Genomic DNA, 71,365 nt, shown 5'->3' with positions numbered 1-71,365 from the left:
GTTTGAGCATATTACACCAATCCTGATCCAACTGCCAATTAGTTTCTGGGTCCAATTCAAAGTGTTAACCAGCTCAGGACTGCAATAGCTCAAGGTCTGCCTCTCCCCATATGAACCTACCTGGACGCTATGATCATCCCCTGAGGCCCTTCTTCATGGGCCTCCTCCATGAGAAATCCAGAGGATCAGTGGCGTAGCATGGGTTGCCAGCCCCTGGGGCAAGGCCCCTTCCTCCAATCCAGCATTGAACTCCATCATTGTTACTACTGAAAAAACTGGATGGCTAGTTCATTTCATCTCCATTTAAAGACAGAAATGGTATTTGTTAAATGGTATTTGCTCTCTTCCTACTCAAAGCAGCACCTATGGGACGCCCAGGCTTCCTCCCACTGGAGTAGTAGCAAGCTCAGACCCGCTTAGTTCCATAAAAACAATTACATTAGGACTTGCAGTCCATTTGCTGGGCGTGCCTGAATTATTAGCAGGCACTGCTCAATTCTCAAGGCAGTCTGTTCTCTCTGAAAAAGTCTCATTTCACTTCTCTTCCATGTTTGTTTCAGCAGGTACCAGTCATCTGCACCCATCTTTCATATACCTTAGAGACCAACTAAGTTTGTTCTTGGTATAAGCTTTCGTGTGCATGCACACTTCTTCAGACACACACTTCTTCATGCACACAAAAGCTTATACCAAGAACAAACTTAGTTCGTTTCTAAGGTGCCTCTGGACAATTTTTTTTATTTTTATATATATTTACTGCATCAGACCAACACAGCTACCTACCTGCATCTTTCATATAATCACTAATAACCCCCTCCTCCTTCCCATGTGCACTAAGAACCCCACATACTGTACACACCCTCTGACTCCATCCATATGCTTGCACACATGGGTCAAACTGTGCATGGTTCAAAATGCAAGCTCTACCAAGTTGAAATACAATTTGACCTGTTAGAAGGAATGATCAAGAACAAAGTTCTCTTCTCTGATTAGGATAATATGGTGGCCTAAAGTGACAAGATAAGGCACGGCAGCTAACAGGCCTTGAGGGAAGGCAGTGGGTTAAGGAATCTCTGTGCCAAGATCACTCACTCTCTGTCTATGCTTAGGAGGCCTCACCCAGTGTCTGGCTGTTTGTTCTTTGGAGCTAAACCCCCTCAGGTAGGCATGCTCCAAAGGATGGGAGTCAGAGAGGTGGATGTAAATTCTGACAATCCAGAAGAGACTAGGTAATTACAAGATGGAATGGTTGTCATGTACAGAGCAAAATTAGCAGGGTCTGTGGTGAATGTACTCAGCCATGAAGTTTACCAACACCACATATACAAGATTAGAATTAACACACAGGAATGGAATTAACTCCAATCCCAATTCCATGTTAGATAGAAACCTACTTCACCGTAAGCATGAACTGAAAAGCTGTGCACGTGCACATACAGCCACCTTTTCTATTTACAACGATCCTATATTATTTATAGTGATCCTATATTTGCCAACTCAAAAGCAAATCCCACCAAGCTCAATAGGACTAAGGCTGCAATGCTAACCTCACTTGCCTGAAGTAAGTACTACTGAATTCAATAGGTCTTACTTCTGAGTAGACACAGCTAGATCTGCAGCTTTAGTGTGCAAAGAAACACGATATGGAGCTGCAATCTGACAAGCACATAGCTGAACAAAGGTATCACTAGACACAGTGATTTCTGAGTACAAAGACATAGGCTTGGGTTACAAGTCAGTCTAACTTTGTGACAGTTGGTTATTGGATTTTTAAAAAATAAAGAAATCACACACATCCAGAAATGTAGTAGGAATAAGAATCCAAACCCAGCTTCCAAATCTAAGCACATGTGCTCTGATAACAGGCAACTGGCATTGGACCGTAAACCTTGTTGACAGCAGCCGTACAGTTCCTCTAGCCATCCCTGGGTCTAGTTTCTGGCAGATCAGAGATATACCTGTGCCATTCAGACAAAAGGCAGCTCCCATCTCACCTTCGCTTTCTAGGCAGGTCGGCCCACCATTGAAGCACATTCAATCCTGGGCATTCATGGCAAAGGTAATAAAAAATTTAAATATAGGGGAAATTTTTGAAAGGGCGATCGGGGCTATCTATACAAACCAACGAGCAAAATTAATAATAAATGGAAGACTTTTGGGAAAAATAGATATAAGGAAAGGAACTAGACAGGGATGCCCCCTATCGCCATTACTTTATATACAGTGGTACCTCGACTTACGAAAGACTCGACAACCGAATTTTTCAACTTACAAACGGGGCAAATGGCTGCACGCTTACGAATTTCTCGACATCTGAACGGAAACCACGGTGGTTTTAGATAGGGTTTTTTCAACTTACAAATTTTTAGATGGGTTGCTTCGACTTACGAATTTTTCTGTTTCCAATGCATTTCTATGGGAAATCGCGTTTCAAATGGCGCTTTTCGACTGACGAATTTTTCAACCTACGAAGGTGCCTTCGGAATGGATTAATTCGTAAGTCAAGGCACCACTGTAATCGTATTGGAAGTTTTATTGAAGAGTATCAGAGAAGATGAAGAGATTAGAGGAGTGGTGATAGGAGAAAAAAGATACAAAATTAAAGCCTTTGCCGATGATGTAATTATAACTACGGAAGATCCGCTAAATAGCATCCCAAAAGCACTTAAAAAAATTAAGGAATATGGAAAACTGGCTGGATTTAAAATGAATTATACAAAAACTAACACACTGGTGAAGAATTTGGAAATGGAAGAAAATAAAAATTTACAAAATTTTACAGGTATCGAAATTAAAAAGAAAATGAAATATTTAGGAATCCAAATGACAACAAAGGGTATCGATTTAATTCAGGAAAATTATGAAAAAATCTGGAAAGAAATTAAAAAGAAAATGGAGAATTGGGCCAAATTAAAAATTTCATTATTAGCCATATATCAATTATTAAAATGTTGGTACATTACTATGCTTCAGAGAATGGAAGAAAGACATCTCTAAATTTATATGGGGCAGCAGGAAACCAAGAATCAAATATAAAATATTAATTGACCATAAAAAAGAGGAGGTTTCGGCTTACCGGACATGGAGCTATATCATGATGCGGCAGCACTAAATTGGATAAAACAATGGATGGAACTAAAAAATGGTGAGATACTGGACTTGGAAGGGGCAGGCCTGGGTTTTGGCTGGCACTTCTACCTAGTGGAAGGAAATCTAAAAACTCAAAATATTTTCATGAATAATATCATAAGAAAATATCTATATAAGACATGGAGGAAGTACCGTGGCATCCTAGAACCCAAAACACCAGGGTGGATATCACCTCTGGAAGTAGTGGCTGTAAAAAAGTGAAACATGGGCACAAACTGGCCATCATATAAAGATCTATTGGAGGAGGTGGACAGAGAATTTAAATTAAAGGAATACAAAGTAGTAAAACCCTATTTGAGTAGTTGGCTGCAATATTTTCAAATAAATCAAAGATAAAAAAGATTTTAAAAATGGCTTTAATAAGGAAATTTTGGAATTAGATAAAATATTAATAAGGGGCAAGAATAAATATATAAAAAATTTATATGATCTATTATCGGAATGGGAAACCAAAGAGGAATTAACAAAAGCAACAATGATAAAGTGGGGACAAGATTTAGGGAAAATGATTATGCTAGAAAAATGGGGAAAATTTTGGAAGAGAGATGTAAATTTTACAGCCAATTACGACCTGAAATAAAACCTATTGAAGATGCAATATAGGTGGCATTTAACGCCGGAAAAGCTGGCCAAAATGTATAGGGGAAGTAGTGATATATGTTGGAGATGCCACAATGAAACCGGTACATATATACATATATGATGGAAGTGCAAAGAAATCAAAATATATTGGGAAATGATCTATAAAGAATTGAAAAATATACTCAAATATTGGGAATGCTAGATGAGGAGATCTTACCAAAGGACAGGTGTATTCTAATGTATGCAACAGTAGCAGCTAGATTACTTACAGGAAAAAACTGGAAGAATAACAGGATACCAAGCAAAGAGGACTGGCAAGTAAAAATGACATCATATTATAATTTGGCAACAAAAACAGCAGAGATTAAAGGAATAAATGAGAAAGAAAAGGATAAAGATTGGAAAAAATTCAAAGATTATATAGCAAGCTTTGTCGAGAACGCCAATCTCTCAATAGATCTATGAAGGCCAAAACCAATGAATATTAAAAGGGACAATGAGGATATAGGTATAGATATGAGTAAAGGAAGAGTAAAAAGGTGCAATATAAGACTGGCTGGAAAACACAATAGGGTGGGTGGTGGGGGTGGTTGATAAGATGTAAAATGCTTTTTGAATAAATTGCAAAGATTATTTATTATTTATTGTATTTTTTGTTAGGTTGTGATAATTTTTGATTATTAGTTACTATATCTTTTTGGTTTGTGTATGGCAATTTTTTTGTAAATTCTTGCAAAAAATAAAAAAAGTTTATTTAAAATATTTAGAAAAAAATCTAATTTTTTGATAGATGTAATGGAATAAAGCATAAAGAGAAAACTGTGATGGGAGACCCATTTAAGAACAACTATGGAGAAAAAATTGGGATCAAGCAGAAAGATCGTTATTTAGTCTTTCAATGGTACATCATCAATTGCAATTTGTTTTACTTGTGAACAAGTAAAATAGCTTTAAATGTTGTAAAAAATTAAAAAGGTTTAAAAGCAATACAAAATAAAGATCTAAAAAGTACCAAAAATAAAAATAAAACATCCCGGACTGGTAGGGAAGAGAACCCCTTTCAGAACATGACTGCATCTTGGGGCCTGTTCCCAGGGCTACCTGACGCCCTTTGGCTGGTAATTTAATTAACCAGCTCTCTTTGGAATAAATCCCAGGCATAAATGAGACGGTAAATTCTATCATGGGGGGCGGGGAGAGGCGCCCAGAAAGCTGAAAGAAATGCAACCTGCACTTAAGTCTCGCCCCCTCCCCACATTACCTCACATGACCAAATACAGTAAATAAAACCCGGTGATATTATCAAGAATTAAGTCAACACTCCTCTATCAAGCACATAGCTGCCAAGTTATCCCTTTTTTACAGGGATTTTCCCTTATGCTGAATAGGCTTCCTCGCGAGAAAAGGGAAAACTTGGCACCTATGCAAGCAGCATTCAGTTGACAAAGGGGGGCGAAAGTTCTTGTCTCCTGTACCTATAAAACGCCATTGGGAACGAAAGAATTGGCTCCACACCATCTGCATCTATCCTCCATCCGGACCGGATCCAGGCCCGCTCAGGCCCAATTTTGACCGACTCGCCTATCCCCGCGCCAAAAGACTGCAATGATGAGAGAGAGAGAAAGCCTCTTTTTAAAACCTCTCCATCCAATCAATGCAGCCGATTCGCTGGGCTCAAGCCCCCCCCCGTCAGCCCCACCTAGCTTTAAATAACAAAAGCCAGCCTCGTCCCTGCATCGGAGAGCTGAGGCGCCGCCGGGCTGGCTCTCCGCGGACGCGGGCAGAGAGAGGACCTCGGTCCGGAGGAGGATGCGAAATAAACCGGAGGAGCTCAGCGCTGCTGCACCATCTCCCGGCTCCCTCGCCCCCATCTCCCGTGCCATGTTCACCTCGCCGCTTCGCTTCCTCCTCTCCGGCCTCCGGGCAATCTTCCGGGCGGCGTCCCGATTTCACATGTGGCGGGTTTTCGTTTTGCTTTAAAGGAATAAGAGGCACCTTCCCCGCTAGCAGAAAAGCAGCAGCCCCCCCCCCCGCCCAAGGAAGAGAGCGAGCAGCAGGCGGGGAGCAGCCACGGGGAGCAGCTCCGCACCGCCCCTAGCGGCCGAGCCGGCAAGCGAAGCAGGAGGAGTCAGCGCGGCAACAATCGTGGGTGGGTGCAGTAGCAGTTTCCCACTCACCCACGTGCGTGCGTGCATGCATCCACATCTGTGCATCTCTCGGGCGCTCTAGCGAGGAGGCTTAACGACTAAGAACAAAAGATAAAGGCTTCCCCACGTGTCAAGAGTTAACCTTTAAACTTTCAGCAGTAAAATTGTACCATAGAATTGTAGAGTTTGACTTCACCCCCAAATCCTCTCCCAAGACAGGTAGATGCCAACCAATAAGATCAATAATTGAACCATGTAATCGTAGGGACAAGGGTCATCTAGTCCAACCCCCTGCAATGCAAGTCTCTTTGGCCCTGTGCCAGATCTACGTTTAAGCTTAAGCTATAGTTTGGGGCCCCACTCTCTTGGGGTGCCCCCAAAAATTCAAAGGAAAAAAACTGGGTGTTCATTTCCAAAATATAACATAAAAAAACAAATAAAATAAAACCTACATACAGCAACAGGGTTTTGTGTTGTGTAGGCTCCTATGGTGTAAATAATGGGCCCCACCTGCTAGCCTGCTCCCTAAAATATCACTGGTTTGCTCATTTCCATATATAGGGTGCCTACATTCTGCATGGACTGGTTGCATGGCAACATGTGCAAATGGCTCTCGATTAGGTTCATAAATTACCATATAGCATATATTCAACACAAAAAACAGTGACAATTTGTTGTTGACAAAGGACAGTCAGCTGGACATGTAAAGGCTCATTACCTTCAGTAGCTTAGGGCTTCGTCAAACCTAAATCCAGCCCTGCTTTGGCTCAACATGGGGCTTGAACCCACAACCCTGTGATTAAGAGCATGTGGTGGTGATCACCTTGGTGAGATTTTAGCACACATCCCTCCCTCCCTGCTTCCTTGATGAGAGACATTTTAAGTCACAACACCAGAGATGAGGGATCTCTTTTGGTTCAAGGGGTGCATTACCTCAAGGGAAATTACATACAGGGGTGGGCAAAACATGGGGTGAGCAACAAATATGCCTCTTAAGGTTTGTACCATAAGCCAAAGTCAGAGGTCTTGATAGATACAGATCTCCTGCTTAGGGAGGAGAGTGCAGAGCTGGGCCATTAAACACGGGACCTCAGGAGAGTCCTGGAGGGCAGGCAGAGAAACTTGGTGAGGTTATTTGGCCCCCTAGGCCTGAGGTTTCCCACCTCAGCTGTCCACACTTCTTTCTGAGTAGCTGTGCATAGGATTATACTGTGAATTCCTGCTTGCTATGCAGCTGTTAAAAGCACAGGAGCCCTGTCAGGAAAAAGAGTTGGCAACTTCCCCCTTTTCGCTTAGAGAACAGGAATAATAACCGACTGCCTGTTATAAAGAGAACATAGAACAAAGATTGCAAGGCATTTTATGTACAGTGGTACCTCTGGTTAAGAACTTAATTCGTTCCGGAGGTCCGTTATTAACCTGAAACTGCTCCAGAACAGCCACTGGAGCACAATTTCTGTTCTCATCCTGCAGCAAAGTTCTTAACCTGAGGTACTATTTCTGGGTTAGCGGAGTTTGTAACCTGAGGTACCACTGTACTAGATCCGGTATATAAAAGAGAGATATAGTGGTACCGCTGGTTACAGACTTAATTCATTCCGGAGGTCTGAAACCATTCTTAACCTGAGGTACCACTTTAGTAAATGGGGCCTCCTGCTGCTGCCGCGCCGCCAGTGTGTGATTTGCTGTTCACATCCTGAGGTAAAATTCTTAACCCAAGGTACTACTTCCAGGTTAGCGGAGTCTGTAACCCGACAGGGGCGTAGCCAGGATCAAAACTAGGGGGCGGGCAGCATCGTCGGATCCCCTGCTTGGCTGGAGAGGACAGGAGGGTCGGGCAGACGAGAGGGGGTGGCAGGGCGGGCGAGGGTGAGGCAAGGCACGGCCGCAGTCACGACGGCTCCGAGGCGTTGCTGCATATCAGCATAATATTTCAACCATGTCGTGGGTTCCTTCCGACTACAATTCTATGATTCTATTGATATATTACCATAGGATATGCATCATTCTGCTTTCTTGAATTGTCCTACTCCTAGGCATAGCAGCCAACTCCTAGGGGCCTAGGGGCCTCCCCCCCAATTACTGGTAAATACCATATTTGAAAGAGTCATCTCCCCATGTTGATGGGCTTTCTATCTGCCCCCCCCAGTATTTTATTAAGGATGGAAGAGGGAGGGAAGGAAGGAAGAAACAGAGAGAGGGATAACTCATATTTGTGGGTGCCTTTGGGTGACGCTGTGATGCTGGAACTCTGCAGCAAGAGGAAGATACCGGTACGCCTGTACAGGAGCCTTGTAAGCAGCTTTCTCTCTGCTTGATTTACAGCAGGCACGTCCAACAGGTAGATTGTGATCTACCAGTAGATCACTGGATGTCTGTGGTAGATCACTGCTAGATCACTGGCACCCCTAAAAAAGCTCACCCAAAATTTTCCTCCTCCCTAAAAAAAGCTGAACTATGACCTGAAGCCCTAAACAAAAATGGGCCTCCCTTCCTCCTAAAAGAAGCTCAACAAGTTTCACCCAAACCCAAAAAACAGGGCTTCCCTTCCTTAAAAAAACTCAACAGCTTTGACCTGAACCCCCCAAAAGGGGGTAGATCACTCCCATTTTTTAACTTTGTGAGTAGATCAGAGTCTCTTGGGAGGTGGCCACCCCTGATTTACAGTATACAGATGCAGGAGGAGGGGCAGACTGGAACACCACTGCTTTTTATAAACATCACTGTGTCCATTAAAGCTACAGTTCCCACCCCACCCTCCAGCAAGCGGAGACCGAGCTGCTCTCGCTAAAACAAAGCCCTTTCCACTTCAGTTTTTGGAGGGGAAAAGTGCTGGTTATGGTCTGTAAAATACATTAATTTTTTGCTTCTGGGGGGGCAGCTGCCCCCCTGCCCCCCTGCCTACGCCCATGTAACCCGAAGTGTTTGTAACCCAAGGTACCACTGTACTGGAGTCCAGGAGTGTTATAAACTTGGGGTTGTTATGCCAGTTTTCTAAACTTGCTTTTTAACTGCAGCCTTGCAAGTAGTTACAGGTAGGTAGCCATGTTGGTCTGATGCAATCAAAACAAAATAAAAAAATCCTTCCAGTGGCACCTTAGAGACCAACTAAGTTTGTCATAGGTATGAGCTTTCGTGTGCTATCGTGTGCTATCTGAAGAAGTGTGCATGCACACGAAAGCTCATACCTATGACAAACCTAGTTGGTCTCTAAGGTGCTACTGGAAGGATTTTTTAATTTTGTTTTATTTTGTTTTGACACATAAGTAGGTGGTACTTCTGTGGTGATACAGTGATGGGGCTCAGCTGCCCAGCTTTTGGTGTTGAGATGTGGAGGCACACAGAGAAGGGCCTCAGAAAATGAGAAGTAGAGCTGTGTGTCATCAGCGTATTGCTGCAACATACTCTAAACCCTCAGCAGTTTCATAAGATAAGATAAGATAAGATAAGATAAGATATCTTTATTGTCATTGTCCCCTTGCGGGAACAACGAAATTACTTGGTTGCTACATCCACTCAGATAAAGCATTCCGCATAATTACAAAACCTAATTAAAAACAGTAAATATAATACAAATAACAAATAAAATAAGATGACTTCAAAGTCCAGACTTTCCATTTAAGGCCAAAATCGCTCTAGAGAAGCAACTGTTCCTGAGACGGCTCCTTCTTGCCTGCATAGTTCTATATCTCTGTCCCGATGGCAGGAGCTGAATGAAATGGTGACCAGGATGCGTTGGATCTCTTGATATGTCTAGTGCTTTTCTATGGCACCTGGTGGTATAGATTTGTTCTAAGGTGGAGAGTGGGCAGCCAATAATGCTCTCTGCTGTTTTAATAATTCTACACAGCCCTGCTCTGTCCTGAGAAGTACAGCTTCCGTACCACACACATAAACTGTACGTGAGCACGCTCTGTATGGCACAGTGATAGAAGGCAAGCAGCAGCTTTTGTGGAAGATGGTTTTTCCTTAAAATTCTCAAAAAATACAGTCTCTGCTGCGCCTTCTTCACAAGCCCCCTTGTATTAACACTCCAGGACAGATCCTCCTGTAACTCAATGCCTAGAAATCTAAACGTTGTTACCCTCTCCACACAAATTCCGTCAATCAAAAGTGGCTAGACCTCGTTCTTCTGTCTCCTAAAGTCCACTACAAGCTCATTTGTTTTCTTTGTATTTATGAGCAGGTTATTAACTCTGCACCACTCTGTCAGCCGCTCCACCTCATCTCTATACTCAGTTTCACCCTCCTTATCAGAGACGAGCCCGATCATGGTTGTGTCATCTGCAAATTTGACAACCCTATTTCTAGGGTGGGCAGCGACACAATCATATGTATAAAGTGTATAAAGGTTCCTGTGTTAGTCCTAAGCATGTTAGACATATAAGGGCCCAACCGGACCCTCTGGGAGCGATCTGAAAGAAAGTCCAGTATCCACCCACAGAGTGATAGCGGGAGCCCCAGATTTCCCAATTTAGTTATCAGATGTTGCGGTAGAATGGTATTGAATGCCGAGCTGAAATCTACACAAAGCAGTCTGGCATAGCTCCTCCGCTGCTCCAAATGTGCAAGAACAGCTTGGAGGGCAATCGCCACGGCATCCTCTGTTGATCTTTTCATTTTGTAGGCAAATTGGAATGTGTCCATGGAGATGTTATACAGCACATGGGATAAAGCTGAACCCCAATGAAGGCTCCACGGAGCCAGTGGCATAACTAGCCACCTGGCTGCCCAGGGCAGCAAACCCGAAGGCACCCCACTGGGGGGGCGGTGTGTGTGTCGCGCGCCACAACACACGGCGCATCCATCATGACTCATGCATCATGACGCACGCAACGCACGACGCATGCCTGCACAGGAGGCATATGCCACGCTGCTGTGGCAAATCCCGCAAGCAAGCTGCGGAGACAGTCTCGCTTGCATTGGGGCTTCTCCTCGATGGCGGCGGCCGCGTTGTGCGGCAGTGGCGGCAGCCGTCGGAGGTGGTCAGTCCCATCCAGCCTGCTGCCCCCTCCCGCCCAGCCCCCATTGCTATGCCACTGCACGGAGCTGAAGCAATCCCCAAGGTCATGAGCATCCAAGTAGTGCTTTTTTTCTCTAGAAAAAAGGCACTGTTTTTCAATAAAATGAGGTGTCAGAACTCACCATAAACACCTCCCTTGTTCTCTTGTACACTGTAATGGCAATGGAGCCCGCCTGAGAAGTGCCGGAACTGAGTTCTGGCAAGTTCCAACTGAAAAACAGCCCTGCCAGTACTCACCATGAAGTTGTTACAGTAAGTGCCACACTTTTAACATATCCTCTGAAGTACCCTTGTAATACTTCTAAGGAAGATGACTCACATCTGTTTTGCAGGTCCTTTGACCAGCATTGAATGCGATTCAAGATGGCCACAGACCTCTGCGGCAAGGCAGCTGCTCTCACCGTTTTACTATCTTATTTCCCTATTTCATTGTTTTATTCCAGGCATGTCCAACAAGTAGATCATCATCTACTGGTAGATCACTGGACGTCTGTGGTAGATCACTGGTAGATCAGTGGCTCCCCCTGCACCCCTAAAATGACTTGAACCACCAAAGGCAGGGCTTTCCATCCTTAAAAAAAAAAAAAAACTCAACGTCGCTTTCCTCTTCCCTAAAGAAGCTCAACAACTTTTAGCTTTCCTTCCTAAAAAAAGCTCAAACAACTTTGACCTGAACCTCCAGAAAGGGGGTAGATCACTGCCAGTTTTTAACTCTGTGAGTAGATTGTTGTCTCTTGCAAGTTGGCCACCCCTGTATTTTTTATTCCAATGTTTTCGTGTTTGCCTTCCTTGATATCTTGCCAATCTAATGCATTCACACTAACTGCAGCTTACCAGCTGAGAAACGATTGAGAAAACTGCTGGGATACAATGAGTGCTGGGCTGAGAGCTCGGGGTGACTCAGTGTTTTACTGATGAGGAAGAAAAGAAAAGAAATAACTAACTCCCCTCCAGACTTTTAGAAGACATCTGAAGGCAGCCCTGTTTAGGGAAGCTTTTAATGTTTAATAGATTATTGTATTTTAATGTATGTTGGAAGCTGTCCAGAGTGGCTGGGAAAATCCAGACAGATGGGCAGGGTATAAATTATTATTATTATTATTATTATTTCAGATTTTTGCTGTTAAGAAATTAAGAAATTAAATATATCTGGCTGATCACAGCTGATACGGGGAAGCTCCCCCCAGCCCGGGTAGAAAAGAAATTTTTATTTTTAAAAAATGTTTTTATTTTTAATATTAAAAGTCTTGGGACTCCCAGAATTCAGCCATGGGGCTCAATTGGCAAAATGGAAACAATTTCCCGCCATTGCAGTAACTCAGTAGGAGACACACCTCATTCCCCTCTTGTTCTGAGCACTGCAGAGGGAGGCAAACATGTCCCTCCCCATCCTGTTTCTGGAGGACAGCAGGAGGAAGGGGCTGCTGCCTGCTGCTGCCCTCCTCCAACACAGAGACAGAGACCCACAGAGACACAGGGAGAGGGAAAAATAGGGGAAGTGAACAACTGGCTTCGCAAATGGTGCAAACAGGAACGGTTTGGATTCTTAGATCACGGCCTGCAGTTTCTTGAAGATGGACTTCTGGCAAGTGATGCGCTGCACCTCACAAAAGTTGGGAGGAATGTTTTTGCCATGAAACTAAAAAACCTCATCAGGAGGGCTTTAAACTGACTTATGTGGGGGAGGGAGAGAGTGGTCCTGAATGTAGGAGTCTATCAAGTGCTGAAGATTGTCATCCAAATGTCAAGGACCAAATGGAACAAACAGCACACAGACCTAGTGGTGGGAGGAAAATATCCTTAAATAAGAGACATGGGGGAATGATCAATGGTCTTCAATGTCTGTATACTAATGCACAGAGCATGGGAAATAAACAAGATGAACTTGAGCTCTTGGTACAGCAAACTAAATACGACATAATAGGCATCACTGAAACCTGGTGGGATGAGTCTCATGATTGGAATGTATAAATAAAGGGATACAATCTATTTCAGAGAAATAGACCAAACAGGAAAGGAGGAGGAGTAGTGTTATACGTCAGGGATGTGTATACCTGTGAAGAGATCCAGGATTTAAAACTTCAAAGCCAAATTGAGAGTATCTGGGTCAAAATTAAGGGAGAGCAAAATAACAGTGATCTCATTGTGGGAGTTTACTATAGATCCCCAAGCCAAACTGAGGACACAGATGATGCCTTCCTGGAACAGATGGCCAAGCATTCCAAAGGAAGTGAGATAGCAGTAATGGGGGATTTCAACTATCCTGATATTTGTTGGATGTCAAACTCAGCCAAGAGCATAAGGTCGAACAGATTCCTCACTGGCCTTGCAGACAACTTCATTGTCCAGAAAGTGGGAGAAGCAACAAGAGGGTCAGCCATTTTAGATCTGGTCCTAACCAATAGTGATGACCTGGTTAGTGGGGTAGAAGTGGCAGGATCATTAGGTGGGAGTGATCATGCTCTTCTGGAGTTTATTATTCAGCGGAAAGGAGCAACCAAGCATACTAAGACTAAAATCCTAGACTTTAAGAAAGCCGACTTCAGAAAACTTAGGGAAACGCTGGGTGAGATCCCATGGACAGAAATACTAAAAGGGAAGGGAGTTCATGATGGTTGGGAGTTTGTTAAAAGGGAGATATTAAAAGCACAACTTCAGGCAATACCAATGAGACGGAAACATGGAAGGTGCCTAAAGAAGCCAGGGTGGCTATCTAAAGAACTTTTAACTGAGTTAAGATTTAAAAGGGATATGTACCAAAAATGGAAAAAGGGGGAAATCACCGAGAGGAATTCAAACAAATAGCCAGCACGTGTAGAGACAAAGTCAGAAAAGCTAAAGCACAGAATGAACTCAGGCTTGCTAGAGAGGTTAAAAGCAACAAAAAGGGCTTTTATGGGTATGTCTGTAGCAAAAGGAAGAACAAGGAAACAGTGGGGTCACTTAGAGGAGAAGAAGGTGAAATGTGAACAGGGGACAGAGGAAGAGCAGAACTCCTCAATGCCTTCTTTGCCTCAGTCTTCTCCAAAAAAGAAAACAATGCCTGACCTGAAGAATATGGAGCAGATGATTCAGCAGGGGGAACACAGCCCAGAATAAGTAAGGAGGTAGTACAAGAATACTTGGCTAGTTTAGATGTATTCAAGTCTCCAGGGCCAGATGAACTACATCCAAGAGTATTAAAAGAGGGTGGCGCTAGGGAGGGAGTTGTCGCCGTGGCACCCCTTGGTGTGCGGAGTCCCGCAAGGTGCAATCCTTTCCCCAATGCTTTTTAATATCTTTATGCGCCCCCTTGCCCAGATTGTCTGGAGTTTTGGGCTGGGTTGTCATCAATATGCTGATGACACCCAGATCTATCTGTTGATGGACGGCTGCCCTGCCTCGGCCCCGGACACAGTGACCAGGTGCTTGGAAGCTGTGGCTGGATGGCTACGTGGTAGCCGACTGAAGCTAAATCCTTCAAAGTCAGAGGTCCTCTGGCTGGGTCGGGACGACATGGGGTTGGGAGGGGGGGCAACTCCCATCTCTTGCAGGGGCTCAATTAGTGCCAGCGTCTTCTGTCAAGAGTTTGGGTGTAACCTTCGACGCCTCCCTTTCCATGGAGACGCAGGTTGCAGCCACAGCAAAGGTGGCATTTTTCCATCTCCGCTGTATCAAGCAGTTGGTCCCTTACCTCTCTCGCCCTGATCTGGCCACAGTGATCCATGCGACAGTCACCTCCAGGCTTGATTATTGTAACTCGCTCTACGCAGGGCTGCCCTTGAAGCTGACCCAGAAACTCCAGAGGGTGCAGAATGCCGCGGCGAGGCTCCTTACAAGGTCCCACCCGCGGAATCATATTCATCCAGTGATTTACCAGCTGCACTGGCTCCTGATGGAGTACAGGATCAGGTTTAAGGTGCTGGTTTTGACCTTTAAAGCCCTATGCGGCTTGGGACCCTCGTACCTACGGGACCACCTCTCCTGGTATGCCCCGCGGAGGACCTTAAGGTCCACAAACAACAATATTCTGGAGATCCCGAGCCATAAGGTGGCTAGATAGACCTCTACTAGGGCCAGGGCCATTTCAGTATTGGACCCAACTTGGTGGAACACTCTTTCACAGGAGACCAGGGCCCTGCGGGATTTGTCATCTTTCCGCAGGGCCTGCAAGACAGAGCTGTTCCGCCTGGCCTTTGGGTTGGACTTAGTCTGACCCCTGTGTTTTCCTCCCTCATGGCTTGGATTTATGGACTACTTAAAATGAGGCTGCATTTTAAATTTTAATACTGTATTTTAATTAATTTCTTTTTATGTTTTATTGTAATTTTATTGGTGTGAGCCGCCCTGAGCTCAGTTTTGACTGGGGAGGGCAGGGTATAAATAAATTAATAATAATAATAATAAGAAGAAGAAGAAGAAGAAGAAGAAGAAGAAGAAGAAGAAGAAGAAGAAGAAGAAGAAGAACTGACAGAGGTGATTTCAGAACCACTGGCAATAATCTTTGAAAATTCCTGGAGAACAGGCGAAGTTCCAGCAGACTGGAGGAGGGCAAATGTTGTCCCTATTTTCAAAAGGGGGGAAAGAGAGGACCCAAACAATTACCACCCAGTCAGCCTGACATCAATACCAGGAAAGATTCTAGAGCAGATCATTAAGCAAACGATCTGTGAGCACCTAGAAAGAAACTCTGTGATCACTAAAAGTCAGCATGGGTTTCTGAAAAATAAGTCATGTCAGACTAATCTGATCTCATTTTTTGACAGAATTACAAGCCTGGTAGATGAAGGGAACGCTGTGGATGTAGCCTATCTTGATTTCAGCAAGGCCTTTGACAAGGTGCCCCATGATATTCTTGTAAAGAAGCTGGTAAAATGCGGGCTAGACAATGCTACCATTCAGTGGATTTGTAACAGGCTTACTGACCGAACCCAAAGGGCTCCTCCTCATCCTGGAGAGTAGGGACTAGAGGGGTGCCACAGGGTTCTGTCTTGGGCCCAGTCTTATTCAACATCTTTATCAATGACTTGGATGATGGGCTTGAGGGCCTCCTGAGCAAGTTTGCAGATGAAACCAAATTGAGAGGCGTGGCTAATACCCCAGGGGACAGGATCACACTTCAAAATAACCTTAACAGATTAGACAACTGGGCCAAAGCAAACAAGATGAATTTTAACAGGGAGAAATGTAAAGTACTACGGTACACTTGGGCAAAAGAAATGAAAGGCACAAATACAGGATGGGTGACACCTGGCTTGAGAGCAGTACATGTGAAAAGGATCTAGGAGTCTTGGTAGACCACAAACTTGACATGAGTCAACAGTGTGATGCAGCAGCTAAAAAAGCCAATGCAATTCTGGGCTGCATCAATAGGAGTATAGCATCTAGATCTAGGGAAGTAATAGTACCACTGTATTCTACTCTGGTCAGACCTCACCTGGAGTACTGTGTCCAGTTCTGGGCACCACAGTTCAAGAAGGATACTGACAAGCTGGAACGTGTCCAGAAGAGGGTAACCAAAATGGTCAAAGGCCTGGAAACGATGCCTTATGAGGAACGGCTTAGGGAGCTGGGTAATGTTTAGCCTGGAGAAGAGAAGGTTAAGGGGTGATATGATAGCCATGTTCAAATATATAAAAGGATGTCATATAGAGGAGGGAGAAAGCTTGTTTTCTGCTGCTCCAGAGAAGCGGACACAGAGCAACGGATTCAAACTACAAGAAAGAAGATTCCACCTAAACATTAGAAAGAACTTCCTGACAGTAAGAGCTGTTCGGCAGTGGAATTTGCTACCAAGGAGTGTGGTGGAGTCTCCTTCTTTGGAGGTCTTTAAGCAGAGGCTTGACAGGCATATGTCAAGAATGCTTTGATGGTGTTTCCTGCTTGGCAGGGGGTTGCACTGGATGGCCCTTGTACTCTCTTCCAACTCTATGATTCTATGACCACCTTACCTGTCTCAGCAGACTGTTTAGGGGGGCTTGAGAGTATGTGAACAGACTTTGTAATGGGGAGGAGGCAGGCCTTGCAGAGGATGAATGTGGGGTGGGGGGGGAGGCATTCAAACTCAGCCATGAAGCTCACTGGGTGACTTTGGGCCAGTCACTCACTCTCAGCCTAACCTACTTCAAAGGGTTGTTGTGAGGATAAAATGAGGGGGGAGAGGAGAACTCTGCACACCACCTTGACCTCCTTGCAGGAAAGGGGGGCTATAAATGTAATTGTGTGATTTGTACCCCACCGATCTGACTGGGTTGCCCCAGCCACTCTGGGTGGCTTCCAACACATAGGAAACAGTAATCAAACATCAAACATTAAAAGCCTCCCTATACGGGCTGCCTTCAGAGGTTTTATAGTTGCTGAGTCTCCTGATGCACTCTTGGAGAACTCTAACACCCTTATGCAAGAGCTCCACCAACACCTAACCTAGAATAACCTGAGACAACAACAGCACCACTCCAAGCCAAGGTTTGACAAGGACTGTGTTAATGCCAAAAAATTTCTTGCTGCCACTTACAAAGCTTATGTATCCAAGACCAAACCAACAGCTGCAATGGACCTTCTCCAGCAGAAGAGATACCGTACTACAAGCATCTGCTGGCATGCAAAAAAAGGGAAGTCATGAAGAACACCAGGACACAACTTATCCAGGCAGCCAGATCCAATGATCCAGCCACATTTTGGCATATTACATCCACCCCACAAACCAATGGCCCAACCATGGTGGACTGTCACATCCCCCCAGGGACCTTTCAGGAACTCTACTCGGACACCTCTGCTAAAAGTGGAGGCTCTAGTCCAGGCATCCCCAACCTTCGGCCCTCCAGATGTTTTGGACTACAATTCCCATCATCCCTGGCCACTGGTCCTGTTAGCTAGGGATCATGGGAGTTGTAGGCCAAAACATCTGGAGGGCCGCAGGCTGGGGATGCCTGCTCTAGTCAAACTATAGAGAATCTGCCTATGTGGGCACTAGTGACAGTGGCAGAGATTAAGAACCTGGTAGCTCAGGTAAGACTGGGGAAGGCCCCAGGGGAAGACCTAATTCCTCCAGAGGCCATTAAAAACAATATGGACTTCTGGGCCCCTATTATGGCCTCAGTCTTCACCTGCATTGACACTCATGGCTGAGCCCCCAAGGACTGGGGGCTTGCAATCATTGCCCCTATATATAAAAAAGGAAAAAGGGTTGATCCTCCAAACTACAGACCAATTAGTCTCCTTAACGTAATTAGCAAACTTTACACAAGACACCTACAATGGAAATTTCACGACTGGATGGAACAAGAAAATATACTTGCAGAGGAGCAAGCTGGCTTTCGGGAAGGTCAATCCACTATTGACCAGTGCCTAGTACTCCATCATCTCATTGCTCCTCCCACAACACAACCTCCCTTTATACTGCTTTTATGGATTTCAAAGCAGCATTTGATTCCATACACCATCGCCATTGTGCTGCTGCTGCTGCTGCTGCCACAGTTGTTGTTGTTGTTGCCTCAGCTTAATGGAGATTCTGTAGCCCTGCTGCAAAATGGATATACTGTAGCACCTTTTCATAGGAACTAGGTGCAGGGGTTGGGGGAGGGAATAGCAGAATCGTAGAGGTGGAAGATACTATGAGGGTCATCGCAAGGTTGGGGGGGGTGCTGGTACTGCATAGCATTGAGTACTCCCAGAAAAAAGCACTGTCCACAAGAACCTGCTCAAGAACCAAGGAAGGGAGATTAGCTACTGGCTGGTAGTTACTTAGATTTTCCAAATCTAGGGAGGGTTTCTTGAGGAGTGGTTTTACCACTGCTTCTGTCAAACAGGCAGGGACCACCCTCTATCGTAAAGGGGCATGAACTACCTCCCTGGCTCAACCAGCTGCCCCCTCCCTGCTAACTTCTATCAATCAAGGGTCCAGAGTGCAAGTGGTTGCTCTGACCAATCCAAGTACCTTGTTCACATCCTCAAGCCTTACTAACTGAAACTCATCAGATATATCATATCTACTCTCTCCTCTTTTCCAGGCTAAACATACCCATCTCCCTCAACCGTTCCTCATAAGTTTTGGTTTCCAGACCCTTGATCATCTGGGTTGCCCTCCTCTGCACACATGTTCCAGCTTGTCAATATCCTTCTTAAATTGTGGCACCCAGAATTGGACACAGTGCTCCAGGTGTGGTCTGACTGAAGCAGAATAGAGTGGTACAGTGCTTTTATTTCCCTTGATCTGGACAGTATACTTCTGTTGATGCAGTACTGTATTAGCATTTTTTTTGTGGCTGCATCACACTGTTTACTCAAGTTAAGCTCATGATCTACAAAGACCCCCAAATCCTTTTCATATATGGCAATCCAGGTGTTCCCCAGCTTATATTTGTGCAGCTGGTTATTCCTGGCAAAGTGCAGAATCTTACATTTGTCCCTATTGAATTCATTTTGTTAGTTTGGGCCCAATTTTCCATTCAGTTAAGGTCATCTTGAATCCTGATTCTGTCTTCTGTGGCAAAAGAACTTCCCAGTTTTGTGTCATCTGCAAATCTGATGATCATGTCTTCAATTCCTTCATCCAAGTCATCATCATCATCATCATCATCACTCTTTATTCGACCATCAGTCAGAAAAGATACATTTCTCATTAAAAGATTAAAACAAGACATCTAAAAACTAAAATTAAAACATGGACAGCACTAATAAAGCTATACAGATAAACCCGCATCAATACGGTTGATTTTAATCTTACGACGCTTGAGAGCTAGGAAGAGAAATTTGGCCACCAAGAAAGCTGTTTTCCCAGTGGGATTATTCAACAAATATACCATACAACCTGACTTTCTCTGGATAGAGAGCTAAGCTGAGATAGGCATGGGGCTATGAGATATTGTCTTAAATCTACATAGAAAGGGCAATTCAGGAGGATATGTTCAGTGGACTCTACCTCTCCTAAGGGACAGTGGCAAGTTCTCTGATCGTATGGAACTGCCCTGTACCTTCCCCATAGTACCGGAGATTCAAGAATGTTCAATCTGGCTGCAGTGAGCAGTCTACAGTATTCCACATAGTGGATTTCCGCGAGGTAAGGAGCTGGTGTAACCTGCAGGAACATCCTGGTTTCATGAGGGCTATGTCCTCTTGTCTAGAAATATCGCCCAATCTCTGAGCAATCACGGCTCTAGATTGACTGTATGTCATAAACTCCAAATAAAGGAGTGACAGTCCGCAGATCTTTACTTCATCTAAGACCTCCCTTTCCCATGATGATTGAAAACCATCCCTCAATATCAAGGGGGCCAAGCCCACAGGTTTAAAGCATAGCTTAAGCCATAGCCAAAGCTTCGCTTTCAGGGCCACATACCGAAAAGCTTGGCAGCCGGCCTCTAATCGCATGACCGCACCCACTACAGAAGGAGGGAGCATCCAAGTCATTTATAAAGACGTTGAACAGGCCCAGCACAGAAACTTGTGGCACCCCATTTATAACTTTTTCCCAGGACGATGATGAACCATTGATGAGTACTTTTTGGGTTTGGTCAGTCAACCAGCTACATATTCATATAGAATTTTATTAAAACCATACAAACAATAAAATCAGCACAGCACTGACCCTTTCATTAAAAGCAATCAGTTCCCAAAAGCCTATGGGAACAAGAATGTCAGCTGCCAGTGGAAAGACAAGGAGGGAGCCAGTCTAGCTTCTCCAGGGAGGGCGTTCCAGAGTCTGGGAGCAATCACTGAGAAACACACTGATGATTATTTCCTCCCCGCTAGCACAGTCACCTTTTCACAGGGATCAGTTCTGTGCCTTTCACAGCAACCCAACATACAGAAATTTTAGCATGCAAGGCATTTTCTGAGATGATGCTAAACTGGTACCACATTCACACCCAGTGAGCTTCAAGGCTTAGTAGGAATCTGAAGCCTGGCCTCCCAGATCACCCAGTCCTAACTGCTCTGCTGCCGGTAACATTAGCTCCTGTTAGCGTTGCAAGTGCAATGCTAACACCGAGAAGCTCTGTTGCCAACTTTTCCTTCTCTTGTGCCTTTAACAGTAGCTTGAACTGTCATAGTAACGCTTGTCACCCTATGGTAAAGGCTTCACCTGTTTCCCAGGACTTGTGAGCAGGGACTACACAAATGAAGGTCCCAACATAATTGGTATGGTCGAAGAGCTGCTAAAATGAGGAATCAGCAAGTAAAGTTCTTCAAGGTATGGAGAGGTTACCGGATCATCCGCTGATCTCTGCAGATCAAGCTACAGCTAAAGCCACAAATGCTAGCCTGGTTGATTGCGTCTCCCCGCTCCGCCCCCAAACTGTAGGCAACCCTACTCAGAATAATGTTGCCATTGCATCACTCTTCAAAAGTAAAACAAGAAAAGGAAAGGAAACACCAGGGTTAGCTTATGTGGCAGCCTGCATGAGGTTTGATTAGAGCTCCCATCCCCCCTGATTACCATGTGGGCTGGGAGTCATGGGAGTTGTAGTCAAGAACATCTGGAAGCCATCACACTGGCTACCACTGCTGTACCCATTGGTTCAATTACGCCATTTTAGACCTGGTGTTCTGAGAAGGAGTTCTCTTGTTACTTGTGGGTTAGATTACTGCAACATGTTATACATGGGGCTGCCTCTGAAAACTGTTCAGAAACTTCAGCTGGTCAAGCAGCTCAAGGGGGCAAGTCAGGTTGAGCATATTACACCCATCCTGAGCCAACTGCACTGGCTGCTGATTAGTTTCCAGGTTCAAATCAAAGTGATGGTTTTGACCTATAAAGCCTTTAACGACTAAGAACAACAATACCTCAAGGACCGCCTCTCTCCATATGAACAGACCCAGAGTTTCTGATCATCCTTTGTGTGCCTCCCACACATGAGTTTCGGAGGTGTTAACATGAGAACGGGCCTTTTCTGTGGTGGCTCCCTGCTTCGGGAATGGTCTCCCCAGAGAATCTCGCCTGGTACCTTCATTACATATCTTTAGGGGCCAGGCAAAAATATTGCTCTTCTCCCAGGCCTTTGGCTAATTGTTTAATCTAAGGCCTTTTAAACTTTTTTTGTGGCAGGGGTGCCGGCATTGTTGTTTTTGTTACTATGGTATGTATTTTTGTGTTTTTATATTGTAAACTGCCCTGTGATCCTCAGGTGAAGGGTGGTATAGAAATTTAATACAGAAAGGATTTAGCTTAAGCTAAATTCTATCCTTTCACTTCTTAGTCAATAAAACATAGGCCAATTGAGGCAATGAATGCATAATCCAGATCTAGTCTCTCTCATCCATCCGAAAGACTCTGGCTGCAGCACATCTTTAGTAGCATAAATGTGCAGCCTAGAAAACAGTATGTGCTGTTTTGAGATAGTACAAAGCTTTTCATTATCTTATTGGCTGGACTCCTAGTGGAGTTGTTCTGTGTGTAGGAAAAGTTCTTGGGTCCTGCCCCAAACACAATGCCTGATTCACAGAGCAAGCAAGTAGCTCTAACTTCAAAGGTCACAGAGGCTCGAGAGCGTGGGCTCCTTTCACATTGACTTCCACAGAATTTCAACAGGACATGCAACCCGGGTCAGGCAAGTAGTCCAGTCACTGCTTGATTTTACATTACAGAAGTTTCAGGGCTCAAGCCAACCGCCTGAGTCTGTGGGGAGGTTTAATCAGTACCCTGGAATAAGGGGAGTGGGGAAGGAAAATTTCGGGAGAGTGCAACACATGTTGCCACCCAAAGTGATTGCAGTGTGCGCAGTCTGGGGAGATGGGGAGGGATATTCCATAAAACACACTGGGGAACTTTTTTTTTCATTTTCTGTTGCATGAGATTTTTCAACTGTTCTTATATGTTCTTGCATATAATGCTGATTTCATATCTGAAGTCGGTTTTGTCCTGTAAGCTCTAGGGTTTTGTTTTTTTTGCAATTCATGTTTTTCGCTGTTTTTCAAATGAAGATTATGGTGAAAAGTTAAAAATGTGAATTGCAAAAAAAAACACCTAGAGCCTACAGAACAAAACCGACTTTAGATATGAAATCAGCACGTTGAAATTAGGTTAGAACAACTGCAGGGTTTTGTTTTTTTTTTAAAAAAATTCTTTCTATTACTCACGGTGTCCAATGTCTTCAAATCCTTTTTTTTTTTTGAATAATCCACCGCTCCTCCGCAGCCGGCACGCAGCTTCGCTCTGTGAGGGTAGTGGTATACTTGAAAATGGCGCCTGCGACTCTCTCTCCGCTCGCTCCAGAGCTCTTAAAAAGAGCTTGCCAGGGAGCAGAGGAGTCACTTTGGGGCGCAGCCCAGAAAGCTCAATATGGGGTTCTTCTGGGGGGGCCGCATTGCTCTCGCGGCTCCCCCCTCCCTCACAGGGCCAGGAATCTCAGAGCTCGAGGATTCCTCGCTGATCAGCGCTGGCGGTAGACTAGACCTTGCAGTTTCATTCCCAGGGACAGGGAAGCCACAATCCCATGTGATCCGGACAGCACCAGCAATCCTATGAGGGAAACCAAAGGGGGGGGCAGATGGGCAGAGCACCACCAATCTGTCAACATAGAGCCAATCCTGTACCCACAGAATGCCCAGTCAGCCACCAGCCAACTTAAGAGTACAACTAAGAAACATGAGGGGAGGACAAAGTGTTATGAGGTGTATGTGTGTGGGGGGGTGTCAGTCTGGATGAAACCCTGGTTCCCCTTCCAAACCTGGTATCCTATATCTGTGAGGGTAGAATGCGTAAGGGGAAGCTTGCCACACCACTTCCTTTGTCAAGGAAATGGCTTGGGCTGACTAGTTTACTGCAAATTACGAGTCCAAAGAAGTTGCCAGAGAAACAAATGGGTGGACCTTCCACACACTTTCACCTGGCTGGTAGGTAACAGGACAATAACCAGAGTTGTATGTGAAAGTAAGCTGAAAGCAGACTGGAAGTTGGAGACAACGAGATATGTTTGCTCTCTGCTGAACTGTGAGGCTTTGCTGGAAATCTAATGGACACAATATATGCTGGGGTGTTAATGTTGTGAGCCCCTCCATTCTATGTTCATTTCGTAGGCGTGTGAAAATAAAATCATACATCTTGGACACCACAGTCTCCACTGACTTTTATTCCAAAGGAAACCAAACCCTGGGTAAGCACTTTGAGTCTAGAGCAGGCATCCCCAAACTTCAACCCTCCAGATGTTTTAAACTACAATTTCCATCATCCCTGACCACTGGTCCTGTTAGCTAGGGATCATGGGAGTTGTAGGCCAAAACATCTGGAGGGCCGCAGTTTGGGGATGCCTGGTCTAGAGTCTCTCACCACTTAGAGATTGCAGTGGCACGTGACAATATTCTCCTTTTAGGGCTTCATGAGGACAACAGAAACAAGGTCACAGGGTGGGCAGAGCCTAGGCCTCAGTTGTTACCACTGCTTGCTGCTGTGGTGCTACCTGAGGTGGTGCTACCTTGGGTGTACCAGAAGGATCACCCCACTGCTCTCTTCACTGGATGTCTGGCACACCCTCTGCCTTCTTTGTGGGAACCCTCTTCTCCACAGGAGATGGTGGGTCATTGATGTAATTCCAATTAACTGTAATTCCAATTACTGTTACAGCAGGAGTCAATCAAGCAGAAGATGGAAGCCAAGGGTACTCATGTTTCTCATTAGAGGAGATAAAAAAATAAGGAAAAAATATTATATAAATCGGGCAAAAAAGAAATGAATCAGGAAATAAAAATTTTAAGGGCAAAATATGAGAATATTATAGATCAGGAAATGGAGCGTCAAATCCAATATTGGAAATACATAGAAATATAGAAATTTATAGAATTTCTGTATAGAAATTTCAAGTGGGCTAATAAACCAGGCAAATTCTTATTGACTTCCGGTCTAGCCGCCAGACTTCCGGTCTAGCCGCCATTGAAAGCTGGCGGGGAATTTTCGGGCTCCAAAATTCCCGGCGCCCCAGAGGGGGGGTTGAGCCGTTCGAGCGAAGCGGCCACCCTTAGAACCCCCAAATTTGGCTTTTTGGGGACCTGGATACCCAGCGGAGCTCCTTCAAGCCCCGTTCGCCGCCCGACAACCTCCTTTTTTCAAGGGGGTGACGTGCGCAGGCAGAGCGGGACGGAGCCTTGGGTCAATTCGCTATCTCTGAGGCGTTAAGCTCCGAGCCGGCAACAACGGGCGCTAGATACCTCCAAAGCAACGATCGGGACTTGTAAGTAAGGAAATTTTTTAATTTGGAAGAAATTCGGACTCAGGAGGGGAATTCAAAAGAAAACGGAGGTCATTCCCCCCCCCCCACCGAGAAACCAATCTGCAATTGCCGAGCCTGCAGCCATAGTGCTGGAACGGGACTTTGGACTTTGCAAAAAATTTATTAAAACACCTCCCTGGTGGTAGCGGAGCCAAGGGGAGGTGAGTGGACTTTTTAATTTGGATCTCCGCAAAATTTGAGTCTAAAAAAAAGAACGAGCTCTCCGGCAGCGGAGGATTTTCTCTTGGCCACAACAGCCCATGCGCCATATTGTAATTGGAGAAGACAAAGGACTGAGTTAGTCAAAATAATCGGACATGATGTGTGAGAAAATGATGCAAAGTGTGTGGGAAAAAGTCCATGAGGTGATGATGGGAGTAAAAAAATATACAAGAGTTACAAAGTTATGCATTGCAACATTAAACCGATCCCTTTCTGATGACATGGTGACACAGTCTGAAACAATTGAAAGTAACAACACAAATCTTTCGGGAGAAGAAGTACAAGAGGAGCTCCAGACACCGATCGAAGTGCAGTCGGTGGGAGAGACTGCACGGGACGGAGGCTGCAACAAAAGAGCTACATTGTATAGAGATGCCCAGGAACTGTTTCTCTCAGTGAGAGGGGGAGAGCAAGTTCTGGGAAACAGGCAAGCTGTGTCAAAGGCTAAAGAAATGGCCTGGATTCGAACCTCCCTAGTGAGAGAGGGGGGGCAAGAACCAGGCGAAGAATATGTCAATTCGGACGTCAAAGAAAAAGGGAATTTGGACTGGGGCTGGCAGAGGGGCCGGGGGAAAGAAGAAGATGGGCTGGAGTGGGTGAGAGACGGAGTGGGATGAGAGGTTTATTGTATTTTAAGGACTGATTAAATGGTTTGGAAATGGACTGAACAAAGGAGTTGGTTGGGATATCCAGGGGATTGCCATCTGGTGGAGGAGAGGGGATTTTTTTTTAGGTTCTAATTATGAATTGAAGTGAAAGAATTTTAGATCATATAAGTTAGAATATTTTTAGCAAAATTAAGAGGCTAAAGGGGAAAAATTAGAGGATTAGTAATCAGAGTAAGAAGGAATTTTTTATGTGCTATATGGAATTTTGATGTTTGGTATGATATTAGATTTTTAGAATTGTTTAATAGGAAAATTGCCAATTAGGGGTTACAATTAGGCTCGGGACGGGGGAAGCGGGGAAGTCAAAGTTACGAAACTGTTATGAATATTAGATTGGTTTTTTCTTTTTTTTCTTTTTTCTGTTTTTCTTTGTTTTTTTTGCTCTTTTTTCCTTTTTTATTTTTACTGTATGTTTTTGCTGATGTTTGCTTGTATGATACTATGATTTAAGATGAAGAAATGAATGGAAATCTTAAAGTTTAAAATGCTAATAAAAATAATTTGAAAAAAAAAATTATTAGCCTGGCAAATAAAAAAGAAACAAAATCAAAGAGTGATAAATAGATTAAGAGTGCAGGGAGAAATTATAGATAGACCAAAAGAAATTATAAGAATCTTTGAAGAGTTATATAGATCATTGTATCGAAAGGAAGAAGTCAATGAGCAAGAGATAGAAGAATATCTCAAAAAATATAAATTACCCCAAATTCCCCCAGAAAAATTTCATTTTATGAATCAAGAAATCACTATACAGTGGTGCCTCGCTAGACAAATTTAATTCGTTCTACGGGTCTTTTCCTATAACGAAAAATTCGTCTAGCGAATCCCATAGGAATGCATTTAATTTTTTTTTTAAAAAAATTGCCCATAGGAACACATTAATTGAATTTCAATGCATTCCTATGGGAAACCGCGATTCGCTAGATGAATTTTTCGTAAAACGGATTCGTCTAGCGAGGCAACCTCCGCTTGAAAAATCCTTTCGTTAAGCGGAAATTTCGTTAAGCAGGGCATTCATTAAGCAAGGCACCACTGTATCTGAAATTAAAGAGGCATTACAATAAATGAAAAAATAGAAAGCTCCAGGACCTGATGGAATACCAACTGAGTATTATAAAAATCTTGAAGAAGTAATAATCAATCCATTAAAGGAATTGCTGAATAACATCTTGTCAAATGGAAATATGCCAGAATGTTGGGGGGAAGCCCTAATAACACTGCTGCCAAAACAAAATGTGGATTTGGAATCACCCTCAAATTATAGACCATTATTTCATTATTAAATTCAGGTTATAAAATTTATGCAAAAATATTAGCCAGAATAATAAATTTAGCATCTATACATATAGATCAGGCGGGGTTTGTAAAGGAAAGGCAGGCAAAAGATAATATTAGGAATATAATAAATATTTTCGAGTGCTTGGAGAATGAACATGGGAAAAAGGCGGCGGTGATATCAATAGACGCTGAGAAGGCCTTTGACAGTGTTTCGAGGCCATTCATGGCAAAGGTTATAAAAAAATTATAGGTGAAATCTTTGAAAGAGCGATCGGTGCCATCTATAGAAACCAACGAGTAAATTTAATAATAAATGGAAGTCTTTCAGAAAAGATAGACATAAAAAGAGGAACTAGACAGGGATGCCCCCATCGCCACTACTTTATATAATTGTATTAGAAATTTTATTAAAGAGCATTAGAGAGGATGGAGGAATTAAAGGGGTTGTGATAGGCGAAAAAAGATATAAGATCAAAGCCTTTGCCGATAATGTTATTATAACCACCAAAGACCCAATCAACAGTATTCCAAAAGCGTTCAAAAAAATTAAAGAATATGGTAAATTGGCTGGCTTTAAAATAAATTTTACAAAAACAAATATGATGGTGAAGAATTTGGAAATAGAAGAAATTGAAAATCTACAAAAATTAACAGGTATCGAAATTAAAAAGAAAATGAAATATTTAGGAATACAAATTACATTTAATTGAAGAAAATTATGAAAAAATTTGGAAAGAAATGAAAAAGGAAATGGAGAAGTGGACTAAATTAAAAATTTCAATATTAGGTCAAATATCAATTATTAAAATGTCGGTACTTGCGAAAATGAATCATTGTTTCCAAAACCTTCCAATATTGGGTGGTGCAAAATGTTTTGGGGAATGGAAAAAAGATATACTTAAATTTGTATAGGGGGGCAGAAAACCAAGAATTAAATACAAAATATTAATTGACCATAAGAGAAGAGGGGGCTTTGGCTTACCAGATATGGAACTCTATCATGATGTGGCAGCATTAAATTGGATGAAAGAATGGATGGAGCTAAAAAATGATGAGATATTAGATCTGGAAGGAGCAGGCCTGGGTTTTGGTTGGCATTACAGTATTACCTAATGGAAGGGAATTTAAAAGCCCAGAAATTGGCCAGCATATAAACATATGCTGGAAGAGGTTGATGGAGAATTAAAATTAAAGGATTATGAGGCAGTAAAATTTTATTTGACTAGCTGGTTGCAATATTTCCAAATAAATCAAAGATTTCAATTTGATAAAAAAAATTGGCTTTGATAAAGAAATATCAGAATTAGAAAAAATATTAATAAGGAGTAAGAATAAATATATATAAAAATTGTATGATTTATTATTGGAATGGAACGCAAAGGGGAACCAGCTGTAGCGTGGCAAGAAGGCTGACAGCTGATCTCATTTGCCTTCTTGCCGTGCTACAGCTGTCAGTGTGAGCCGTAGGGAAGCTTGGGGAAGGCAGCCCAAAGCGCAGCTTGTGGCACTGGCGGCGGCAGCAGGGCTTCCTTGGGGAATGCAGGCAGGCAGGCAGGCCACCTGCCTGCCTGCCTTCCCCGTCAGTTCCCCAAGCTGAAGCGCCCTTCCCCGAGCCAAGCAGCACTTGCCTTCCATTGTCAGTCGCCGGAGCTGAAGCGCAGCGGGCGCAGTGCTTGGCTTGGGGGGCTGGCGGCGGCACTTGCTTTCCTGGCTCGGGGAAGGCAGGCAGGCAAGAGAGCAAGTGCCTGCCTGCCTTCCCTGAGCCAAGCGCCCTTCCCCGAGCCAAGCGCCTGCTGCGCTTTGGCTTGGGGGACTGGCAGTGGCGGCGCTTACTCTCTTGACTTGGGGAAGGCAGGCAGGCAAGAGAGCAAGCGCCTGCCTGCCTTCCCTGTGCCAAGCGCCGTTCCCCAAGCCAAGCACCCGCTGCACTTCGGCTCGGGGGACTGGCGGCGGCGGCACTTGCCTTCCCCGAGCAAGTGCTGCCGCCGGCGCCAGTCCCCCAAGCCCAGCGCCCTTCCCTGAGCCAAATGCCCGCTGCGCTTCAGCTCAGAGGAGTGGCTTGGGGAAGGCAGGCAGGCAAGAGAGCAAGCACCTGCCTGCCTTCCCCAAGCCAAGCGCCCTTCCCTGAGCGAAGCACGCTTTGGCTCGGGGGACTGGCAGCGGTGCTTGCCTTCCCTGAGCAAGTGCTGCTGCCGCCGCCAGTCCCCCGAGCCCAGCGCCCTTCCCCGAGCCAAGCGGCCACTGCACTTTGGCTTGAGGGACTGATGGCGGCGGCGGCGCTTGCTCTCTTGGCTCGGGGAAGTCAGGCAGGCAAGAGAGCAAGCGCGTGCCTGCCTTCCCCAAGCCAAGCGCCCTTCCCCAAGCCAAGCGCTCACTGCACTTCGGCTCAGGGGATTGGCGGCGGCGGTGCTTGCCTTCCCCGTGTAAGCACTTCTGCCGTCAGTCCCGAGCCGAAGCGCAGCGGGCACAGCGCTTGGCTTGGGGGACTGGCGGCGGCATCAGCGCTTGTTCTCTTGGCTCGGGGAAGGCAGGCAGGCAGGCAGCAGCAGCCGCGGAGCTGAAGCGCAGCGGGTGCTGCTTGCCTGGGCTGTTGCCGCCTGCCTACCTGCCTTCCCCGAGCCAAGAGAGCAAGCGCCGCCGCCAGTCCCCGGAGCCCATAGGAACACATTCATTAAATTTCAATGCATTCCTATGGGAAACCGCGACTCACAAGACTAATTTTTCGTGGGACGAATTGAGTCCTGGAATGAATTAAATTCGTCTTGCGAGGCACCACTGTAGATATAAGATCGTCTCCGGGGGCCTTGCCCACTTTAAATTGGTCTATAAGAGTTTCAACTTCAGGGCAGGTTACTGGATCCCAATCATGATCTGCATATGGATCGAAAAAGTATATTTCCCAGGTGTCCACTGGAATTTGGGGTTCAATCCTTGCAAGCGGCCTACCCAGATATCTGGAAATTAAATGCCAAAAGGAGGATTGGTTTCTGTTCTCTGTGGCTATTAGCAGATTCCAATTCTTTCAGCTGCGTGTTTAATAAGTTTTTATACCTCATCCTAAGGGTCATAAGATGGTTACTAGGCTCAGGGTCATTTGATGCTCTATAAGGCAGACATTCATTATACAGGTACCGGTAGTTCTTGAAATTCCTACATTCCTCGTCAAACCATTTTTTAATGGTAAAACTGCTTGCAATTTCTTGTGGAGGCAAATGCATTATACAGAATTCAAGATCACCGTGCTTCCACAGGGGTGTCGAAATAATCTGGATTAGATTATCTAGATTTTAGAAACAAAACAAAACACGGAACCACGCATCTGTAGGCACCTGGCGCGCGCCGTCCAGCGGTATTTACCGATTGCGCAGCAGCCCCCCTGGTCCTGCAGGCGCTCGCTGTTCTGATTGGCTGCCTCTTTTAGCCGCAGCCCGATATAGGCGCTCGCTCTCCTGATTGGCTGACGGGAGCGACCCAATCCCCTTTTACCAGGTTTGTCTGACGAACGCTTCACTCCCCCGCCCTTTCCGGCAGCCAATGGAAAGGCTCCCGCGCAATAATAGGCATCGGACCCGCCCCCTCCCGTAGAGGAAGGGCGGAAGTAGCCTCTGCGGCGGCCGCCAGTAAAGGCAAGCAGCCGGAGGGGAGCTGTGCGAGGAAGATGGCGCCGACGCGACGCCTCTCGGGGTTCTCGGTGCCTTGGCTGCTCCTCCTCGCCGGGGCTCTGGCGCTGGGGCGCAGCGAGGCGCTGGGCGCGCTCAACCTCCACGAGCTCAGCGAGCTGAAGTACGGCATTGAAATCGGCGCCGAGCCCGTGATGGCCGGGCAGGTATGGCTGGCTGGGCCGAGCTGAGGCGATGGTGGTGGGCAGGGAAGCGCCGGAGATTCCAGGAGAAGCGGCAAAAGGAGTCTTGGGCGCCTCGGGAAAGACCTGCGGTGGTGGTGGTGGTGGTGGTCATCCTTGTCATTACTGTGGCAGAAGGTTCCGCGGGCCCGAGTTGGCCTCCTCAGGCGTCGCCGCCATACGGCTCTCGCCCCTTCATGCCAGGCTTCTGAGGTGCCTCAAGGCGGCGCTGCGCTGGCTCTGCTCGCAGCAAGAGGCTTCCCAGGGGGACCCCCCCCCAGCCGCCCCCCACCAGGTCCTGTTGGATCTCTTGTGTGATGCCGCCTTTATTGTTTGTTGATGGGTTCATTGTGTGGTTTTTTGTTTTGTTTTTGTTTTGCTGCGTTTTAGAAGTACAGTATTGTACCCTCGCTTTGGGGGTTATTTGCATTGAAGAGCCAGGTAACTAATTGTATGAATAAGTAAAACAAATCTGCAATAAACAACAGGTAAGGGTCCTCTGTCCCATTAAAGTGTAGCAAGATACTAATTAAAATTGTTATTATTTATTCAATTTATATACCACACTTTATCCAAAGATCCCTGGGTGGTGTACAACATTAATATCATTTTTATGCAGAATAATAAAACATAATACACAGCATAATAATAAAACCATAATAACAGTCCCCCTCCCCATATTTAACAGGCCATAGATTAATGGATTTAAAGAGGAATGTTTTTGACTGGTAATTATGGTGGTAGGTGAGCTTCCTTTGAGAGACCAGGATAGAGAAACTTAAAGTAAATGGTCTTCCCAGAAATTGTTGGACTACAGGTTCCATCATCCTTGACTTTTAGATATGCTCACTGTGAATGATGGGAGTTGGAATCCTTCAGTGTCAGTCGGGCCACAGGTTTCCCCATTCTTATTTAGGAGGAATAGTATTTCACACTTCAATAAGTGGCCAAGGTAGATATATGCCATAAAGGGCAGGAATAATGTTCATGTAATAAACATTTAATTAATTACTTCAGAAATTATGGGACGTGGGTGATGCTGGGTCGGTCCCAGCTCCTGCCCACCTAGCAGTTTGAAAGCACGTCAAAGTACAAGTAGAAAAATAGGTACCACTCCGGTGGGAAGGTAAAAGACGTTTCCGTGCACAACTCTGGTTTGTCAGAAGCGGCTTATTCATGCTGGTCACATGGCCTGGAAGCTGTCTGCGGATGAACACCGGCTCCCTCAGCCTATAGAGCGAGATGAGCACTGCAACCCCGGAGTCGTCCGTGACTGGACCTAACGGTCAGGGATACCCTTACCTTAACCTTTAACAACTAAATTAAATTATACATATTTGTAGTCATCTATATTTTATTTAATTTTTTATACACTTAACATAATAATGGTGTTCAAGAGGCTGAGTACCTATCCTGGCTAACCCATGGATAACTCAAATTGAAAACTTCTTTAAAAATGTAAGGAACTAAGCAATCATGCCACCCCTCTGGCTAGCAGCGGCTGGACTTTGTGACATAGTGTAGCCATGGCTGCATCTGCTGTCCTGCTGCTCATGGTGGAAGGTGTGGGCAACAGAGGCAGGGAAAAATACTCTTTGCTGTGCCAAGCCCCAGGCTGGTGCAGTGAACAGACACAGGTCAGGCCTGTTGCCGACTTATGACAGTAGCAGAATTACCCCAGAATCCAGCCAATTTTGTGCCAGCCCAGTCCAAAACACCATGATTTGGGGTTTCCTGCTGGCCACCACCAGTTGCAGCTTCTGTCTGCCATTTTGGTGGGCATATGGAGTGCTCCCTCCCTCCATACAACATGGTGGATTGGGGTTTGGATTACTCTGCCTAGTAAAGGTAAAGGTACCCCTGAACCCGACCTTCTGATCGGCAAGCCCTAGGCTCAGTGGTTTAGTCGTCATTATTAATAAAGGGGAGTTGATTTTTCCCAAAATGCATGTAGGATCTGTAAAAAGCTCTCACCCTTGCCCTTTAGCTAGGACGTTCTTGGCTTCATGGTATATTTGATGATGTTTGACTGTGGACACATAATAGCAGTGGGCACTCAAACCCTAATCATCCTGTTCAGGCTCCTTGACTGCTGTTCTGTTTTCTACAGCTGCTTGCATCCTTGCCCTTTTCAAGAACAGTGGCACCAGTGTATGTTTACTACTCTAGCAAGGGTTGCATCATCACACCTGAGTCTTGCATCATCTGTGTTGTAGTTGACCCTGAGGAATTTGAATTTAAATACTTCTTTTAAGTGGCTTGAGTGCTATTGTCCTTGATCTCCTTTGTGGTTTTTACAGAGGACTGACTTAAACCTGGCAAAGCCAAATGGCTCCTCTGTCTCTCTCTCTCTGTGTGTGTGTCTCTCTCCCTCTCTCCTTTCCAGGGCCGGCTCTAGGGGTTGGCTGGGTGGCGCAGGGCGCCAGGGTGCTGCCGCGCCGTGCACTGTGTCCACCCATTAGGGCGGGGGTGCCGGAGCGATCTCCGCACCATGGTGCCCGGGCGCCCGACATGCTTGAGACGGCCCTGCTCCTTTCTTTGCTTCCTGCCTTCTTAGGGAAGGGAAGGGAAGGCAACAGACCCATGGAGGGTCTGGTCTTTTCCAAGGTGGCAGAATTGAGCAGGACCTGAGTTTCTCAAAGTGTGATGCATATGATTTTCCTGAGATATAATTATAGGCAATATTTATAGGATAGCAGCAGCCTTTGTTTTAAGGGAAACTTGCTCCTTCAGTTAATGGGACAGGTCTTGGTAGAAAATTTGTAGTCTTGAAGTGGCAGTACCCAGCTATGGGCATCTTCTGCACTCACCTCCCCCAGCTTGGTGCCCTCCAGGGGCTTTGGACTACAGCACCCATCATCCCATACCATTGGCTTTGCATGCTGTGGCTGATGGGAGTTGTAATCCAAAGCATCTGGCAGGTACCGGGTTGGAGAAAGCTGCTCTGCAGCAGTATCTTAGTTAGTAATCAGTTATGGGTACAGCCTGGAAACTATTTATGCCCCTCAGGTGCACCTTTAATTGCATGTTTACTGTTTTGAATAGGGGACGCGGGTGGCACTGTGGGTTAAACCACAGAGCCTAGGGCTTGCCGATCAGAAGGTTGGCGGTTCGAATCCCCGTGACGGGGTGAGCTCCCATTGCTCGGTCCCAGCTCCTGCCAACCTAGCAGTTTGAAAGCACGTCAAAGTGCAAGTAGATAAATAGGGACCGCTACAGTGAGAAGGTAAACAGCGTTTCCGTGTGCTGCTCTAGTTTGCCAGAAACGGCTTAGTCATGCTGGCCAACATGACCTGGAAGCTGTACGCTGGCTCCCTCGGCCAATAACGCGAGATGAGCGCCGCAGCCCCAGGGTCTGTCACGACTGGACCTAATGGTCAGGAATCCCTTTACCTTTACTGTTTTGAAAGCAATGCTTCCTGAAGCACCAAGATGTCAGCTGCCCAACCATGTCTCTGACTACTGGAGTTTGAAGCTTGCAACATAAACAAATGAGTGTAATTTACACAGTGTGTTCATTCCACGCCCTCTCAGTGATGAACTTCCCCTTTTCTGTGATTCTGCAGTATTTGGATTTTTGATACTGATGTCTCTCTCATATAGTTAAAAAAAAGCCTGGCTAATATATTCTGTTTTACATAAGGAGTCATTTTTCATTAGCACAAGTGTGGGTGTACCTGCTTTTGCTTTAGTAGTGTTTTGACTCTCATAAGAATGTATCTGTTGTAAAACTGCATCCCTTCTCCAAAAGAAAAAGAGCCTCCCTAATAGAAGTAGCTGTTCCCTGAAGGCATTGACAGCTTAACCATTCGGTTTTCCCGTGTGTTGTTCCCTTGCAAGTGATGGAGCTTGGGATACTGCAAGTGCTGGGTCCCTTTACCTTTAAGCTACTCAGGAGACATACAGTGGTGCCTCGCAAGATGAATTTAATTTGTCCAGCGAGTCAATTCGTTTTGCGAAAAATTCGTCTTGCGATTCGCCGTTTCCCATAGGAATGCATTGAAATTTCTGTTTTGCCCATAGGAACGCATTAATTAAATTTCAATGCATTCCTATGGGAAACCGTGATTCACAAGACGCATTCTTCTTGCGAAAAATTCGTCTTGCAGGGCATTCGTCTTGCGAGATACCACTGTACTGTGTGCCATGCCAAATCTTCCTTCACAATGTGGTTGGGGAAATTTTGGGTTTCACTTGTGGTTTGTCTCCTTGGAACAATGCATTCTAGTGTGCTCTAAAATTGTACAGGGATTCTGCAGCTACTGAGCGGCATCTTAAAATGAAATTCCAACATCAGGTTTTAACATCCATAAATATGTCACTTAGAAATCTAGCACAGAGAGCTTGATTTCAGTGGCACATTGAGAGGCTACCTTTCCAGCTTTTTTGCAGATGTAGTTTGCTGCGACAGCACAAAAACTGTCCAACACAATCCTATACATTTCTGCTCAGAAATATGCCCAACTGGGTTCAGTTGGACTTGTCCCCAGATACGTAGGTATAGGACTGCAGCCTAAGAGAGCTCTAAATCACAACAAATATGTGGGCGGTTTGAGGTGCTGCTTTATATTGGGGAGTAAAAGAGTAATATTGAATTGACCATGTTGATACCTTACAGTAATCAATAGTTACTTTGAACATGGAGTTAGCTCCCACTTTGTTCCTCTACGGTAGTATCTGGTGCAACAAATCATGATCCTTGATTTAGGCCACATTCACCATACATTTAAAGTGCTATGCTGCCACTTTAAACGTTCACAACTTCCCCCAAAGAATTTCGGTTGCTGTAGTTTGTTAAGGGTGATGGGCTTGAGGGCATCCTGAGCAGGTTTGCAGATGACACCAAATTGGGAGGGGTGGCTAATACCCCAGGGGACAGGATCACACTTCAAAATAACCTTAACAGATTAGACAACTGGGCCAAAGCAGTTTTTTTCCATTTCCATGGAAACAATGCCTTATGAGGAACGGCTTAGGGAGCTGGGTATGTTTAGCCTGGAGAAGAGAAGGTTAAGGGGTGATATGATAGCCATGTTCAAATATATAAAAGGATGCCATATAGAGGAGGGAGAAAGGTTGTTTTCTGGTGCTCCAGAGAAGCGGACACGGAGCAATGGATTCAAACTACAAGAAAGAAGATTCCACCTAAACATTAGGAAGAACTTCCTGACAGTAAGAGCTGTTCAGCAGTGGAATTTGCTACCAAGGACTGTGGTGGAGTCTCCTTCTTTGGAGGTCTTTAAGCAGAGGCTTGACAGGGATATGTCAAGAATGCTTTGATGGCCCTTGTGGTCTCTTCCAACTCTACGATTCTATGATTCTATGGGTGTTGAGAGTTGTAACAGAGAACATAGGTAACCAATACTGGTTAAAAATTGGAGGGTTATATAATAAAATTCTTAAAGCCCAAGAGATAGGAAATATGAGAGTAGAAGAGCCAATAGAGGAACTATATAAACAAATGGAAAAAACTAAACAAGGAATGATAGGTAAAAATACCTTTATTTACAAATAAAGAACTGACAACCCAACTTATTCAAAAGATGTGGAGTAAGGAAGAACAAATTAGCGAATCAAAGGTCAAAAGGATAATGAAAGGAATAGATGAGATTAAAGTAAGCAAATTTAGGGAGCTCGAACTAAAATTCTTTCTAAAATGGTATAGAACTCCGGCCCAGCTAGCTAATATGATACCAGGATTGAACCCTAACTGCTGGCACTGAACAAGCCAAGGGATGGTTCTCCCATATGTGTTGGGAATGCCCAGAGGTAAGGGGATTTTGGAATAAAATCCTTAAGGTTATTAATGAAGTTTTTAAAGTGAAGTTACCTATAGACTTCAATCTTATGACAATGGGTATACTAGGAAACACGGCCATAGAGAAAGGTGACCAGCACACCTTCAAAGCAATGATACTAGCAGGAAAGGCAACAATAGCTTTAGGTTGGAAAAAAAATAAAAAATAAACAAATTCCTTCCAGCAGCACCTTAAAGACCAACTAAGTTTTTATTTTGGTATGAGCTTTCATGTGCATGCACACTTCTTCAGATACACTGATTAGAAGTCCCCAGAGAACTTCTAGAGAAAGGGTGTAGAGAAAGGGTGGGGAGGGGTGAACAGTAGAGGTCTGGGCTAATTATTTGTTTGAATTTATTCAGTCAGACATTGTGGCAGTAACGTCACAGGAAATAACATGGAGGGCCAAGTCTACTATTATAAGGACCAGATGGAACCCCCATCTTCAATGGATAACAACTACTGGACCAGAAGACATTCAGTGGAAATTAAAGACATTGTGCCCGTGGCTGAGGACAACTGTTTGAACCCTTCAAATGGATTATGGGTGGGGGAGGGGGTGGGAAGGGAAAGAAAAAATGGTACGGGAAATTAAAAATTGGAAGGAGAGAATATAATGTATGTAAAATTCTCATACTTTAATAAAAATATTTTTTTAAAAGGGGGGGTGTTGAGAGTTGTTAGAAGACACCTCCCATTCCCCTTATAAGACCCACAATTCCCACAGTTCCCTGTGAAGAGCGATTGATTGTTAAAACACTCTGAAAACTGTGGCTCTGCAAAGGAAAAATGAGTGTGGTACTCACCACTGTGAGCATCATTTAATTCATCCAAAAACTGAGCTCAGCTTTTGGAAAATACATTTTGGTCTGGATCCATCAGAAATGCCCAGAACCACAAATGTGCAGAAACAGAGTGCTCTTCCAGTTAGGAACAAGTTACTCCTGCTATACTGCTCTGCTGTTCTTTGTGGCTGATGCTTTTCTGCCCCTATAGGACTGCAAAAACAGAGCCTGTCTCTCCGTTAGTTTTCAAAAGGGAGTGATTTGTATGAATGAGAGGGTTTTGACTTTCTGCCAAGTGGTTTTCAGGCAAAAAAGAGGAGCCGCTTTCTGTCAACAGTCTAAATCTGGCTTGTACTTTACACCTGCGAATGTTCTGGAGGGCTTGGTTGCAGTTGGCTGGTCAGTTGGAGCTTAGCTCACGGTGACCTTGCCTTGGCTTTGCGTGTTTGTAGTGTAATCATTGCTGATTGTATGTTTGACTGTTGAGGGACACACTGGTGAATAATTGCTTTGCTAATATGAATACATGCTGTTGTTGTTGTTTAGTCGTTTAGTCGTGTCCGACTCTTCGTGACCCCATGGACCATAGCACGCCAGGCACTCCTGTCTTCCACTGCCTCCCGTAGTTTGGTCAAACTCATGTTCGTAGCTTCGAGAACACTGTCCAACCATCTTGTCCTCTGTCGTCCCCTTCTCCTAGTGCCCTCAATCTTTCCCAACATCAGGGTCTTTTCCAAGGATTCTTCTCTTCTCATGAGGTGGCCAAAGTATTGGAGCCTCAGCTTCACGATCTGTCCTTCCAGGGAGCACTCAGGGCTGATTTCCTTAAGAATGGATAGGTTTGATCTTCTAGCAGTCCATGGGACTCTCAAGAGTCTCCTCCAGCACCATAATTCAAAAGCATCAATTCTTCGGCGATCAGCCTTCTTTATGGTCCAGCTCTCACTTCCATACATCACTACTGGGAAAACCATAGCTTTAACTATACGGACCTTTGTCGGCAAGGTGATGTCTCTGCTTTTTAAGATGCTGTCTAGGTTTGTCATTGCTTTTCTCCCAAGAAGCAGGCGTCTTTTAATTTCGTGACTGCTGTCACCATCTGCAGTGATCAAGGAGCCCAAGAAAGTAAAATCTCTCACTGCCTCCATTTCTTCCCCTTCTATTTGCCAGGAGGTGATGGGACCAGTGGCCATGATCTTGGTTTTTTTGATGTTGAGCTTCAGACCATATTTTGCGCTCTCCTCTTTCACCCTCATTAAAAGGTTCTTTAATTCCTCCTCACTTTCTGCCATCAAGGTTGTGTCATCTGCATATCTGAGGTTGTTGATATTTCTTCCGGCAATCTTAATTCCTGCTTGGGATTCATCTAGTCCAGCCTTTCGCATGATGAATTCTGCATATAAGTTAAATAAGCAGGGAGACAATATACAACCTTGTCGTACTCCTTTCCCAATTTTGAACCAATCAGTTGTTCCATATCCAGTTCTAACTGTAGCTTCTTGTCCCACATAGAGATTTCTCAGGAGACAGATGAGGTGATCAGGCACTCCCATTTCTTTAAGAACTTGCCATAGTTTGCTGTGGTCGACACAGTCAAAGGCTTTTGCGTAGTCAATGAAGCAGAAGTAGACGTTTTTCTGGAACTCTCTAGCTTTCTCCATAATCCAGTGCATGTTTGCTATTTGGTCTCTGGTTCCTCTGCCCTTTCGAAATCCAGCTTGCACTTCTGGGAGTTCTCGATCCACATACTGCCTAAGCCTGCCTTGTAGAATTTTAAGCATAACCTTGCTAGCGTGTGAAATGAGGGCAATTGTGCGGTAGTTGGAGCATTCTTTGGCACTGCCCTTCTTTGGAATTGGGATGTAGACTGATCTTCTCCAATCCTCTGGCCATTGCTGAGTTTTCCAAACTTGCTGGCATATTGGGTGTAGCACCTTAACAGCATCATCTTTTAAAATTTTAAATAGTTCAGCTGGAATATCATCACTTCCACTGGCCTTGTTATTAGCAGTGCTTTCTAAGGCCCATTTGACTTCACTCTCCAAGATGTCTGGCTCAAGGTCAGCAACCACACTACCTGGGGTGTACGAGACCTCCATATCTTTCTGGTATAATTCCTCTGTGTATTCTTGCCACCTCTTCTTGATGTCTTCTGCTTCTGTTAGGTCCTTACCACTTTTGTCCTTGATTATGGTAATCTTTGTACGAAATGTTCCTTTCATATCTCCAATTTTCTTGAACAGATCTCTGGTTTTCCCCATTCTATTGTTTTCCTCTATTTCTTTGCATTGCTCATTTAAGAAGACGCTCTTGTCTCTCCTTGCTGTTTTTTGGAAATCTGCATTCAGTTTCCTGTATCTTTCCCTATCTCCCTTGCATTTTGCTTGCCTCCTCTCCTCCGCTATTTGTAAGGCCTCGTTGGACAGCCATTTTGCTTTCTTGCATTTCCTTTTCCTTGGGATGGTTTTCGTTGCTGCCTCCTGTATAATGTTACGAGCCTCCATCCATAGTTCTTCAGGCACTCTGTCCACCAAATCTAAATCCTTAAACCTGTTCCTCACTTCCACTGTGTATTCATAAGGGATTTGATTCAGATTGTATCTTACTGGCCCAGTGGTTTTTCCTACTTTCTTCAGTTTAAGCTGGAATTTTGCTATAAGAAGCTGATGATCTGAGTTACAGTCAGCTCCAGGTCTTGTTTTTGCTGACTGTATAGAGCTTCTCCATCTTTGGCTGCAGAGAATATAATCAATCTGATTTCGATGCTGCCCATTTGGTGATATCCATGTGTAGAGTCGTCTCTTGTGTTGTTGGAAGAGAGTGTTTGTGATGACCAGCTTGTTCTCTTGACAGAACTCTATTAGCCTTTGCCCTGCTTCATTTTGAACTCCAAGGCCAAACTTGCCAGTTGTTCCTTTTATCTCTTGATTCCCTACTTTAGCATTCCAATCCCCTGTAATGAGAAGAACATCCTTCTTTGGTGTCATTTCTAGAAGGTGTTGTAGGTCTTCATAGAATTGGTCAATTTCACTTTCTTCAGCACCGGTAGTTGGTGCATAAACTTGGATTACTGTGATGTTAAAAGGTCTGCCTTGGATTCGTATCGAGATCATTCTGTCATTTTTGAGATTGCATCCCATCACAGCTTTTGCCACTCTTTTGTTGACTATGAGGGCCACTCCATTTCTTCTACAGGATTCTTGCCCACAGTAGTAGATATGATAGTCACCCGAACTGAATTCACCCATTCCCTTCCATTTTAGTTCACTGATGCCCAGGATGTCGATATTTATTCTTGTCATCTCATTTTTGACCACATCCAGCTTACCTCTATTCATGGTTCTTACATTCCAGGTTCCTATGCAATATTTTTCTTTACAGCATCGGACTTTCCTTTCGCTTCCAGGCATATCCGCAACTGAGCGTCCTTTCGGCTTTGGCCCAGCCGCTTCATCAGCTCTGAATCTACTTGTACTTGTCCTCCGCTCTTCCTCAGTAGCATGTTGGACGCCTTCCGACCTGAGGGGCTTATCTTCCAGCGTCATAACTTTTATATGCCTGTTGTCTTTGTCCATGGAGTTTTCTTGGCAGGGATACTGGAGTGGCTTGCCAGTTCCTTCTCCAGGTGGATCACGTTTAGTCAAAACTCTCCACTATGACCTGTCCATCTTGGGTGGCCCTGCATGGCATAGCTCATAGCTTCTCTGAGTTGTTCAAGCCCCTTCGCCACGACAAGGCATTGATCCATGAAGGATGCTGTTATTGCTATGTAAATGTAATGTAAATGCTATGTAAATGTAATGTAAATGCTATGTAAATTGCTATGTAAATGAATACATGCTGTTATTGCTATGTAAATGTGCATTGCTCAGGTCATATCTACACTTGAGAGGAACGTAAAGGTCTTCCATACACACAAGGTCTTCAATACAAGGTGCGTGGAATGTATTCCATACACAGAAACTATTGGTTCTTGTGTGAACAACTGTGCTGTTGTCACATTGGGGCGGGCATGATTAGAGGGTAATTGTGGGTGGTGTTAGAGCAGAGGTCAGCAAACTTTTTCAGCAGTGGGACCATTCCACTGTCCCTCAGGCCTTGTGGGGGGCCAGACTATTTTTTTGGGGGGGGAATGAACAAATTCCTATGCCCCACAAATAACCCAGTGATGCATTTTAAATACAGTGGTACTTCAGGTTAAGAACTTAATTTGTTCTGGAGGTCCGTTCTTAACCTGAGGTACCACTTTAGCCAATGGGGCCTCCTGCTGCCACCGCAGAACGATTTCTGTTCTCACCCTGAAGCAAAGTTTTTAACCCAAGGTACTATTTCTGGGTTAGTGGAGTCTGTAACCTGAAGCGTCTGTAACCCGAGGTATCACTGTAAAAGCACACATTCTACTCATGTAAAAACACCAGGCAGGCCCCACAAATAACCCAGAGATGCATTTTAAATAAAAGGCCACATCCTACTCATGTAAAAACATGACTATCCGCGGGCCAGATTTAAAAGGTGATTGGGCCATATCCGGACCCCAGACCTTAGCTTGCCTACCCATGTGTTAGAGCATCTGCTGGGCACAATGAAGCCTCTGGCCAAGAGTTTTCCTCACCCCCCCCCCCGGTTAGAGCTGCTGTGTTGTATTACGGTAGTTATTCAGTGTTGGACTAGGTTCTAGGAGGCCAGGGTTCAAATCCGCATGCAGCCATGAAGCTCACTGGGTGACTTTGGGCAAGTCAGTGCCTCTTAGCTTTAACCTACCTCACAGGGTTGTTGGGAGGATAAAAAGGAAGGAGGAGAACCACATACGACACCATGAGCTCCTTGGAGGAAAGGTGGGATAGTTGTAGTAGAGGCTGCAGTAGTAATATAAAGATCAGCAGGAAAATGTAGGCAATGCGTAGCATAATTGCTGAAGCTGGGAAGGGGCCAAGCAATTGGTAGCGGGTTCATTGCCCGCCCTATATACTTCCTTGATCCTCCCTGTAACTTACATGTACATGGATGCAAATTGCTTGACTTGCATAAAATATAGTGGGCAGAATTTGGGTTACCTTGGTGGGTGGGTGGGTGCGCGCACGCATGTGTGTATTACGTATACTGTATATAAATGTGGCTCTGCCTAGAGTGACTGTACTGGTGGTAAAACGGGTTACAGGCTCAAATCTACGCAGATTTATTTGAAAGCAAGCCCAGCTGCATTTGTAAATATACCCAACCAAAATATCTTGGTACCAGGAATAAGGCAAGTCCAAATGGAACTTTTCCCCTGTGGTGATATTATCAATATAATAATCAGTAGTCTGCAAGGTTGGGTTTAGTAGCCAGCCAAAATGTGTACTTCCCCCTGGCACTGACTCTCCCCCAAGAGGCAAGATGTTGCATCACAGCAAAGTCTGACTTTTGTCTTTTCCCCTAAAAATAAATATAAATGAATAAAAAACTCATGCTTTAGCCTTTGTCCCGTGTGGTGTTTCCAGTGGCTGGACAGCCTTGTTGACTAAGATAACAGGCTCACATGGTGGATCCAAAGAACCACTTTAAAGTGTCTAGAGACTGGTTCTCCATCAAAAGCAAAAGGCAAAGCTCAGTGCTGTTCTTGCTGCTTGTATCTTCTGGGTTCCTGCTTCCCTTGTCCTTTTGGGGAGGTCAGGCTGCTGCCTGCAGCTAATTTATCTCTTCTCACCCAGCTCTTTTGCTTATACCTTCCCAGAGCCTTTCGTCTGATGTGGTGAGTATCTCATCCAAATACAAGCAGATGTACGAGTGTCGGCTACCTGCTGCCGCGGTGAAGATCCACCAGGAGAAAGAGGAGCACCCACGGAGTTACAGTGGACTTGGGATCTCAGAACTGCTTAAGCCCATGGAAGTGGCTCCTTGCCTTATCAAGGTGACTTTGTGCTAAGGGTTGGGATTCAATGTTGGGAGACCAGACGCAAGAAGAGAAACAGTGGAAGCCATCCCTGGGTACTCTGTTAACGAACTGCGAGTGAAGCCCGTTCCCCCTGTCCCTGGAGAAATTTGCAAGGATGATTACCCTCAATCATCCTTGTTTTTCCTTCGCCAACAATCTCTTGCTGTCATGGGGACTGCCTCCTTTAAGGCAGAGCGGAACCGGAAGCCAGTACTCTGCTAAAATGCTAACTTGAATCTTGCAGCCTTATTAAAACTCCATTGAGATGATTCTTCTCTGCCTCCCCCTCCCCCCCTCTCCACTCCTGAGTCCTTGAGTTTTCCCCACTTTTATAACCAAAACTTCAGTGAAACTCAACACTTCCATGTCCACTCCACTCATTTGCATGATTAGGCATTGCGGAATTTGGGTGTAATATTTCAAGAGAATTATAATGCAGTGGGGCTCTTACAACAATATTTTTTGCTTCAGCCAAATCACCTAGGCTTTAACTTCTCCCTTTTCACTCAGACCAAGGACTGGTGGACGTACGAGTTCTGCTACGGGAAGCACATCCAGCAATACCACATGGAAGGTACTCTCTTCTCTTTTGTCAGTTTCTCCCAACTGCTTGGTTTAGGTTCAAAGTAGGGATGGGGAGCCTCTTACCCACCAGACCCTCCCATCCAGCCTTCTGCAAGCCCCCCCCCCACACCCCAGACCATGTTTGCTGGCTTCACCCAACCAGGCTGGGTTCTTTTCATCTCCATTGTAACGGAAGGTTTAAACCTCCCCACCTGGATGCCACAACAGAGAAGAATATATGATTCAATCAGAATGGAAGTGGGCTGGTGGTGGCAAAGACAGGTCTGGGAGTCATGCTTGCCTGCTTCTCAACTGCAATATACATTGGCACAATTTGCGTTGGTGGAGCAGGAGGGTTGCTGCAATAACCCACTGTTCCAGAGGGCCCACCAAGTCTCAGAATGGCTTCTGGGAGGTGAAATGGAGGTGTGGTATAAAAGAAAGCCAAGGAAGTCTTATTATTCAAAAGCGTTCCACTCAACTTCCTCTGGATACAATGCTCATTTTTTCTTGTAATATTAGTCAGCCTGACAGGTCTTTGGCATGAAAAGTAGAGTAGAATAATCAGTGCACAGTTAAGCCAGGGATAGGGAGCCTTTGACTCTTCAGATGCCTCTGGACCACAACTCCCATGATTGCTGACCAGGGCTGGTGGGAGTTGGACTCCAGCAGTATCTGAGAGCCTCCGGTGCTCCATCTCTGGATTCAGCTTGCCACTTCCTTGCTGCAAAGTGCCTCCCACTTTGCTGATCTGCAGTGGAAAAGGAGCAACCAAAGTCCCCAGAATTGTGTCGTGAGTGTGGTGCCACCCTTTTAATAAACCTTAACGTTAGGTTTACCATGTCTGTATACATGGTTAATTCTTACAGTAGTCTTATAACAAGAGGTCCATAGTCTCCTCATATTGTAGAGTTTGGCCAGGGTGGAGGTCTTCCAACACTGTCAAAGGCTGATGACTGAAGCAGTTCATGTCAGCAAACCAGGAATGGCTGTCCAGCTACTTTGAAATGATAAGGTGCATGGTTGTGTTCTCAAAAGGAATTGGGGGTTCTTCAGTCTGTTGCGGTCTCCCTTTTTTCGTTAATATGCAGATTTGAAAGTTTACTTCGTACTAATCCCTTCCGTTTCTTAGCTGGGATAGCCCCTAATCTATAATCACAGATTTTATGCAAATAAAAACATGTGTCAGGAAACTAGTGGCATGATTAGCTTAGACCAGGATATTTAACGTTTTGTTTTTAGTGCAAGGCTGTTTTTTGTGGGGGGGGGGGTCCATAGAATCATAGAGTTGGAAGGACCACAAGGGCCATCCAGTCCAACTCCCTGCAAAGCAGGAAACACCATCAAAGCATTCCTGACAGATAGATGGCTGTCAAGCCTCCGCTTAAAGACCTCCAAAGAAGGAGACTCCTTGGCACAAATTCCACTGCCGAACAGCTCTTACTTTCAGGAAGTTCTTCCTAATGTTTAGGTGGAATCTTCTTTCTTGTAGTTTGAATCCATTGCTCCCTGTCCGCTTCTCTGGAGCAGCAGAAAACAACCTTTCTCCCTCCTCTATATGACATCCTTTTATATATTTGAACATGGCTATCATATCACCCCTTAACCTTCTCTTCTCCAGGCTAAACATACCCAGCTCCCTAAGCCGTTCCTCATAAGGCATCGTTTCCAAGCCTTTGACCATGTTGGTTGCCCTCCTCTGGATCAGTGTAGCCAGATTCATAGCTTGAATTTACACTGTGGAGGCACAACTGAAGCAGGTCTTTTCTCAGCCTCTGGTTCAAGCTAAGATGTTGTTGTTGTTGTTGTTGTTGTTGTTGTTGTTGTTCTCTCCTGAGGTCCAAGCTTCCAGTTAACCAAGTCACACTTTTCATCTTTCCCTGTGTCTTCCCCCACCCTGCAGAGTCTGAAATCAAAGGTGACATTCTGTACCTGGGGTACTACCAGTCCGCATTTGACTGGGACAATGAAACTGCCAAGGTGGGTGTTCCCTTGGCCCTTGATCACTTCATGCAATGGGGAAAAACTTGAGTGAGCTTGGGGGAGGGTATGCTATGGACAGTCTGCAGCTGTCCCTGAATAAACTCTTGCTTGCATCTAGGCCCAACTCAAAGCAGATTACCTTCAGCTTCTGCTCAATAGGGGCTTGCAGATAATTTTAAAAAGGATCAAAGCAGTGAAACTTCCCCCTCCCCCAAAGGCCTTGAGTGTTTTCTGGTTCTCTCTCCCCGCATCACAGGCTTCCAAACAGCACAAGCTGAAGCGTTACCACAGCCAGACATATGTCAACGGATCCAAGTGCAACTTGAACGGGAAGCCTCGGGAGGCTGAAGTCAGGGTAAGGAAATGAACTTGGTTGCACTGACTGTGAGGAAGTTTCCTGAGTCAGCAGCTGAGAGGAAAGGAAGTCTGGCTCTCTTGTCCTTTAGAGCCATTCGTGGGCAAGTGAAAGACTCCATTCAGGTAACCAGAGCTGTGTGATGGACAGGAACAGACATTGTCCATGTATCCCACCAGATGCTGCTAGACTACAGCTGCCATAATTCCTGGCCATTGATAATGCTGGCTGGGGCTGATGAGAGTTGGAGGGCCACAGGGTCCGTGGTCTATAGTTGACTTGAGAGATGCTGAGTGGAGAGTTGGAAGTTGGACCTAGGAATGCTTGGAGTATGGGTTCTCCTCCTATGTTTCATGCAGAGGAGAGAGCTTCCTGCTTGTGTTGTCATGTGTGTTAGTTTGTTCCCCATTTTTTCTCTTGTGAATGCCAAGCCACCTTTTTAAGGTGTTGTTGTTAACATATAAAACTCTGACCAACTCAGGGCCAGGGTTTTTCTGACATGTATAGAAAACTCACCTGCTTGCTCAGGCTTTCCCTGACAATTACTGTAGCATTGGATCCTTCTGCCCTACACCATAGGTGATAATCCACAATGTACTTTTTTATTGGAATAATTTTATTGCATGTTTTCTTTATATCTTGGTAAACTGCTTTGAGGTTTATTTGTAATCATAAGAGGTATCAAATAGATATAATCAATAAGTAAATAGATTAGGCTCACAGCTTCTTTTATGTAGCCACCGAGGAAGTGTTAGGAAGTGCACATTGTGAAACAGAAGGAAATGGAGGGACATTGTCTCATAATTTACCCTGCTGCTGTTTGAACTTGGGCTGACCCTTCAACCCAGGGATGCAGGACCTGTGCCACTACAGATCTTGCTAGTTGCAACTCCCATCACTCCTGACCATTGGCTATGCTAGCTGCGGCTGATGGGAGTCCAACCACATCTGGAGGGACTCGGGGTCCCCATGTTCTCTTGAACCAATGTGACCTCCCCCCTTCATCCTGCCAGAGATACCTGGATTCCATGCATGCGCCTTTCAAAATGAGATTAGCCTCTCTTCTGGCCCCACTGCTGGCAACTCATGGAAAGCTATCCTGGGGGTAAGGGCCGTAGCTCAGTGGGTGGAGCATGTGCAGTGGGTGCAGGAGTCCCAGGCAAAATCTTGGCCACATCCATCTTTAAAGGCTCTCCAGGAGCAGGGCAGGGAAAGTTTGGTGCCTGAGGCCCTGCAGAGCTGCTGGTCGCCAGAGGAGGAGAACACAAAGTGCTAGGCTAGATGGACCCTATAATCTGAGTCAGTATACAACAACTTTCTATATTTTTCTATATCTAAATCGCAGTTTCTGTGTGAGGAAGGGTCAGGTGACTACATTGCCCGTGTGGATGAGCCCCAGTCCTGCTCCTACGTGTTGACCATCCACACCACCCGCATCTGCCACCACCCATTTCTGCGGCCACCGTCCACTGCCACCCCTCAGACCATCCGCTGTCACCCGGCCCTGAGCCCTGCAGAATATGTGGAATATGTCAAGGCCCAAGTGTGTAAGTAGTACAAATGGTCAGGGAGGAGGTGGAGGCCCCTTCAGTGCCCTCTTGGCCAGGGCGATTCGCTTTGATCTGGTGACCTTTTTAGAACTTAGCCCTTGCAAGGCAGGATACAGCAGTGGGACAGAAGTATCTTAAGTGCATTTGAAGCGTAAGTCCCTTCTTTCAGGGAGATTGAATGGTGTGTAAAGTACTCATTGTGTGCATTACAGCCTCAAAGCAGAAACAGAATAAAGTCCTTTCCTCGTTTGCCTTCTCTGTTGCTGAGAGAATAGGCATGGGGGGGACGGACGACAGTGTGGTATAGTGAAGACTGTGCTGGCTTGGATTCAAATTCCACTTAGCCTGAAAAGCACTGGATTACTTTATCACATATTGTATTGTCTTGTTGCATTGGAAGCTATGATGATGACCTGTTTCTTACCTGGACATACTGGGGTGTGTGTTTGCGCATCTAATGTATATTGTGTAAATTTTTGCAGCTGACACAAAGCGCAAAGTGGAGGAGATCTCTGAAGAGCTGAAGACTCTAGACACACGACTGTGGAATGAGCGAGACCCCAACTCTGCCGTTCAGGATTCAGATGGCAATGGTAGGGAACTAGCTGGCAAGACAGTTCTGCAAGGATGTTACTGAAATCTAGCTGTGGGGTGGGGTGATCACATGGAACCTGAGGCAAGTCACCATTTTAAAAAGTCAGTAAATACAGTAGACCCTCCAGATATGAGGCCCGTATGTACCCTGAAAAGTCCGCATCTAGAGGTGCCACTTCTGTGCATGTGTGCATGCACACGTTCGCAACCTGAAAGTTACGTTACCCCAGGTAACGTAACCCGAGGGTCCTCTGTATGGCCTTCAGTGCCAAAAAACATACTGGTTCTGATTTTTGTGTTGGGATAATGTGCAAGGACCCTTACACAATGTACCTTCATCCTTAGGGGCACTCTGCAGTTTCAGGTGTCTATTGGTGCTATTCTGTCGGATGGGCAAGCTATTGGAAAGAAGGCATTGAACCTGCCTTTCTTCTCCTGTGACAATGGCAGTGCCCTACAAGAGGCAGAAATGCATATTTTTCTCGTATTTGAGAGTTGTGCTCTCAGTGTACAACTCAGGACTTGGTTGGCTTCAGTGTTCAGGAATTGTAATGATCTGATATTGTATAAAATTTTACATAAAGGTCTTCCAGTTACACAAGCTTAGAAATCATTTTAGAAAAGTAAATATATAAGCAGATTGTCTTAAACTTTTTGCTCATCATTGTAAAAGAAAATATATTGTAATCCACTTTTTCATTAGTGGGGGGTAAGGTTCGGGGTGAAACAGGACCTTCACATCTTTAGTGGGCAGTACCTGTTCTTGCAGGTTTGGAAGCTAGAAACCTGTAAAAAAGGAACTGTATTCTCAACGTGCTGAATTCTGCATTTGTGTGGTGCAGAGTATTCTCTATCCTGAGTGTAATTGTAGAAATGCTCTTGGTAAACCCAAATGACTTTGCTCCCACTTAAAAACTTTGTTTTGCCTGTTTGGTCAGTGACCCCAGAGCCTGTTCCAACGGCTTCTCCTCCTGAAAGCGACCCAGCTGATGACTCTGATTTCTGGGAGAGAGCGCTGCGGGGAGATGAGAAGAGTGCCCAGGTGCCAGACCAAACCAAGGTAACCTCCTGTCATCACACCTGATCATAACCAGTATTGGACAAATACTTTCAACGTATGTATGTATGTATGTATGTATGTATGTATGTATGTATGTATGTATTCTTACCCTCAAAGCCGGTATATTTTCCTTTTTCTTGATTCTGACACCACCATTGTGGGAGTTCTTTGTTTTTTATTTAGGCATGTTGTTGAGGCACTATACGTATCCTCAGAATTATAAGATTTGACTTATCAGTGAATTATTTTATTTTATAGATTTATATTCTGACTTCAGAACATATCAGTCATAACAGGGAGACAATAAAATTCAAGTAATGAGAAAGAAACTCAGCTCATTGTCTTAAGCCTGCATAAACACAACTAACTGTAAGAGGCCTTTCTGGCTAAAAATATCTTCAAAGTGCGTTTAAAAGCACAAACAAGAATTACCTTCTGCATAGGATAATTATGGGAAGGGTGGAGCATCAGCTTTGCACACAGACTCAGTCCCCGGCATATCTAGATAAGGTTGGGAGAGGCAGATAAGGTTGGGAGAAAGCCCCTTGAAATAATAATAATAAATTGTCCAGTACCACCTTAGAGACACTTTTATTTGTTTATTTCGACTGTGTCAGACCAACACGGCTACCTACCTGAATCTAGAAAGCCCCTGTTAGTCAGTCAGTCAGCCAGACACTGGTCTGACACTGTCGAAGGCAGATTCCTATGTTCCTGTAAGTTGTCTCACCACTGTCAATGTCTTAGTGTTGCATCCAAGCACAGCCGTATGTTCCATATCTACTAAATCAGGGATGGGGAACCTCCAGGCCACCAGATCTCCACATCTGGCCCACAAGCTCACTTCAGCCAAGCCATGCCCACTGCCCTACAATTCACATGACACATCTCTAACAAAGCTATTTGGGGCTTTGCAAGGGACATCACAAGACCCAATAAATTACAGTGGTACCTCTACTTACGAATGTTTCTACTTACGAACGGAGCTCCGTCCGCCATCTTGGATGTGGTTTAGATAGGATTTTTTTCTACTTACGAATTTTTAGATAGGGTTGCTTCGACTTGCGAATTTTTTCTCCCAATGCATTCCTATGGGATTCGACTTACAATTTTTTTTTATTTACGAATGTGCATTTGGAACGCATTAAATTCGTAAGTCGAGGTACCACTGTATCTGCTTGTCAGGTCTTGAGGATTGCTTTGCAAAGTCCTCTAACAACCTGTGGGCAAAAAAGATCAGCTAGTGTCCTTTTAACACCAGGTGATCGGCCTGTCAAAATTGTCCTGTGCGAGGTGGGGGAGCTAGTGATCTGGCCCACTGGGCAAATACAGTTCCCCACTGCTGTATTAAATAGATGCATCTGTTCATTTTTGGCTCATGCACCATTGATGTTGGTGTTATGGTGTTTATTATTTTATTTACTAGCTGGCCCTGCCACGCATTGCTGTGGCTGATCCCTGTGATTGCCCCCACCCTGTCCCGATCCATGATCTATTCAGTTTGTTCCTCCCCACCCCATCGGCTTATCCCTGTGAATCCCCCAACTCTCTCTTCCTGGTAACCCCCACCCAGGGGAGGTGTGGTTCCCTGAGTGATCCTGGTATTTGGGGGGTGGGAGGGGAGGGTTGAGGAAATGTGAGGGTCCTTGGGTGGTCCTGGTATTGGTGGGGGAGGGGAGGGTTGAGGAGAGGGGACGGTCCGGGGGGGGGTCTTGGTATTGGTTGGGGAGGGTATTGTGGGTGGAGGGTCTTGGGGGTAGAGGGTTGTAGTGGGGGTTTGTAGTGGGGCAGGATTCCGAGGGGGTTAGTGTCCATGAGGGTCATGGGTCTTTGATTGTGGAGAGGCGTGGAGAGGGTGTAAGTCAGTGGGGTGTGGGGGTGTGGAGTGGGTTTGATCAGGGGGAGGGGGTTGTGGAAGTTAGTTTGGAGAGGGCTAGGGCTGTTGTGGAGGCGGCCTGGTCCGTGGGGATGGATCGGTGTGATCTCTGGGGCGGGGGTGGGTCCCGGGAGGCGGCGGGATCGGCGGGTGTGTGTGTGGAGTGGGGTTGCTCAGGGGGGAGGGGTCGCGGGAGGTAGTTTGGAGAGGGCTGGGCCTGTTGTGGAGGCAGTCTGGTCCGTGGGGGTGGCGTTATCGGTGGTGGCGGGGTGGTTATCGGGGTGGGGATGGATCGGTGTGATCTCTGGGGCGGGGGTGGGTCCCGGGAAGTGCAATCCGTGGGGTGGGGTGTGTGGAGTGGGCTTGCTCCGGGGGGGGAGGGATGGGAGGCGGGATCCGTGGTGTGGGGGTGTGTGGAGTGGACTTGGTTGGGGGGGAGGGGGTCGCTGGTATGTGATCTCCTGGGCAGGTGCGGGTCCCTGGGGTGGGGAGCGGCCTGGTCTCAGATGTGCGATCTCCGAGGCGGGCTTGGTTCTCTGAGGAGCGGCTTGGTCTCCGAGCGGTTTGCTCTCTGTTGGAGGCGTGGTCTCCGGGGAGTGAAGGATTGTGGGAGTATGTTTGTCCGTTGTTCGTTGAATGTCCACTGGAGGGCGCAATTTTTTGACCACAAATCCAGGTTTTTACCTGTGTTCGGTGTGTCAGCTGGTCAGTGTAAGTGCATGATTACCTGCTCACATGTGACTGAGGTTGTGGCCAAATTTCAGGACGATCGGGTAAGTGCTTGTGGGAGAAAAGTGGGGAATAACACACATGCACCTTCACCATTTATATATATATATATAGATTTGGTTGTTATATTTTTCTTATATTATTTATTTTGTTGTTATATTTTTATGTTGTGAACTACCCTGAGATCTGCGGACGAAAAATATTTATTAAATTTGTGTACCACCATCCAAAGATCCCAGGGCGGTTGACAACATAAAAATACAAAATGGGGTGGGTGGGTGGAATACATAATAAATAAAAAAGCAATAACCCCCCCCCAAACACATTAAAAAGGCATAGAATGTTAATCAGCCAAACCTTGGTTGAAGAGAAACAATTTCTCTTGGTGTGTAAAGATATGCAATGAAGTGGCCAGGTGAACCTCCTGGGGAGAGTATTCCACAAATGGGGAACCACTGCAGAAAAGGTCTGTTCTCATGTTGCCACCCTCCAGGCCTCTCATGCACGAGGCACACAGAGAAGGACCTCCAGTGATGAATGCAGGGTCCGGGTAATAATGAATTCATTTGGCGAAACAAGTAGCTGAACTCAACAGTCTGTATCAGGCAGAAATTATTCCCTCGCAACCCTACAGGAGTGGCTTCTATGCATAGCACCCAAAACCATTTAACTTCTGTCTTTTTTCTGTAGGAGGAAGAGCCAATCATGAAGACAGCAGACAGTCACCTAGCAGGTAAGTGTGTGGACCATAAGTGCTATGGCTCTGGAAAACAATCCTCTTTGAGGAACATTCACATGAACCAAAGGATTCAGGACTTTCTGAACCCACCTTCTGTTCTTTCAAGAAGACTGTTAAGCAGTCAGACATTCTTTAATGGCCTGTTTCTTTGGAAACTGCTGATTCCTCCCCCTCCCCCCTTAGGCATCCTTTCCTCTTTTTAACATGGTTTAGTGTTCAGAAAAAGAGGGGTGGGAACTGCAAGTGCTCCTGGATGACACTGGTTATCTATAGAGCTACTTCAGTCTGGATTTAGGTCTGGCTTAGGGATTGAATCAGCCTTGGTTATTTCAATGGATGGCCTTTACAGAGGGAGGGGCAGGGACTGTGACCTGTTGTTCTTACTCAATCTCTCAGCAACTTTTGAAAACATTGATCAACTTCCTGGGATGGAGGCACTGCACTAGAGTGGTTTCATGCCAACCTGCACAGTTGAGTCCAAAGAGTAGCATGGGAGGCGTGCACTTGGACTCCCTGGCCCTTAGACTACAGGGTTCTGCAGGACTCTGTTCTGGATCCAGTGCTATTTAATACATGTAATTTGGAGCAAGAGAAGCTTTGGAGCACGGTGCCATCAGTATGCTGATGACATGCAGCTCTGTTCTCCATCAGAATCAGAGTTTGTGAAAGCCCTGGAACAGAGCCTCAAGGTAGTGGTGGACTGGACAGGGGTCAATAAACTTGAGTTTGAATTCAGCAAAGATGGAGGCTTTGTGGGTGGGTGATTCCTGTATCCAGAAGATAGGCCAGTTGCCCTTTCTGGGAAGAGTTGCACTCCCTCTCAAGGAGCAGGTACATAGCTTGGGTGTACTCCTGGATATGTCCATCATTCGAGACCCAAGTGACCCCTGTGGCTAGGAGTGCCTTTTGTCAGCTATGGCCTTAACTGGATTAGGACCCATTGGCCACTGTAGTCCATGCATTGTTACCCTCAAGAATGGATTACTACAACTCACTTTATGTGGGGCTGCCCTCAGACCTGGTCAGGAAGCTCTGGCTGGTGCAGAATGCAGTGACCAAACTGCACATGGGGGCAGACAGCTGACAGCATGAGACACCTCTGTTAAAACATCTCTCCTGGTTGCCCATACGCTACTGGGCCAGGTTTAAGGCTCTTGTGTTGATATACTAAGCCCTGAGTAAGTTGGGTCCAGGATGCCCTAAGGACCGTGTGAACCCTCGTATCCAGATGGATCACTGAGATCATCCAGAGAAGTGCTGATAGTTTTCCCCAGGTCACTGGTCCCATGCTGTGGAACACTCTTCCAGCAGAGATCCAGCAGTCACTTCCATGCATTTCTTTTGTAAGTTAAGAGGACTATGCAGTTGTTTAAAATTTTGTTGAGTGGCAACTCATTTTAATTCTTTTGTACATTCCGCTTGCATCTTAGGCACATCCAATGTGCATTTTCAACCCTTCACAGTTGAAGGCTGGCCAGCTGAAATTGTGCAAATTAAATGCATGCAAAATTTTCCTGGTGCAAAAAGAACCTCCAAGATCCTCTCAGCATGCAGGCTCTGGAAGCCTGGTGGTAGCGCCATGAGATCTCATGGGAACTTGGATGGACTCATGAGATTTCACAAAAGCATCCTAAAGCCAGTATGCTGAGCATGCCTTGCCTGGTAGGCAAGGTGGAGAGCTAAGGTTTTTTTTACATCAGGAAAACCCAGCTTAGTGCTCCGGCACTGGAAGGCTAGGGCTGCATTTCCAGGGGGTTGAGTCTGTGTTTTTGCCATTACAGTGGTGCCTTGCTAGACGAATTTAATTCGTTCCACGGGTCTTTTCTTATAACGAAAAATTCGTCTAGCGAATCCCATAGGAATGCATTGAATTTGTTAAAAAAAAAAAATTTGCCCATAGGAACGCATTAATTGAATTTCAATGCATTCCTATGGGAAACCGCGATTCGCTAGACGAATTTTTCATAAAACGAATTCGTCTAGCGAGGCAACCTCCGCTCGAAAAATCCTTTCGTTAAGTGGAAATTTCGTTAAGCAGGGCATTCGTTAAGCGAGGCACCACTGTACACTGAACCCTTGGATCCAAACCCCCACGTAAGATGCTTTTAAAGGTTTCTTTAAAAATGTTTTGATATTGCTGTATGCCAACTGGATACTTTGAGAGGGTGGTATATAAATTATTTTATTTATAATTTTTAAAAATGTGCTGTCCCGGATCTTTTCAGATTTCAAGAGAAAAATCCACTTCAAAGTTATCAAGAATCCTGGCGACCTGGTGCAGTTTATTCGTGACTTGAAGGAGAATGCCAGGAAGGTAAGATGTAGTGGAAGACTTGCTTCTCACCAGATTTACTCTGCTATTGCTAAGCTGCTTTTAGGTATACAATGTGGAATTGTTATCTGCCTAGTATATGGAACTTCCTGGTCCAGGGTCCAGGTGTTTGCTAGGGAAGAACAATTGGGAGGTCTTCCTGGGGCCACTGGACAGGGATTGTCCAGCCCTTTGTTATTATTAGCCAGGCTGCTGCTGCTTCTTTATTTGTTATGTTTATGTTGTAATGGCATCTCAGCTGGGTCAATTTGAGTCTCGCCTTTGTCCCTCCAGGACAAAGAGATGGTGAGAGAATCAGAGGAAGCATCTCAAGAAACTCCACCCAAAAGTGAGCCATCGTTAGGGACAGAGCCATCTGAAGAAGGGGCCCAGGAGGATGAGAAGGATGAGGAAGACCTGCTGGGGAAGTTTGAGAAGGAACTGGAAGACATCCTGCTGCCTAAGTCTGAAATGGCCAAGCTGAAGGAGGAGGTAAAATCTGAGATGGAAAAGGAGTTCGATCACATCATTGATGAGGTGAGGATAGCTGTAATTTCCTTTCTGCACTACCCACCCGAGAAAACTGTTGGTGGGCCCTGGATGTTCTCTGTCCCCAATCGCCTCGTATTTGCATACATTTTGCTGCCTTTGTGGGGAAAAGGGCTATAACTTTGTATGCTTTTTTTGGTTTAGAAAAAGCTGAGAGGGAGGGACACAAAATTGGAAAAGAATGATGAATAGTAAGGAGAGGGAATCTTTCTGCAAGGTGAAGGAACTTTCTTCGGGCAGCACCAATGGTGAGGAGGGGAGGGGGCTAACAGAGGAAGTGGTGTCCGAATGATGCAGCAGCAAGACTTGTAGTCAGTATGGCTGCCTGGTGGAGCCTTCCAATCACAAGGACTAGAAACATGATTGAAAACGGAGTCTTGCAGATCCAGACTCTACACCAGTGGTTCTCAAAGCGGGTGGTCCAGCCCCCTGGAGGGGCAGGGGGGTTACCTAGCAGGCCAAGGGGGGACTGAAGGTGTAAATGACTATTAGACTTTGAAAACCTGGTATCACTAGATCAAGTTCATTTGTTTTGTTTAATTAATTACTAAAATAGTTCTGATTGGATTTTGAATAAATGTGCATTTAATTGTTGCTGTTTCAAATTTTATTGTGTTAATTACCTTCCGTAGTAGGTCATGCAAGCCAATGCTCTGAATATTGCTTTTAGTAGGAAGGGGGCAGTGGGGATGAGTGGATTCAGGGGAGCAGTGGCCCAAGAAAGTGTGGGAGCAACTGCTCTACACATAGCTGCAGGAAATGAGCCAGGCTGCTACTCAACTGGATCTCTCTCTTTCTCAATAAATAAATAGATCTTGGATTGTTTACTGGCAGGTGGAGGATGAGTTGGAAACAGAAGGCCTGAAAGGTGAGTTTGATCGAAAGCAAGCCTCCAAGTCTTTGGCTTCTACCCTCAACAAGCTTATTGACAAGCTGGATCCTGGCAAAGACTCGAATAAAGGAGATAAGGAGCAGGAGCCACAGCCAGGGGAGGAAGAAGAGGTAGCAGCAGATGGGGAAGATACTGCTGAAGAAGACGTAGCCAAACCAACAACTGGTATGTTCTCATATATATAAGGTTGACTTCATGTTTTTCAGTGCCAGTACATTTGAGGACTGTTTCTGGATCAACCAACAGGAGGTGACACTTTGTCATAAATATCACATCGAGGGTGATCCGCATGCGGACCTGCTCAGAGAGCAGGGCAAGATGTCAAGGGTTTAGCAAATAATCTGGGAGCAGGTGGCTAGCAAGTTGTTGTGTGATGAAGAAAACCATAGCGGAAACTAGGTATGGATAAGCCTTTGAATGCCCAATGAGTGAGACTTCTTAGAAGGGCTCTTTCATCACTTATCCTTGCCTCATTCTTAAAATTCCTGCAGGGGACAGCCTGGGAGGTCTCTGGAGAGTTTCATTTTTGTAACACAACTGCTCATACACCAGTCCTGGAACAGGCTTTACCCACCTGGTGCCCTCCAGCTGTTTTGGACTCCAGCGCCCATCTGGCTGGGGATGATGGGAGTTTTGCTCCAAAGCAGCAGGAGGGGCCACAGGTTGGCCAAAGCTATTCTATAAGCTTCCTGTTCAAATTTGCCAGAGCTGGCCTGTCTAATGCTGTTCTCCATTTGTGACTATCTGCACATTTTAAAAAGACACAAGACTTCACCTGCTCTCCCAGGTGCGTTTCTTTCACACTGGTCAGTAAGTGACTGGGAGGGAGGGGGCAGGTAGGATGATGCATTGTAGACAAAAAACTATTGGTGGGAGGAGTCTTCCCAATAACGTTTGCCAGTTTCCAAATGGATGGAACTGGTTATTTGCTATGGGGGAGGGGGGTCCAGCAACATAGATATTCCCAACTCTTTCCTTTTTTAAAGTCCCTCGCATTTCATTCTAACCCATGTGTACATTTCTGTTTTGTTTTTTTAGCTAAGCCCATATTGTCGTTTTTGCTTACTTTTCATACTGTTGCTTGTTCCTGCTAGCCCTGGGAAAGCCTGAAGCCTTGGCCACCTTGCCTAGCTCTCCCCCTTTTTCTTCTGTGACATTTCCAACCAGGCATTATCCAGATGCTTTCAAGTCACAAGGCAGCCTTCCCCAGCCGGGTGCACTGCAGAGATTTAGCTCCCAGCCAGCACTACCAGGCATGGTGGGAGTCTGGAGGGCCACCAGGGTTGGGGGGGGGCTGCCTTAAAGGTTAGAAACTTGCTGTTCAGGGACTTAGGATGCTCAGTTTTTAGCCCAATAGAACCACCACACCTTTCTGGGACTTCCTGCCTTCCTTTTCCTCTGCAGTCCAGGGACCTTCTGCATTTCGAAAAATTTCCAAATGTGTTTGAAAATAAACCCTTAGGAAAAAATTGTGGTCAAAGCACCTTAAGTACAATTGGCAGAAATTTTCCTTTTGAATGCAGACTATCCCCAGCCTTGCTTGTAGGCCCTTCCAGCTTGTGCTCTCATTCTCTCTCCCCCTCCTTCCACAAATATTGGCCTACTGACCCTCCTCTGTCCCCTTTTCTGTCTCAGATGGCGACCCAGACGGGCGCGTGAAAGTCAGGGTCACTAAAGTAAAGCCAGGCAGCGCTCAGCAGAAGCTGCTGCGAGTCCAAGAGATGAGCAGGGACAACCCACAGCTGCGCCACATAGAGAGTGTGGTTAAGGACCTGTTGGAGAAGGAAGGCCTGAAGGCAGAAGGTAACACAGCCATGTAACCTGGACAGCCAGAGGTGGCCTTGAGCCTTTTTTAGCCTGAGCGGGGTTGTGTTTAGGGGGAGTTATTTAAGGGAGAGCAGTCAGGGATGCAAAGTCACTGGAGGGCTCTCTTAATTGCAAACCACAGGGAGCCATTGGCCATTCTGATCCTGAGCTGATAATCTCAGTACAATGGTACCTTGGTTCTCAAACTTAATTCGTTCCGGAAGTCTGTTCTAAAACCAAAGCTTTCCAAAACCAGGGTGTGCTTTCCGATAGAAAGTAATGCAAAACAGATTAATCTGTTCCAGCCTTTTAAAAACAAACCCTGAAACAGCAATTTAACATGAATTTTACTAACAAGACCATTGATCCATAAACTGTAAGCAATAATCAATGTACTGTACTATAAAATAAATAAGACAGTATTGTAGATGATAAAAATTAAAATTACATTTTTCTTACCTGCACTGATGATAGTCATTGTTTGGATGGGGGGCTTTTATCCATTTCCGCAGTCACACAATCAATCAATCAATCAATCAATCAGTAGCTGAACTGGTTTCCACACAGTCACAAAAACAAATTAACCGAAAAAGCCTCAAAAACAAAAAAATCAAAATAAATAGCAAAAACAAAAGCACCAAATTTAAGCTCCAAATATCACCTCAGAACACTGCAATCGGAAATTGAAGGCTTGAATTAAAATAGGGGGACACAAATTAGCAGTGCAACAGTAAAAATGGAAGCTCAGGACTCAAAACGGAGCACGTTCAGCTTCCGAAAAAAGTTTGAAAACTGGAACACCTACTTCCGGTTTTGCAGCGTTCAGGTTCCAAGTTGTTCGTGAACGAAGCTGTTCAAAAACTGAGGTACCAACTGTACATTATCTGCTTAATTCTTCTCCCAAGAAGGTTTCTGAGGCCAGGATTTGAACTTCTAGGACTTGAAGATTTTAAAGTACAGTAAGCCCGCTCCCCCCATTCTGCTCCTCCCCCTTTTCGCCCTTTTCCTGACATCTTTGTGATGTTTGCACATGTGCACGATCATGCATCCTTCAGACATGCCTAAACCAGGAGTTGCCTGTAAGATTATACCTTTTAATTATGAGACCCTTCAGCTGTAAAGTAGGGGAAAACAAAGAGCTGGCTTGTAGTGGATGAAGGTAGAAGTTTGATGTGAATCCCATTTATGATGTGCTTTGATACAGGGGACGGCGAGGAATTCAAGTGTAATCACCAATATCTGTCAAAACCAGAGTGTTAAAGGAGAAAGGAAAATGGGAAGTTGGATTTGTAAGAACTAGGTTCTACTGCATAGTATTGTCATCATCCTTTTGTTTGTATGCCACCTTTCTGTAGTTAAAACCATGCTCAAGACAGTTTACAACATGCAAAGATTCACATAATTACAAACATAACAAAAATAGTTGTTGCTTGTTTAGTCGTTTAGTCGTGTCCGACTCTTCGTGACCCCATGGACCAGAGCACGCCAGGCACTCCTGTCTTGCACTGCCTCTCGCAGTTTGGTCAAACTCATGTTTGTAGCTTCGAGAACACTGTCCAACCATCTCGTCCTCTGTCGTCCCCTTCTCCTAGTGCCCTCAATCTTTCCCAACATCAGGGTCTTTTCCAGGGAGTCTTCTCTTCTCATGAGTTGGCCCAAAGTATTGGAGCCTCAGCTTCAGGATCTGTCCTTGCAGTGAGCACTCAGGGCTGATTTCTTTAAGAATGGATACGTTTGATCTTCTTGCAGTCCATGGGACTCTCAAGAGTCTCCTCCAGCACCATAATTCAAAAGCGTCAGTTCTTCGGCGATCAGCCTTCTTTATGGTCCAGCTCTCACTTCCATACATCACTACTGGGAAAACCATAGCTTACTCTATGGACCTTTGTCGGCAAGGTGATGTCTCTGCTTTTTAAGATGCTGTCTAGGTTTGTCATTGCTTTTCTCCCAAGAATCAGGCATCTTTTAATTTTGTGACTGCTGTCACCATCTGCAGTGATCATGGAACCCAAGAAAGTAAAATCTCTCACTGCCTCCATTTCTTCCCCTTCTATTTGCCAGGAGGTGATGGGACCAGGGGCCATGATCTTGGTTTTTTTGAAGTTGAGCTTCAGACCATATTTTGCGCTCTCCTCTTTCACCCTCATTAAAAGGTTCTTTAATTCCTCCTCACTTTCTGCCATCAAGGTTGTGTCATCAGCATATCTGAAGTTGTTGATTTTTCTTCCGGCTATCTTAATTCCCGCTTGGGATTCTTCCAGTCCAGTCTTTCTCATGATGAATTCTGCATATAAGTTACATAAGCAGGGAGACAATATACAGCCTTGTCGTAGTCCTTTCCCAATTTTGAACCAAACAGTTCTAAATGTAGCTTCTTGTCCCACATAGAGATTTCTCAGGAGACAGATGAGATGATCAAGCACTCCCATTTCTTTAAGAACTTGCCATAGTTTGCCATAGTTTTCTGTGGTCAACACAGTCAAATGCTTTTGCGTAGTCAATGAAGCAGAAGTAGATGTTTTTCTGGAACTCTCTAGCTTTCTCCATAATCCAGCACATGTTTGCAATTTGGTCTCTGGTTCCTCTGCCCTTCAAAATCCAGCTTGCACTTCTGGGAGTTCTCGGTCCCTTAAGCCTGCCTTGTATAATTTTAAGCATAACCTTGCTAGCATATGAAATGAGCGCAATTGTGCGGTAGTTGGAGCATTCTTTGGCACTGCCCTTCTTTGGGATTGGGATGTAGACTGATCTTCTCCAATCCTCTGGCCATTGCTGAGTTTTCCATACTTGCTGGCATATTGAGTATAGCACCTTGACAGCATCATCTTTTAAATTTTTAAATTTTATGACAGACTGGTCATAGCTGAGAGTTTAGACTAAATGTAATCCACCTGGAGAAGGAACTGGCAAACCACTCCAGTATTTTGCCAAGAAAACTCCATGGACAAATACATCAAAAGTAGTAATAAAGAATAAATAAAAGACATCAAGCAGCACACAACCAAACTGAACAATTTCCACATAACCATAATAAGATCTGAAGATAAAAATACAAAAAATTAGCATCAGCAACAGTGATAGTACCCCCTCCACAAACTCCTACCCCAGCCCAAAATTCTCTTCAGCAGCCTCCGCATTTGTAGCTGGAGTCAGTCAGGCCCTCCCCTCCCAGACAAGGTGGGAAAAGGCCCACACGTCAGGGAGCAGGTCTTCTAGGGCTCACAGTCAAGATCAGGCATCCCCAAACTTTAGCCCTCCAGATGTTTTGGACTACAATTCCCACCATCCCTGACCACTGGTCCTGTTAGCTAGGGATCATGGAAGTTGTAGGCCAAAACATCTGGAGGACCGCAGTTTGGGGTGCCTGGTCAAGATAGTCAGCCATCAAGTGACTTTATGTAACACCTGACTTTTGTTCTTTTTGAAATCCCAGTGAATTGTGACTGAAGTGAATTAATTACCTGTAAACTTCTTTGGCGATCACTCATAGCCGAGTAGGATTGTCTTCCATGAATATGGTCTTAACAGTGTGTCTGTAGTTAACTGTGGAGGCCAGTTCTGGATCCGCACATCCCTCCACAGTGGGGACATAGGTACCACTGTCTTAAAGGCCTCGTGGCTCCCTATTCTTGAGATTTTAAATGATGGCAAGCCAAGCATTTTGTTAGTCAAATGTCAACATGCAGGTTCACCCACACAGTCCCATGGTAACCATGGAAATTAGCATCCATCTCTGCTGCACCTGCATCACCTTTACCCCTCTCATTCCTGAACCCTTTCTACAATTAAAAGACCTATGGGCAGTTTACTCCTGGGTGATAATGTGGGAGCGGCATGCTCTTGTCTTCAACATTAGAGGTTTCTCTGGCACCCGAACCCACTCCCCTTTTGTTAAAAGGAAGGAGAAAGCAACATGCAACTTATATGTGCCAACCTGCAATGTCTGGTTCTGTTCTTTCCAGACCCACTATAACTGGCTGTGCATGAACACACTCTTGCTAAACCCCCAAGCTACTAGCTCTATAAAACTAGAAGAGAGACTTAAAAACAGCTCCTCTAGCACAGTATTGTTTTCCCCCAAACAGAATTTTGGGGACCAAACTTCCTGTGACCTTTCGCTGTGCCTCTTCCCCACATTGCTCCAATAACACTTGGCCATAGCAACTGCACATGATGGGACACAGTTGTCCTCATTGTCTAAAGGTAAACAATGCTTCATTGGCCGGCATTTGCAGAAGGCAGGGGAAATACTGAGCTAAGCTGTGTTGCTGTACACTTCCACTTTAACTAAAATGTTACTGGGCGATGCAGGGAAGAGGTGTGGACTGGCAGCTGTTGCATGTAGTTTGGACCCAAGCTAATCTTTGTGTGGGTGCCGCACATGTTGGTTACAGTTTGAGGGCAGGCTAGTCTCCTGCTGTGGCTTCTCCAGTTAAGAGATGCCTTCTGCTAGACCTCCTTGCCATGCTCCTGTATCTTCATGTGCCATTTCCCTCAAATATGATCCACTAAGGACTGGGGGCAGGGCAACTAACATGTGGCTAACTTTGTGGCTGGCAGGTAAAATTGAAATCAAGATTGTGACCACGGGTGGCCTGGGCGACGATGATGATACCCATTGGCTGTCAGAAGAGGACACCAAAAATCTCAAGGACATCTTCTTCAATATTCTGGTGAGGGCCCAAGACGAAGGGAGTGTTTTAATGAGGAGAAAGAGGTTGATCATATCACACCATGCTTATATTTAATATGGAATAAGGAAGAGGAAGAACTGCTTACAAGTCCTGTCCTCTGGTCTGGAAGATGTGGAGAGGCTGGCTATAGTTGTGGTCTTTGGTGGGGACAAGGGCTGGCTCAAAACATTTTGGCACCTGAAACAAACTGTAAAATGAAACCCCCCCACCCCTGCCAGAGAAGAAGGGGTGAGTGAAGATCTGCATCAGAAACAAGGGGGGGGGAATAAAGATCTACACTGGAAACAAGGGAACAACCGGGGTGGGGTGGCGTGGAGAGACCAGCAACACCTTCTATTTGCCAAGAGGCCACTGTAGAGGCGGCAGATCTGGTCCCAAGGAGCGTGCTGCAGCAGTGGGTGATGCATTCCTTGGAGGCTGGATCTTCCGCTAATGTGGATGCTGCCGCCTGAGGCGGTCGCCTCACCTTACCTCATGGGTGGGCTGGCCCTGCTCTGCACATAGAATCATAGAATTGTAGAGTTGGACAGGACCACAAGATTCATCTGGTAAAACCCCTGCAGAAAGTAGCTATACCATGACTAATAAATGGTAATTACTTAAGTAGGGTGGCTTTTTTAGTAACCTTAAAGATGGCAGCAGAGTAGGAAACTCTAAACAGACCCACAGAGCAGAATCTCCCAGGAACATCTCTTAGGCATGGTTCACAGGAATGAATGGAGCAGTGCACTTCCCATTCATTTCAACAAAGCATGGGCAGAAGAGCTTCCTGGTGGAATCAGGGATGTGTTTCCTCCTGGCAGACTCTACAGTGCACTCCCTATATTCCTTTTCTGTTGGGGGAGAGGGCGTGCCATTTAGGTTTTATACCTAGCGTGCCAAAATATCTTGGGTTGGCAGTGGGAGCTAGAATTTGTCAACTACCATTCACATGATAGATTGTATGTGTATATATTTTACACACACACACACACACACACACACACTGCTGTGCCCCTGCTTGCTTTTCACCTTCCCAACCCTATTTCTGAAGCCATTTCTCTCTTCTCCTCAGCCCCACTTTACCCCTCTGTTTTCACCTTCAACCCCCCCATGTCTGTACCTCCCCCCATTCTGTGCAACTCCCTTGGACAGAAACCACCCCCACTCCTATTCTTCAGACCCATTCACACCCCTGCTTTCATCTTGAACCCCTTTCCCATGCCTCCTACCCGCTCCCTTTTTGTAACCCCCTTTATAAGCCAATTTTTACCTTCACACCCCTTTTTCCTCTGCACCTTTTATCATCTCTTCCTTGCACACAGATCACCCCATTCCCTTGCCTTCGCCTCTCTCCTAATGTGCAGCTACTTTGTGCACATACATTTTGCGTTGATAAGTTACTGTATCTTGTTAATAAATAGAGGCTTAAGAGCAATCCTATCAGCTTGTTCAGTTAGAGAGGTTTCAGTTGATGGTTGTTGCACATATATGGGTGATTGCTTTTTAATAAAATAATTGCTAAGTTCCCAAATTGAATTTGGAACTTCTTGTTGAAGACAACACATAGTGGCAGGAGAGAAATACATAATGTGAAGGTCGTATGGAATATCAGTTATCTTTCACACATGAGACAAGTGAAGAATGGAAGAGGGAGAAGTTTTTAACAGTCATTTTTTCCCTTTCAGTGTTTCTCCCATCTCACTGTACTCAAACAGTAGCAGAAGTTTGAGTAAAGCAAGGATGAAAAAAGACTGAGGTTCTTTTTTAAAGGCAAATCAGTTTTAACAAGAAGAAATAGCTTCTGTGTTGTACCCTTCTCTGCCAACATCAAAAAGCTAACACATCAGAGCCATTCCCAGCTCCTTTTTGAATCACCACTTTTTCCCCCTTTCAGTTTGTTTCCTGCTTTCCTCAAACTTCTAGTGTTGTTTGAAACCTCCATTTCCTTTCCAGCTTTAGTCATGATTCTGCTACTTTAAATCACCACTTTTCTGCACCCTGACTCCATGCAAATCCAATATTGTGAAACAGCACTACAAATCCTCCAATGTTGGTTTCATTTTTATGTATATAGGAAGATATATATATATACATACACAATACACGAAATGTGTTGATGTGCTTCTCCCCTGCTCTAATTGCCTTTTGCTTCCCCTCCTAGATCCAGGGTACAGAAGAAGCTCACAAAGAGCAGCGGAGGCAGCGTCAGCTGGAAGACAACTACCGTTTTGTGTGGGGGCGCAGGCAGGATGAATTGCCAGCTGCTGGCAGCGCTGATTCAGATGAACTGGATTTCTGAACCTCAACAAGCATTGGAACTTGGTCACCTGTGGCTTTCCTCCCTGCAAGACTTATTGGGCACCGTTTCAGTTGCTCGCCAGGAAAAACAGCGTGTTTCAGTAGTGACCAGAATCCCATTAGAATTGCCTACAAAGTGGCTGGCAAGTGTGAGGGGCCTCTCTTGCCCATAAGGTGCAAACTTGTCTTCGTTGGACTCATTGCCATCTCATGAGGTTCTCTCTCTCTCTCTCTCTCTCTCTCTCTCTCTCTCTCTCTCTCTCTCTCTCTCTCTCTCTCTCTCTCTCTCTCCTTCTCTCCCTCCTTCCCACCCCCTCTCTCTCTCTCTCAAGTACCCTCAGGCATGTCCCCACCATAGCCTAAAAGGCTTCCATAACCTGCCTCACACGGCCATGGCAGCCTTGGTGCCAAATCTGTGGTGCCCTCCCCTGCCAAGCTGTTGGCTTTAACCCTCACAGTCTCATGCCAGCTGTGCTTGGCACCAGGGGCAACAAAAACCAGGCCACCCACTTGACTCATTGGGAGCTTTGTGCAGCCAAGAGTCTCTTGACCTGATGCTGCTTTCAGGTGTGCAGCTCTGGGTGGAAACAGGCCTTTGGCTCAACGCAACATGGAGTGGAGAGCTGGAACTCATTCACCACCCACCCCACTTTCCCAAACCCCTGGGCTTATGCAGATGGCTGCCTCTCACCTGTGTGCCTTGAACCTGGAGGAGGGTGGCGAGGGAAAGGACACGCTTTCCCTGTCCTGTCTTGGCCTCTTCCCAGAAGTCTGTTGGGGAGGGAAGGTTTGCATGAAGCAAGTTCAAGTCTGCTCTGTCGTTTACAGGTCGTTCCTCTACTATTTTTCACTTGCATAGCACCAAGCCATTGTGCAAGGTCTGCAGCCTTGGCCTGGAGAGAATGCAAAATAGTGGTTGGTTGGGAGAATATTGCAAACTGTTCTCTCTGCCGGCATTGTTTCACATATACTAAGGCCCTCGACATGGGAGTATGTGAACTGTGCTGAAACACAGCTTCTTATGGCAAAGGCTGGCTGTTACTTCTGTGAAGTCTCAAGCCACAAGCCTGGCTGAAATCTCTTGCAGCGAGACAAGCTTTTCGCTTACATGATGGGTGACTGGAGGTGAGGAGTCCCTGGCCAAGAAAGGAGAGAGGCTGGAAGAATCAGGTTGCCTGCCTGGCCTTGGCACATACAGGATGATTCAGCTCTCTTTCTTCCTATCAATAAACCAGATCAACCCAGAATCCTAGATTCTATGTTTTGCTGTGTGTGTGTGTGTGTGTGTGTGTGTGAGAGAGAGAGAGAGAGAGAGAGAATGCAAATGCAATGACACTGGATACAGAATTCCTAATGTACTAGAGTGACCTTTTTTCTACCTTCACAAACCAATACATGTGATATAAAATGTGTCTTGCAACCCGCTGAAGACCTTTTTTCAGCTTGTTTTTGCAAATCTTCCGTGAATGTGCCTTACTGAGGATCTTGATGGCAAAGGGGCAGTGTCTCAATAAGCAAATAAATTTAAGGCTGAATTTAGGAATAGGTACCTGAGCCAGGCAATGGTCTGCGCTGGGCACAATCTGCCCCGGCTATGCTTGGAACAACATAATAAAAATAAACAAAAAAACAACATCCCAAAATGACAAAATCTTATAAATAAGTGGGCCTGATAACCAGCCAATTAGTAAAGAAGCAAAACAACGATGACAGAAATTTTAAATTTCCAATTTAACCAAATACCTAGGTACAGCATTTAAACAAATTAAATCATCTTTGGTTTTAGCAACAGTTTCCACTCCCATTTTTATTGTGTTGGTTGTAAGTTGTTTCTAAATGGTTTGTAATGCTGTTTTTAATGCTGTTACCTGCCCTGAAATCTTCGGGTGAAGGGTGGGTAATTAATTAGATGGACTTCTTGTTTATGGCAGGCCACTGCCCTCCTGTCTCTCACACAAAGAAGCTCAGTTCTGTGTCAACAAACTCTGTGGGGTTTTCAAGCAGCTTTTACATTCATTCATTCATTCATTCATTCACAACATAAAAATACAAAATGAAAACACATAATACATATTAAAAAACCACAAAACAAACACCCCCCTACCACAAGCACATTTTAAAGGCCATCAAATGTTTAATCAGCCAAAGGCCTGGCTATAGAGAAATGTTTTTGCCAGTGTCTCTTAATCTACCCATCAGAAGCACAAGGAAAATTAATTTCATTTGCATACCCAAAGATACCAAGGCATTCACTGCCAGCACAACTGAGATTTTCATGATGGTCAGTGAAGATGACAGAAACAAGAAGACCTTCAAATGCTCTAGTCTAGACCAGTGTTTCTCAACCATTGTGCCTCCAGATGTTTTGGGACTACAACTCCCATCATTTCTGACCACTGGTCTTGCTAGCTAGGGATGATGGGAGTTGTAGTCCCAAAACATCTGGAGGCACACTGGTTGAGAAACACTGGTCTAGACAGTTGGAGGGAAATCCCAAGCCATTGCTGTTCCAAGATCCAGCTTCCCTTCCTTTTAAAGGCACAAACTACCAATCAAATTTGTTGGCAGAGCTCATGCGGTGCTGGAGCCCTGAATGAATTAGCAAATGGTTTAGTCCCATTTCTGAAACAATGTGCTATACCCACAAATAAATAAATAAAAACCCATGTGAAAATGTATGCATTTGCGATAAGCTATGGGGTATGACTCAGGATTTTAAACTGCCACTCATTTCAAACTCCACCTCAGTGGAGGGACCATAAAATAAAGAACCCAAGAAGAGCCTGCTGGATCAGGCCACTGGCCCATCCAGTACAGCATCCTGTTCTCACAGTGGCCAATCAGATGCATGTGGGAAACCAGGGAGCAGAACATGAGCCCAAGAGCCCTCTCTCCTCCCATGGTTTCCAGCAACTGGCTTAAAGCATTGGTTGTATAAACACTTGTATACTGTCTGTCTGTCTCTCCCCCCCCCCCTAAAGTGCTCATGGCGCCTCTGAATTGCTATTTTGTGCCCTTCTTGAGGGTACCCTCAGGATGAGAGGTTACATGATTATACCCCAAGGAATGGGTCCCTTCTAAGGGAATGTTTCTGTCTCCCTCAAGATGATGTTCCCGTTCCTCAAGATTTTCATTCTTCCTGACAGCAGTGGAGCTGTCATCGTGGGCATGGGACCCAGATACCATGTCCCTGACTGCCACCTCCACCACTTTCTCTGCTTCTCTTACACCTTCTAGTTCTGCTACCTTAGTCTCAAGGGAACGAACTTGTTCCTAGGGAGCCAGGAGCTGATTGTACTTCTCACATACCCACAACATCTGCCCCATAGGGTAGTTACTTTGGAAGACGATCATCAGGCATACTAAAGATGATGTACAGGTGGTGTCAAACACCAGAGAAACTTGCCAAAATGTATAAAAATAATACGTCTGTGTGCTGGAGGTGTAGTGGAGAAAAGGGATCGTATATGCACATGTGGTGGAGTTGCCCCACCATTTGTAATTATTGGAATATGATTTATGAATAACTTAAAAAATTACTAAAACATACATTTAGAAAAAAAACCTGGAAATATTCTTATTAAATATAATACCAGTGGATATAAAAACAACAAAAAGGATATTATTAATGTATGGGATAGTGGCAGCAAGAGTCCTAGTGGCTCAAAATTGTGAGTCCAAAAATACACCCAGCACAGCAGATTGGCAAACGCTGATGCTAGAATATTTACAATTGGCAAGAACAACAGCAAGAATAAGAAGACAAACGAGATCTTTGCTTCTTTCAGTACACTGGTATTACCCTGTTTCTCATATTTTAAGACATACCCATAAAATAAGCCATAGCAGGATTTTTAAGCATTCAAGGAATATAAGCCATACCCCGAAAATAAGACATAGTGATAGGTGCAGCAGCAATGCCGGCCGCAGCAGGAGGAGGAGGAAAAAAATAAAACATCCCTTGAAAATAAGCCATAGTGTGTTTTTTTGAGGAAAAAATAAATATAAGACGTGTCTTATAATATGAGAAACACAGTAGTTCGCCTGTCTTCCCAAGTCATGTATACAAATTTTCGGAGACACTGTTGATGGAATCTTTCGAGGAGTTGGAGATGGCGTTTATAAATGGTCCATGTTTCACAAGCATATAGCAAGGTTGGTAGTACACTTGGCAAATCCACACCGTGATCAACTCCCGCCAGAAAACCAGTGTCCCTACTGTGGAAGGACGTGTGGATCCAGAATTGGCCTCCACAGTCACAGACTCATTATTAAAACTGTGTTTATGAAAGACAATCTTACTCAGCTATGAGTGATCACCAAACAAGAAGAATCATCGTACATATGGGAGAGGTGCAAAACACAGGAAAGGCCCCATGCCCCTGCTGGCTTCCTACCTGCATGGTTGGGATTTATTTGTTTGTTTTGTTACCTGATTAAGAGTTGGGGATTGCTTTGGGCAGAGTGGGGCACCCAGGTCCTCCTCACCTGCTGCTGAACTCACACGTCCTCATCTTGATGCTTTGTCAGCTGCGGCCAAGACATTTCCTCAGCCAGGGTTCCCTCGCCACCTGGTCCTAAATTTATATTCTCCTGGCGAGTTCCTACTGTAGTAGCCAATGAGGTCAAGGTGTGTGATTCAACTTCCGCTTGCCCCCTGGGGCATGGGCGTAGGCAGGGGGGCAGGAGGGGGCAGCTGCCCCCCCTAGAAGCAAAAAATTATTGTATTTTACAGACCATAACTAGCACTTTTCCCCTCCAAAAACTGAAGTGGAAAGGGCTTTGCTTTAGCGAGAGCAGCTCTCCACTTGCTGGGGGGGGGGGGCGGGAACACAGCTGTAACAAAAACACATCAAATAAATAAAGCAAAGTGGCTTTACTTAAGCAGTTAAGACAATGGAGCAGAAAATCCCTTCAGGCAAGGTTTGATAGCTGACCAATTCACCCTATTGTTCTTCAGTGGTAGTTGTTAATGAGCATTCAGGGATCGCATTAAGAGTTCTATTGGCGATTTAATGAGGGTGCATTGACTAAGGTGGCTCTGCAAGGCTAAAAGGAAATGAATAAGAAAAGGGGGGGGCTGTAGCTTTTGATAGACACAGTGGTGTTTATAAAAAGCAGAGGTGTTCCAGTCTGCCCCTCCTCCTGCATCTGTATACTGTAAATCAGGGGTGGCCACCTCCCAAGAGACTCTGATCTACTCACAGAGTTAAAAACTGGGAGTGATCTACCCCCTTTTGGGGGGTTCAGGTCAAAGCTGTTGAGTTTTTTTAAGGAAGGGAAGCCCTGTTTTTTTGAGTTTAGGTGAAACTTGTTGAGCTTCTTTTAGGAGGAAGGGAGGCCCATTTTTGTTTAGGGCTTCAGGTCATAGTTCAGCTTTTTTTAGGGAGGAGGAAAATTTTGGGTGAGCTTTTTTTAGGGGTGCCAGTGATCTAGCAGTGATCTACCACAGACATCCAGTGATCTACTGGTAGATCACAATCTACCTGTTGGACGTGCCTGCTGTAAATCAAGCAGAGAGAAAGCTGCTTGCAAGGCTCCTGTACAGGCGTACCAGTATCTTCCTCTTGCTGCAGAGTTCCAGCATCACAGCGTCACCCAGAGGCACCCACAAATGTGAGTTATCCCTCTCTCTATTTCTTCCTTCCTTCCCTCCCTCTTCCGTCCTTAATAAAATACGGGGGGGGCAGATAAGCCCCACATAGAAAGCCCATCAACATGGGGGGGTGACTTTAAAATACAGTATTTACCAGTAATTGGGGGGGGGGGCGGCACCTAGGCCTCTAGGAGTTGGC

The 71,365-nt window shown here is 45.2% G+C and overlaps 2 protein-coding genes across 6 annotated transcripts in view; one reads left to right on the top strand and one right to left on the bottom strand.

The window, feature by feature from the left end:
• Positions 1-5,757, bottom strand: part of B4GALNT1 (beta-1,4-N-acetyl-galactosaminyltransferase 1) — a 53,220-nt gene extending 47,463 nt beyond the window's left edge. The window contains exon 1 of one of the 2 annotated variants that reach the window (XM_035102698.2): positions 5,622-5,757. Coding sequence is in view for 1 of the 2 variants with exons in the window: in XM_035102692.2 (XP_034958583.1) it covers positions 5,208-5,221 (14 nt within the window). In the remaining variant the exon portion in view is untranslated. Of the gene's footprint in view, positions 1-5,207; positions 5,593-5,621 lie in introns of those variants that run through there. The other variant, XM_035102692.2, reaches the window with a different exon arrangement.
• A 25,089-nt stretch (positions 5,758-30,846) lies between these two features.
• On the top strand, positions 30,847-66,857 carry OS9 (OS9 endoplasmic reticulum lectin). Of its 4 annotated transcripts, none has more exons than XM_060272155.1 (15): positions 30,848-31,076; positions 43,388-43,564; positions 44,099-44,162; positions 46,056-46,132; positions 46,392-46,490; positions 47,836-48,037; positions 48,523-48,633; positions 49,582-49,694; positions 52,990-53,032; positions 55,264-55,352; positions 55,644-55,886; positions 56,733-56,955; positions 58,426-58,593; positions 63,157-63,269; positions 65,434-66,857. In XM_060272155.1, exons 1-15 carry the CDS (start codon positions 30,909-30,911, stop codon positions 65,569-65,571), a joined length of 2,028 nt encoding a protein of 675 aa, XP_060128138.1. In that variant the 5' UTR covers positions 30,848-30,908; the 3' UTR covers positions 65,572-66,857. The 4 variants fall into 4 exon arrangements, with proteins under 4 accessions (XP_034958622.1, XP_060128138.1, XP_034958618.1 ...); XM_035102727.2 differs by having other exon boundaries at positions 49,573-49,694; positions 55,644-55,841; XM_035102719.2 differs by having other exon boundaries at positions 30,849-31,076; positions 49,573-49,694.
• Positions 66,858-71,365: the final 4,508 nt, after the last annotated feature.

Source organism: Zootoca vivipara, chromosome 2 (assembly GCF_963506605.1).
Source record: "Zootoca vivipara chromosome 2, rZooViv1.1, whole genome shotgun sequence".
NCBI classification, from domain to species: Eukaryota; Metazoa; Chordata; class Lepidosauria; order Squamata; family Lacertidae; genus Zootoca; species Zootoca vivipara.
This window is presented reverse-complemented; position numbering and strand designations above follow the sequence as displayed.

Coding starts and splice junctions, on each gene's coding strand:
- OS9 (XM_035102719.2), top strand. CDS start 30,909: ATGGCGCCGACGCGACGCCTCTCGGGGTTCTCGGTGCCTTGGCTGCTC. Junction 46,133..46,391: donor GGGACAATGAAACTGCCAAG/GTGGGTGTTCCC, acceptor CCCGCATCACAG/GCTTCCAAACAGCACAAGCT. Junction 55,887..56,732: donor TCGATCACATCATTGATGAG/GTGAGGATAGCT, acceptor GTTTACTGGCAG/GTGGAGGATGAGTTGGAAAC.